Source organism: Cupressus sempervirens, chromosome 4, assembly GCF_028749045.1.
Source record: "Cupressus sempervirens isolate cs-2001-9-10 chromosome 4, ASM2874904v1, whole genome shotgun sequence".
In the NCBI taxonomy this organism is placed as follows: domain Eukaryota; kingdom Viridiplantae; phylum Streptophyta; class Pinopsida; order Cupressales; family Cupressaceae; genus Cupressus; species Cupressus sempervirens.
Genome location: NC_143121.1, coordinates 647,136,775 through 647,208,863, shown reverse-complemented (window position 1 = coordinate 647,208,863; position 72,089 = coordinate 647,136,775).

The following is a 72,089-nucleotide window of genomic DNA, read 5'->3' as shown; positions in this document are numbered from 1 at the left end:
CATCCACTATACAATTCATAGGGTATGAAAAGCTCAAAGAATATACATCATCAATAAAATAAATCATTTCATAAGATCTCTGATAAATCAATTACAATACAATAGAATAATATTATCCAATATAAATACAAGATCATAAAGAAAGGAATAAATGCAGAAGTACATCCAACAACGATATCCAGCTATTGATCTTAATGGTATAAGTAAAAAGCACTATCACCCAACCTCGTGGAACCTAAATGACCCACTCCTACCATGCTGAGGAGATAATCTCAAATCCCAAAAAAATATCAATGCACAAGTCATAACCAACATATAGGTGAAGGAAAATCTGATAGCAATCTATCTCAAAGGTACCAAGACACAACCAACATCTAAACCCAGAGGCAACAAAGACATGTAGGAATTTTACTATGTAAGTGAGAAATTTTCATTGCATGAGCCAACTCTAAGGTTACCCTAGAAGCCCCTTTGGACTTTGGCCCCCTAACATTTCTATGCAGTACTGATATCTTTTCATATAAACAAGGTATACTAATGAAGCAAGGTCACAACCAATCATCCTCTCTACTCCCATCCTAGTCTGTACTAGCACTCAAGTCATGGTCGAGGAAAAAAAAAGACTCTTATTAATTTATTTTACTCTCATTTAATGAAATATTATCACTTATCAAAACAACTTACAATGGGTTACCCAGGCAACCTCTTTAGTGCTCCAACCTCCATTGCAAGCCACTTCCCAACATATACACAAATTAACTACCCTAGGCTCAAAAGTACAACTCATAAAATCAAAATTATCACCTTAGTCCTTTACAAGCAACTGGAAAGCACTTATAGATAAAACATAATATTCACCTCGGTTCTTTTACAAGAAACTGGAAAACACCTAAAGACCAAATCACACTAATCACCTCAATCCTATACAAGAAACTTGAAAGTACCAAAAGATAACCAATTGAAACTCAAAGGTTACAACAATAAAGTCACAATAGTCACCTTAGTTCTATATAAGCAACTATAAAGCATCAAAATATAACTAATCAAAGACTGAAAGGTTACTCTAGGAAAATCACAATAATCACCTTAGTTCTATACAAGCAATTGGAAAGAATCAAAATATAATTGATTGAAGACTCAAAGGTTACTCTAGGAAAATCACAATAATCACCTTAGTTCTATATAAGCAATTGGAAAGCACTAACAAGAAATTGATCAAAACTCATCATAGAAAACACATGACACATCACCATGGTCAGCTATAAAAGATCATATACATAACATCATCCTAGAACAAAAACCCCCAAGCCTTTGGTAAACATCCTAATTGGTCAAAGTACTAAGTCAAAACCTGAACCCCAAATCATACATCTCATCAAGTATTTAAACAAGTGTTTTCATAGTTCACTTGATTTTATAAATTTTTGTTTACAAACAAGGTTCACGTTTTCGTACTTAATCTAAAAAAAATGTATCCCCAAAAGTCCATTTACAAAAGTTTACAAATTTCCCCTTAATAGATAAATGATTGTTTAATTAAATCAATATTAGATTTAAAAATAAATAACACAATTATACCTTGTTGATTTAAATCAAAACTCAATTCCCAAAACTTGTAATTCATTAATTAAAGTATATATATATTTAAATATTTAAAATTAAATAATAACTTAAATTAGTATTATAATAATTATTAAATTATTAATAAAATAATATTGACATTATCTATTAATAATAATATTATCATTTTAATAATAAAAATTATTATTAATAATTAAATATACAAAATTAAACATATTAACTAACAAGCAGGCTGGTTTTGCACAAATTGTTGTTCAGCTGGACATACTTCTTTTATCAAATGAGTGGAAACTTCAAAATTTGGATATATGCTTTCAAATCCTATCCCTTCTTGGATCTGACACTTCCCAATTACACTTAGTATCTCTTGACCTGACCATGGTAGAAATATTCAAATTCATTCATTTTTCAAATTTGAAAGAATGTGGCTCTAACATCCTCACTTTTTGAATCTTCTAAAACAATGGTGGGTAAATGCACCTTATCTAAATGGATCTAAGATGCACCAATTTTCTATGAAATTGAAGCATATTAAAAGCCTTATCAGAGAGTGAAATCAACAAGTTTTCAAGAATGTCTTTTCACAAAAAGAAGAGGTCAAATTGCAATTAGATGAAGCATTTAATAACATATTCAAAATGACATGAATGAATAGACCTACAAAAAATAGAAGACTCTTCAACAAGAATGGGAAGAACTGTGCTACAATGAGGAAGTCTATTGGAGGCAAAATCAAGAGAATTGTGGCTTCAAGAAGGCGATAAAAACACAAAATATTTTTATGCTTCAAGTAAATAGAAGAGAGGTGCTAAGACAATCTTTTAATCATGGAAGCAACTATGGGGAATCTCATTTCAAATGCACATCCGATTTGCAATGAAGGGGTTAAGTTTTTTAAGGACCTCCTCACCCCAGCCACACATCCTTCACCTTCACATTCTTAGGTGAATGAGATCTTAGCATCCCTTCCAAAATTGGTGTCTCCTCATGAGAATGCCATGCTCATGGCCCTATTTAGTATCCAAGAAATTCAAAATGTGGTTTTCTTTTTCCCCCCAAAGAAAACCCTAGGCCTTGATGGATTTACTGCTCTATTTATTCAAAGTTGTTAGGATACTATTGGTTGGGATTTATTAGCTACAACTGAGGAGTCAAGGAAAAATATGAATATGCTCAAGTACTTCAACACCACACATATTACATTAATACCAAAAACTAAAGATCCTAAAACATTTGTTGACTTTAGGCCAATTTCATTATGCAATTTAACTTACAAGATCATTACCAATGCTATTTATTTAAGAATGAAACACCATATTGTTGGTATATGATTGAAAAGATCATTTGAGTTAGAAAATTGTTGTAAGAAGTGTTTTCAATCATTGTTTTTTCACTTATGTCAAACTTTCTATGTGTTGGTAAGACAATTGCTTATATGTTTCAAGCACTATCATTTAGTTGATTAATAAAGAGGATTTGATCAACAAGATGTAACAAAAGTACTTAGAGGAAATGTTGAGTTATGATTATGTATTGAACTGTAAGAATCAGTTAAGACAATGATAACATAATGTATTGATGATCTACTTGGGGTTACAAAATGATTGGCTACTTTGAAATCATGCTATATTGTTGATGAAAATGATGATGAAGTGGTATATGTTGCAATGAAGGATGAATTAGATGAGGATGAAGCTACTACACTTATGACTTGTTTGAACAAGAATGACAAATGGATCATTGATAGTGGATGCTCACATCACATAACTGGAGACAAAAGTAAGTTCATTACCTTAACTTGTTATGATGGAAATACTGTAAGATTTGGTAATGATGCACCATGTTCAATAAAAGGAAAAGGGTCTATTAAGCTTATAGACAAGATCTCATGTGATAATGCTTACTATGTTGAGGGATTGAACTATAACTTGTTAAGTGTGTCACAATTGAACAATCTGGGGTGCAAAGTTGAGTTTGAAAAGAAATCAGCCAAGATATATGATACAAATGGAAATATGATTGGAAAAGGTGATCAAACTAGGAGTAATCTATTCTATTTTGATATAGAAGATACTACTTGTCTTATTGCAAAATTTGATGATGTATAGCTTTGGCACAAGATATTATGTCATGTTAACTTTGATAATTTGATTAGTATAAGTAACATGAAAAGAGTTAGAGGTTTGCTTAAGTTGAAGAAACTAGAAAACATAATGTGTAAACAATGTTAGCTAGGCAAGATGACAAAGTCAAGCTTTAAAAGTAAAGCTTACACCTCTAAGGAAATACTTGAAATAGTTCATACTGACTTGTGTGGTCCTATTGAGGTGCAAAGCTATAAAGGAGATAAGTATATAATGCTTCTTGTTGATGATTACTCTAAGATGATGACTGTCATGTTTCTAAGACAAAAATTAGATGCTTTTCAAATGTTTAAATGGTACTTGAGAAGAGTTGAGAAAAAAATAGGTAAGAGCTTGAAATGCTTGAGATCAGATAGAGGAGGTGAATTTACTTCACATGAATTTGAAGTGTTCTGCAATGATAGAGGAATTAAAAGATAGACATTAGCACCAAGGACTCCCCCACAAAATGGAATTGTTGAAAGAAAATATAGATCTATGATGGACTGTGCCAGAACATTAATGATGGAGAAAAATGTTTCCCTAAAATATTTGAGAGAAGCTATAAGTACTGCAGTATACACTTTGAACTGTGTGCAAGTAAAGAAAGGTACTCACTCAACACTTTTTGAACTATGATATGGTCATCCACCTAATATTTTAAGGTATTTGGAAGAAAATGCTATATTCTCAAAGATTTTAGGAGTGGAAAGTTTGATGCAAAGAGTGAAGAAGGTATATTCCTTGGTTACTCCACAAGAAGTAAAGCTTACAAGTGTTTAATTACTAACACTAACAAAATTGTGAAAAGTGAAAATGTGAATTTTGATGAGTTTACAGAAGCACATGAAGCTAAACCTACAAAAGAACCAGAAGATTACAAGACATTTGCATACTACTATGAAGGAAAGCCTATTGAAGAAGATGCTACAAATCATGCAACAAATTAGCAGCAAGTTTCAACAACTACTGAGTCACATCTTGTGAATGTTGAGTTGCATTCAGATGCTAAGTTGCAAAATGAGGAGAATGCAAAATCTAACTCTGAGATTGGCACACATGAAAAAAATGCTGATATACTTGACAGAGATACTCATAGTGATACTGAAGCTGAGAGACAGAATGCAACCACAAGAACTGAGCCTAAACTATCCAAATATGTCAAAAGACACCATCCTATAGATCAAATCATTGGAGACAAGGATGCAAGGCCAATGAAAATAAATAGGTTGAGAGGTGAATCATGTTTGCTAAGCATGAAGGAACCTAAGATAGTGAGAGATGCATTGGAAGATGATGATTGGTACAAGGCCATGTATGAAGAAATTCAACAAATAGAAAAGAACAAGACTTGGAGCCTAGTTCCTAGACTAGAAGACAAAAATGTGATTGGCACAAAATGGGTATTTAGAAACAAGCTAGATGAGAATGGTGAAGTAACAAGAAATAAAGCAAGACTAGTTTGGAAAGGGTATGCACAAGAAGAAGGAATTAACTATGGTGAAACATTTGCCCCTATTGCAAGAATGGAAGGAGTAAGAATTCTGCTTGCTTATGCTGCATACAAAGGTTTCAAAGTTTACTAGATGGATGTTATGTTTGCATTTCTTAATGGAATATTAGAAGAGGAGGTCTACATAGAACAATCAAATAGATTTTTGGATAAAAACAATAAGAATATGGTATGTAGACTACATAAAGCTCTGTATGGATTGAAACAAGCACCAAGAGCATGGTATGAAAGACTTCATATTTATCTTGTTAAGATTGGATTTGAAAGAATAGACGATAACATCAATTTGTACATGAAGACAAATGAAGAAAAAGGTATACTGTTGTCTAAAATTTTTGTTGATGACATTATATTTGGAGGACAAGATGCTTTGTGTAAAGATTTTGCAAATCAGATGAAGCGAGAGTTTGAAATGTCAACATTTGGTGAGATCAAATTCTTTGTGGGACTACAAGTATATCAAATGAAGTATGGTGTATATATTACTCAATCAAAATATATCAAGGAGATATTGAAGACATTTGGACTAGAGGATTCAAAACCAGTAAGTACACCTTGTATGCGTGAATATGTGGCCTCTGCTAACACACACACTTCAACATGGTCATTGTATGTAGATTCATCCTGGAATGAACATTGGATTGTTCATCCAAAAATCAGCCAGCAAAGCGACTTGCTGCCTTCTATCTAAAGGGAATTGCTTGTCAGATATCTTTAGATTTGAGGTGTTTAAGCAACCAGACCCTGTAAGAACGAAGGATTTAAGAAATAAAATTAATCTATATGATTATGCAGATTAATCTAGAATGAGAAATGCATTCTAATCTAAGAACAAGTAAAGGAAACTAGATTAATCATATGCATATTATGCTAAATGAAATTAAGCTAGAAAATGAATATGAAAGTAGGGAGCTCAAATGAATGCACAATCCAGCAGCAATTCGATGCAAATTCTCATTCAACCTCCTCTCAAAATGAAGAAATGAGGGTCTCTTAAATAGAATTTCCTGGAATCCATCAACAGTTGAGATCGATTTCAATCAACAGTCAGGATTAAAGGTGAAGTTCAGTCATAAAGGGAGATTCCCAAATTAAAGGGAGTTAACAGATTTAATTTGAGTAAAATAAGGAGTTAACTGATTCAATTTGAGTAGAAAAAGGAGTTAACTGATTTAACTCATTTTTGATCAATAGTGAACTGGAAATTTCCCTTTTTGAACTGAAGAGAGATTTTGGTGAAATATTTAATTTAATAAAATGAGATATGCTCTCATAATTACCTTTTCTAATTAATTAAATAATCCTTTAATTAATTAGAGACACTTTTCTTATTTAATTTAATAACTTTATTTAATTAATTAGGAATGGCTTCCCATTTAATTAAATAGCTTTGTTTAATTAATTAGAAGTAAGTACTCCATTTAATTAAATAATTTTATTTAATTAATTAAAAGAGGCATATTTATTAAATTAAATAAATTTAATTCCATAGTACATTAGCCTTAGGATATAATTTAATTTAATTAAAGTATAAATACTTAATAATTAAATAAAATATTAATCAATAGGTTTAATGTGACTAATATGAGTAAATACTATAGGAATTAAATAATAAGCATGATGAATGCAGATTTAGGTTTTCTGCATTTGACAATTAAGTCAAGTAACGAGTAGCAGAATGAGAATTGCCTATTAAAATAGGTCTTAGGATTGATCAGAAATAGACCAGAATTGGTTGAGATGGCAATGAGCCAATTTTGGGGTATTACACACCTATGGTAACAACACTCAAGCTATCAAAGAATGATTAATTCGTTGAGGTCAATCAAACATTGTATAGATCCATGATTGAAAAATTACAATATGTAGTACAAAAAAAACATGATATTGCATTAGCTATGGGAATAGTTGCTAGATTCTCTACTAATCCTAGAGAGAATCACTTGATGGCAGTGGAGAGGATAATGAGATACTTGAAAGGAACAAAAGAGTATGGCTTATACTATTAAGAAGAATGAAAAGTTTGAACTAAAAGTCTTCACAAATGTTCATTGGGCTAGAAATATTGATGATAGAAAGAGCATCAGTGGAGGAGCATTCTTCTTAGGTAGAAGACTTGTTACATGGACAAGCAAGAAGCAGAGTTGTACTTCACAATCTACTGTTGAAGCAGAGTATGTTGCTGCTATTACCAATTGCACAAATATTGTATCGATCAAACAGCTGCTAAAAGGAATGAAGGAAGAAATGATTGAATTAGTGACACTTTATTATGATAATAAAAGTGCTATAAATATATCAAAGAATCCTGTTATGCATACAGAGATGAAGCACATTGCAATAAAGTATCATTATGTAAGGGAGTTGGTTCAAGACAAAGAGGTGAAGATGGAATATATCAACACAAAGGAGCAAATTATTGATATCTTCACTAAAGCATTACCTAAGGATGCTTATGAGTATCTGAGAGGTAAATTAGGGGTGATACCCCTATCAAAGGTTATGTAAAAGACAAAGGGAGTACCTTGCATCGAAAAAGCTAACATTCATTTCATAAAAATTGATGCAGTAGATATTACTTTAGGAAGTTGCCTAAAGTAATCATAGAGATGGAATTTCAAATTAGTCACAAGAAAGGTGATAGAGGGAGAAAATGTTTGCATATATTAAGATGCCAAGTGTTGGGTTAATGTCTTTGGCATTGTTGTAAAAGAGGGAGAACGTTCAATAAAATGAGCAAGTACATATTGATGATCAAATCAAAAAATCAAGTCAGAGGGAGATTGTTGATGTACAATGCATAAGAGGAGCAATGAAGTGGGAATACATCATCAGAAGATCAGAAGACTAAAAGAAAGAAAGAGGGAGAAAGCGGAAAACAAAAGAGGGAGATATTTTGATATTCTGCTGATTAATGACAAAAGAGAATCAGATAAGTGAGATTTTGTAACCTAAGAAGGAGTTTTTGATAGAGGGAGAATTTTTATTCACAAACTTTCTTTTTGGTACTGCCTTACTATTTTAACCTAGTTAGTTTATCATTTGATTGACTAGTTGGTTAGTTTGGTTTGCCATCAATGCCAAAGAGGGATATTGTTGATATATGATTGAAAAGATCATTTGAGTTAGAAAATTGTTGTAAGAAGTGTTTTCAATCATTTTTTTGTCACTGATGTCAAACCTACTATATGTTGGTAAGACAATTGTTCATATGCTTCAAAAACTATCACTTAGTTGATTGATGAAGAGGATTTGATCAACAAGATGTAACAAAAGTACCTAGAAGAAAGGTTGAGTTATGATTATGTATTGAAGTGTAAGAATCAATTAAGACAATGATAACATAATGTAGTGATGATCTACTTGGGGTTACAAAATGATTGGCTACACTTAGAAAGTTTAGATGAAAAAGGTTGAACAAAAGTTCATTTGCTAAGCTTGATAAGAGGTGTCGAGTAAAGTTAGTGCAAGCCAAGCAAAAAGTTAGTTAGAGTTGAGTGAAAGCAATTTCTAGTGGATGTTGAGAAAACTAGAGGGTGCTAAGTAAGTTAGTAGATGTCGAGTGATTTTTAGTATGTCCTGAGCACCAGTAAAATCTAGTTGATGCCGAGTAATTTTTCAGTAGATGTCGAGTAACACAGTATGTGCCGAGCATCAGTAAATTGATAATGACAAGTTGTTGCATTATGAAAAAGATTGAAAATTTTTCAAATGAAAGTCGACAAGTTTGTTTTCTTGGAACTTGTGAATTAGGAGGAAGATAAGATTGATAAGCTAGAGGCACATAATCTTATGTAAACTATTTTGGAGGTGAATTCAAATGGATTCTAGGAGAAGTTTCTAGAGAAGACAAGATATGGGGTAGATACATTGTATCCTACCTAATCCATCAAAAAACCTAATTTTTGAGATGGATATTGAGAGGGAAAAAGAGTTCTAATTCCCTATATCTAGGGATGCCTGGTCATGAAAAAAAGAGTAAGAGAGGTTAGAGAGTTTTTGGATATGAAAATCTAACAAGGTGAAGGAAGAAGGGTTTGCTTCATCAAATGACCCAAGAGGAGAAGTCTGCAATGGCAAGCTAAGCAAGAAGACTAGAAAAAGATGAATGCTTGAAGGGTGAACAAGCTATTAGAACTAAAAAAATTGGAAGCTAAGTAGAGTTGATGACTAAATAGTGGTCTATAATCTACAAGTAAGGTTGTACGTGGTATCAGATCAAACCTATATTGTTACTTTCTAACAATTGTATCAGATTAGGGTAAATCCTTTGGAGAAAGGTTGACTTAACAATTTTTGGAAAATCCTTTAATAGGGTGGCATTCCAAGTGAATCACCTAAAGTCCTCTAACAAGGCTTACTTTTAATAGGGTGATTGAAATCCCTTAATTGGGTCACATCTAACAATGTGTATTGTAACCTTTAATAGGGTTGGACTTTAACAGGGCATCACTTTAGAAGAGTGAGAAAGGAGTAGCACATTACTTGTGGTTTTTCCCAAATTGGGTTTCCACATTAAATCATTGTGTCATGGGTACTGATGGATGCGTTATGTTTTATGTTTATACTTCTGCATGTTAATGTTATAAGTAACATATCAGTTTTAGTTAACACACAATGAATGCATGCATGGTTAAGAATGTTATATGAGTTCATTGAATTGTAAAAAGTTTTATTGGACATCTAGACCTTAAATAACTAATTCACCCCCCTCCCTCCTAGTTATTCTAAAGAATTTCAACACTTATCCCTTCTATTATATCAATTAAACAAGGGGGCTTTGTCTCGGGTCATGAAACCATGGAAGGAGCTTTGGTGGCTCATGAGGTCCTTCACTCCATCAATATCAACTAAGCTTCAAACTTTGTCATCAAATTAGACATGATGAAAGCATATGAAAATGTTTTTTGGAAGTTCTTATTTCAAGTTCTTCTTAAAATGGGTTTCTCGAAAGGATGGTGTAGTCGGGTTAAAGCATGTATTCTAGGAGCTTGGTTTTTTGTTATAGTTAATGGTGAGCCAACAAGATTCTTTTCCTCAATGCAAGGAGTTAGAAAGGGGGATCCTTTATCTCTAAATTTCTTCATCATCATGGCTGAAGCATTCAACATAACTATTAAATTTCAACATGAGTTAAGAAAGTGGCAAGGTGCACACATCATTTGTACAGATATCTATGTCACACATTCTTTGTTTGCTGATGACACCATATTTGGTTTATCATAAATTCAAGAGGCTCGACAAATAAAGAATTCTTGAAAAATTTATTCGGATGTATCAGGGTAGAAAATTAATGTGCAAAAGTCAAAAATATATTTCCTTAATACTAACAAAGTCATATATGATAAGATAGTTCAGATTTTGGGATTCTTAGTGGAATTGTTGCCTTCTACTTATTTGGGTATTCCATTCTTCATTGGCTCAAATAAAAAAGTTTTTGGTCCTCAATCCTTCAACGTATTCAAAGTAGAGTTGTGGCTTGGAAAGATAGATGTTTATCACTATCAAGAAGATTCCTTCTTGTCAAATCGGCGCTCTCAACAATTCCAAATTATTATCTAGTTGTTTTGAAAGCCCCTCCATCAATCCTGTTACAAATCCAAAAGTTAATGAAAGGCTTCCTTTGGAGAGGAAATATGGATGAGGTTAAACAATTTCTCCTCATATCTCTTCAAGATATGGCACACATTCTTGTAGTTGGAGGAGTGAGTGTCCATAATTTAACACAAAGAAATAAGACTTTCAATGGTAAATTAGTATGGTAGATGTATAGTAAACCTCAATCCACTTAGTGTTATATTATGTAGTAGAAGTATTTGGATAATAATGGCCCATCTAGGATCTTGTCAATGTTGGATCCCCCCAAGAGCTTGGCCGTATGGGATTTTATGATTTCTTCCAGAGGTATTGTGCTTAAATATATCACATGGGAAGTTAATAATGTGAGTATGGTCAAATTTTGGAGAGACCCATGGCGCATTCATCCTCCTTTAGCTACCTGTCAGACTTTTGGCGATATCATAGCAATTTCATAAGCTCATTAGGGAACACAAGTTAGTCACTTTGTTTCAATAGTCAATATTCATTCTGGGAAAGTCATTTGGAAGGATCCAAACCAATTATCATTGTCACAATAGGATAGAGATTCTCTTTGCAACATCTCGGTAACTAAACATGTCTTTTTCTCTAATAGTGAAGACAAATTATTATGGGTCCCAACTAAAGATGGTACCTATTCAATAAAAGAGGGTTACAAATTACTACAAAAAATAGGTTTGGATAAAGTACCATCTGGAGCATTTTCTTTTTGTTGGAATGATGTTGTTCTACCAAAGGCAGGTTGCTTTGCATGGCTTGCAATTAAACATAGAATTTTGACAAGTGACAGATTGGTTAGATTGAATATTGCCCCATCATTCAATTGCCTATTTTGTAATGCATGCCATGAATCAGTGGATCATCTTCTTGTGACTTACCCTTATGCTCATCAGTGTTGGAAATTTATCTTGAACAAATTAAATTATAGTACTCCACTTTTGAATAATTTATGGGACCTTTTTGAAGCATGGGTGGTCCTTTATCCAAACTCTCTCTTTGCTAACTTATGGAAGTATATCCCAACTTTAGTCATATGGCCCATCTAGTGGGAAAGAAATAAACATATTTTTAGGAAGCAATCTTCTCCTATTGCCAAGGTCTTAGATGAAATTGAAAAACCAATCTCAAAAGTGACTAATGTAAGCTTTAGCAGATGAAAATTTAACCCTATTGTTACTCCATGCAATGGTAGGATGATGCATGAATGGAAAAAAGTTATATATCCCATATGGTTGGGGCATAATTAAGTCTGCCCCATTGCCAGTAGATTGGTTTGTTGTCCACTGGCATCCACCTATAAAGGGCTTTATGAAGCTCAATTTTGATGGAGCCTCACGAGGCAATCTAGGAATATCAAGTTTGGGGGCATGTATCCATGACTACTAGGGTAATGCATTTTCTCTTACTAACTCCTCTCTACCTCTTGACACTAATAACATCACTGAAGCACAAGCTCTCTTCGTAGGTCTAATTCTAGCTAAATAGGGGAATCATTGTTGTTTGAATATGGAAGGTGATTCCTTGGTCATCATCAACACTTGCATCAAAAGAAGGACACACTCTTGGCATCTTATATACATAATCAAATTTGATGGCTCTTAGATTTTTTCCAAGAAGTGTGTATCTCCCACACATTATGAGAAAAGAATAAAGTTGCAAACTTTCTTTCAAATTTGGGATGTGACGGGATGGACATTTCTTCTCTACACCCGATGTAAATGATCAAACAACATGATGATCTCAAAAGTTTGATTGTGGAAGATATGGAGGCCCACTATCATGAAATTCACTAACTCATAAATGATAAAGTAATGATGCACATTCAACTTGGGGTCCTCTTTGCCCGCATCATTTCCTTGTGTGGTCTATGATAATACTGATGCGTGATAGTTCAAGTATGTATTGCAGAGTCTACAAGATAGTTGTTACACAATTTTCACATGGCTTCTCATGTTCCAAACTACTTGCTTTGTGCCATTTCAATCCCTATAATTAATGGTAGTGATTTCTCATATCACAACATATTATTGTTTAAACACCCAAGTAGGCCTCTCATTTATAAAACAATCTAGTGATTTCAGCTTGGTATGATTCTCTGTTAATGGAAAATTTAATGGATTTTTGAGCCTTGTGCAACACTTGCCACATATTGCATAGGTTGATATTTCCAGAAAATTATCATATTTGGATCCCTCCAAGCCCCAAAAAAAATGTGCTACTGTGGAAAATAGATGATGTAGGCTTGGATTCGATGTTTTTTATCCATTCTCCTTTCATCTGTTAGGTGATTAAATAGGTAATTGGGGAAGAAAGTCTCTACCCAACATTAAAGAATTTCGTTTATCCTTCAAAAATCGTGTCTATCTTCCTCTCCAATGCTTTGGATATTATGCAATCTCCACAACTTCTACAATCACTAGCCACCAAGGTTCTTATCACTATTTCTTGGTTGATAACAAGCTCACAGTCACCATACAACATTATGACTTATGGGCAGGGTAGGCTTTAGTGGCTAGATTATTCTCTCACTCTCAGTTGATGTAAAAACATTAAGCTCTGGTCACTTATGAGGTGCCTCAAAGAGCCATCAATAAATAGAGCCCATCTTATATGAAATCCACACTTCAAGTCATGGCTTGTGTGCTTGGTTTCTAGTTGGAAGATTGTGTGAGAAAAACTAGTTATGCCATCTTGGATTTTCTACAATTTTCTAATTTCCCTTCCTTCCAAATCTCACAACAATCAACTCCAATCAGGCCAAATGATGCAGTTTGGAATGCCTTGTAGGATCCATGTGGGCAGGGGGATTTTGGGCTTTGGTCTCAGTGCAATGATCAATAGATGTCGAGTTAGTCTCCAAATTAGCTTGTGGTTACATTTTGTGGTTGGGAATTAGCTATGCTGCCATGAGATGTTTTAGGTGGAAGCTTGTTATTTTTCTTAGGGCAAGATTCCCACACTCAGACTACCTTCACCATTGATTGCACTCCAACTATGGATAGCGAGGATCACATAATGCAAGTTTCTTGGGACTATGCTGAAGTGGAAGAATGAAAAATTTGAAGCTTTGGTTTTTTGTATTTTGGATCTTAGTCATATGTTTAGAACTACTATTCTCTTCTAGCTATTTTTTGATATCCTTGAACTATACTTATCATGTAATATTTGATGATTCAAATTTTTTTATTGGGTAACATATCTAGGTTTTCTTTATGATTCTTTCCTAGTTGAGATTTTGAATCAATTTTATTAATAAAATATTATAGTGGCTTGACCACTTTTACCTAAAAAAATAAAAAATTTAATATTAAATATATGATAAAATTTTAATAATATAATAATTAAAAAAAACAAACCCTTACATTTTAGGCCTGTTGGTCTTGCTGCCTATGAGCAATGTTGGCTTCTTAGGTAGCCTTGGCTACCACAAGAGTTACGACTGCTGCCGGTAGTCCTGGCTACCTTTGCAGTTGACGGCCATGGTAGCGTGTGGAGGGGAGACAAGGGGTCATGGCCCCAATCTCCTCTTTCAACAATAGTTTTTTTAAAATTATTAAAAAATAAAATAAAACAAAAAACCCTTTTTCCCCTACTAATTCTCAATTTCCAAAAAAATATTATGCGTGATAAAAATTATCACAGTAAAATATTTACTGCGGTAATTTTTATTAACATATTTAATTTTTTTTTTAAAAATAAATTTATAAGAAAGATCTGATAGGGAAAACATGAACAACTAATCGAATTTTGTATATCAAATTCTAATTTCTTTTCCAAACCCCCATCCTGATTTTAATCAATCAAATTATGAATCTCTAAAAATTGCCAAGCAAGGGTTTCCATAACAATGAATAGTAAATTTATTAATGAGGGTTCAATCCAAATATATTTTGAAAATAATTCCATTCAGACAGCTTTCTCCAATTAGGGTTTCGATTTTGCAATCATGCAAAACTTTTTTCTCAATATTTTATTATATTTTAATTTTATGTGCAAGCTTTTTGCATTTTAATTAAAATAAACTTTATTAAATTTATTCTTTCTCTCTTTTATTAAATCACAAGATGTCTTTTATAAAATATTTATTAATTTTTTTTTAGATTGCAGGAATCGGTGCAACATGGCCCCCCTATAAACTGCAGTGTGCCTGGTAAAATTTTTAACATGACCAGTAGCACTGGCGCGACACGCCCACCGGTACCACGAGGACGGAGGAGACTAGAACCTGTGACCAACCCCCTGCAATAGGGAAGATTTAGCCAACCGAGCTAGGGCCCCTGTCCTCCACAATATTTATTAATTTAACTAATAGTAATATTTAGAGTTTATTTATAAAAATGAAACTCCTAAATAAATTATTATTAAATAAAATAAATATAATTATGCCAAAATAAAAAATTTAATTAACTATTTAAATATAATTCTTTTATTTAGTTAATTTCTCAATTAATTAAATATAATTAAATAACGATTTTTCTTTATAAATTTTTCATTAAACTAGAATACTAAATTATCTTTTAATCTAATTTAATTATAACTAAAAATCACAACAGACCCACAAAAAAATATACAAAAACCCATTACAAAGAACATAGTCCTAGATCAAACTCAAGGGTCAAAATCATGAATTCACATCATTTGAAAAATTTGGAAGGGTAAATAACTTAGATACTTGTCCTACTTTCTAGCACAATTAGCTTAAGGTCAAGATTTGGACTCAAGAATTATTTCCCCTCTTTTACCATTGAGAGACTGCAATAAGGCACACTCATCCTAGCAATTTAGGGAAGTTGATACCTGGTAACTGCAATCTGCATAAAATCTAACCATGTACATACACATATAATATAAACTAAACATGAAATGGCTGGAAGTGGTGCATTGTCTAGATCTCAACTAGTAGGTGACTACGACTCGCTCCCTCAACCACATTAAAAATGTGAAACATAAAGTAAAACATGCAAGTACATCATACACATACAAGTATGAGGTAAGTAATCATATAAACTGCATATAAATCATCCATCTAACTATTATTATGAAATAAGTGAAATCACTATATGAACATACATGTATCATCATCAAAATAATCATGAACATATGAAATAATTGAGTAACTCATCACATATATAATCTGAGTTTGAAATAACATCAAATCAAATATGGTAACCAAGTACCACTAATCATAAAACATGCCTTAAAGAATCTAGCAATCCAACATGAAAAGTAAACTATGAGTAGGCATTACAATTATCATTATTCAAGAATTAATCCATTCATTTAAAATGAATAAGGATTCTTGTATGTTAATGAAATTGGACATTCAAAAAGGCTATGATAAATTAGACTAGAGATTCCTTTGCAAAAATCTAGAAGCTTTTGACTTTTCCCATCAATGTATCAAATTAATTTTTAATTGTACATCTTGACTCCAAAAATCTCCCTACTCATAAATGGTTCTCTTGAAGGTTTTTCTACTACGTCCAAAGGCATTAGAAAAGGACATCCTATATTCCCATTTCTCTTCATAATTATGGTAGAAGCTTTTGGAAGAGCTATTAAAAAATCCCACTTAGATAGAAAAATAAAAATCATAAAGTTATTGAGGGTGTTTCTAACATTACTCATCAATAGTTTGCAGATGATATAATTCTATTAGGAGAAAGCTCACTACAGGAAGCTCAAAAATTTAAATAGATAATTAATAATTATATGGAAGCCTCAAGCTAGAAGGTAAATGCTAACAAATTAGAAATCTTCTTTATTAATACTAAGGAGAAAAAAGAATGAGATATTTGTAGTATAATGGATTATAAAAAAGGAACCTTCCTGTGTAAATACCTTTGTATTCAACTTAAGAAATAATTAAGGAGGGTAAAGACAAGGACATAATTTTAGAAAAAGTAGATAAGGCTATAGTGAAATGGTTAACCAAAGCAGGAAGGATGACTATGCTTAATACAATTCTTTCTCTGCCTAGAGGTGTTAAAAATAAATTAGATTCAAAACTTAAAAAAAATTGGCAAGAAAAAACAAGCTTTGATTAAATGGGAGAATATTTGTAAACCTAAAGAATTTGAAGGACTAGGTATAAAAAATTAAAGTTGGTGGAATGAGACTTTGGGAGCTAAAATCATCTGGAGAATGTTCAAAGAATATAATAATAAATGGGATAACATTCTGTATCATAAAAATCTAATTAGCAACAAACCCATATCTTCGTTTAGATCTATTAATCCACCAAAATGATCCAGAGTTTGGAATCTTATGATGACATGTTGACCATTACTAATTAAAAATATGACTTGGGATATAGGTTTATGAAAAAATGCCTTATTTGGGGAAGATTCATGGGATGGCCTTCCTTCTCTGGATAGTGCTAATTTACCTATAAAATATAAAAAATGCACTAACTAACCAATGGGGTAAGTATGTAAGTGGTTATAAAGTTAAAATCAACAATAATCAATATGGGGGATGGCAATTGAAGTCTCTAAATGACACACCTCTAACAATAGAAGAAAGAAATATTTTAAACAATTCTTAAGTGATAGACAAATAAACCATAAAGAGAGAGAAGATAAACTAATATGGGGAGCCTCAAAGGATGGAAACTACAAAGTCAAATTAGGTTATGAGAAGATCATAAATTTACAACAATGGGACAAGATTGATATTCCTTTGAATTTATGTTGGGATCCAGTATGTTTACCAAAATAAAGTATTTTCTTATGGGACTCTTTATAAAAGAGAATTTGTAGTGGCTGCCCCTAGTTCACATTTTTGCTAACATTGTCAAACTCTTTTAGGGCTAGTATTATGTTGATGGTTAGCAACATTGTTTTGAGACTATCAGATATTGTTTCAAATTTAGTTTATTATATGATGAGATTACTTGGTACTTTACATTTCATGTATGCATGATGATTATTACATTATTTTCAGTTATTGATTAGTTAGATGATTTATTATCATATGTGTTTTCTTATTGATACTTACCCCATACTTGCATGTGTATGGTGTGCGTGTTTGTTTTCTTTATGTATGGCGTGTTTGATGTGGTTAAGGAAGGGAGTCATAGTCACCTGCTAGTCAGGATCTACACGATGCACCACTTCTTGCCATTGCTTGTTTATTTTAGTATATATTGTGCTTGTACATGCATGGTTTTTATGCAGGTTGCAGGTACCAAGTATCGACTTCCCTGAATTGCCAAAATGAGCGTACACTATCACATTATCTCAATGGTAAGAGAGGGGAGATAAATTCTCAAGTCCAAATCCCAACCCTTTAAGCCATTTGTCCTAATTGGAAATAAGGACAAGTATTTGAGTTGAGTACCCTCTGAATATGTTGAATGACGTAATTCATGATATTAACCCTTTTGGTTTGATTTTGTATGTGTTTTGCTATAGTGGGTTTTTCGTATTTTACTTTATGAGTCTTTGGTGTATTTTCTATTAATTAAGCCTAATTAAAAGATTTAATTAATGATTTAATTTAATAGAAAATTAATATGATATTTTAATATTTATTTTATTTAATTAATTGGAAAATTAATTAAATAAAATAATTAAATTTGAAGATAAAAATTATAATTTTAAAGTTGGAATGTGATAATATTTATTTAAATAAATAAATATTTATCAATTAAGTTTCGAAAATAAATGTAAAAGTGGAAAAGATATTAAAATTATTAAAAGATTAAAGGTTGCATGATGTGTGCACATGATCAAAATATAAATATATTTAGTTTTAAACAAGTGGAGATATTGAAGTTAGTGCATGCGATTTAAAAATAATAAATAAATTAAATTGAAAAGAGTAAAGTAAATATTATATTAATTATTGTGCATTATTTTAATATTTGCTCACATAGGAGTTTGGAAATTCTCAGGAGTTGTCATGTAGACAACACAGGAGTTTGCACTCTAAGTATGCACAAGTTGTCTATACTTAAGAGTTAGCATATTATTTGAGCACATGGTGTCTACAACCTTATGACTCATCTAGAAGGTTGGAGAAGCCTCATGCTTAGTTGTCATGTTTATCTTCTAGTTCTTTCTAGACACATTCTAGATGCATCTTAGAGGCCTTTAAATAGAGGCTCTCTTAGTGTGTTTGAACAAGCTTCAAAGCTTACAAGCATTTGAGAAGCTCATATGCTTCTAAATGCTCATATGTTTCTACACACTCCTATGCTTCTTCAAGCACTTCTTGTCACTTGGAGGTTTCGGTTGGCTTGGATCTTGGAGGAATTGCGAATGTTGGAGAAGGAAGGGATTTTTCTATGGACTTTTGAGGCATGGCAAATTAGCATCAGTGTCCAGGTGCACTCATGATTTTCACATATTCTATTTGCACTCTTTCTCTTCCTATCTTCATCGTGTCTGTTATGTGTGTTTGAATATACTCCATGAATAAATTTTCAATTTTGAAATTGGAATTTAGATATGTATGTTAATTTTATTTGGTTGAGAAGAAAACAATAGAAAACCCTAGCTTAAATTTAAGAAAGAAATTAGATCTAAATCGGGTTTGGGTTCAAATTAGAATCGAATTTGGAAATAGATTTGAAAATGGTTTCAAATTTATAGTCAATACTATTAGAAGAATTATTGGATAAATTTAGAGAACAAATATTTTATAGGAAAATTCTTAAAGTTTGGAAGCCTTTTAAAAATTGTGCATATGTTCTTTATGGAAACATACATGTTTATATTTTCAGATCTCCATATATATATATATATATATATATATATATATATATATATATATATATATATATGTTTATACTGTAGTACAAAAATTTGCGTATATATATATATATACACACATATATATACATATATACATTTATATATATACATATATGTATATATATATATGTATATATATACATATATGTATATATATATACATATATGTATATATATATATATACATATATGTATATATATATATACATATATGTATATATATATATACATATATATATATTTAATTGAAAAGTCGTATGTTATAACGCAGTGAAGAGATTGTTTATTAAAAATCCAAATCGCACATGAGAAAGCGTTTTATGAAAAATGTTAAAAAAATAATAATTTAAAATGTTTTGAGAGGGGCGGGCAGTCACATCCCACCCCCACCCCCGGCGGTCACTGTCCATGACAGTGGATGCGCCGGCTGTCCTTTGTGACTACCCGGCAGCCACTGCCATGGTAGTGCAGCGACAGACCTCCCATACAGGATGGCACTGCAGTCGCGGCAGTCTGCAATTTATTTTTATCGCAGAGTATAATGTGTTATGTTTTGTGAATTAATTTTTATAAAATGAAATTATTATTATTTATTATATATATATATATATATAATATTATATTGTAATTCAATTTTTAAGTGATGAAGTTAAAGAATATTAATTATTATATATATATGTATATATACATATAAATGTAATTATATATATACATATATATATATATATATATATGTAATTATATATATATATATAAAATTTTATTTAAGTAATTAATCAAGTCAATTAAATTTCAAATAAGTGATATTGTAATACCCATAATTAACTCAACCAAAAGATCACCATACAACAGAATTCAAACATACATAAAAGATAGAACCCGAGCAATTTTTTTTTAATAATAAAACTCCATTACGAAATAACCTTAATACAACAAGTACAGAAAAATATTCTTAATCAGCAATGAAACAATACTATTTATTACATCAGAGTATATAATATATTTATACTCTCTTATGAGAATACAACATCTTTTGAAATACATTCAAGTTAATCACTAAATCTAGAAGCTAAATAGCCAATTCTTCTAGGTCCATAATCAAACATATCTTGAACCTGAAATCAGATCAGCACAAACACAACACACCAAATAGGGCTTAGTACATAAATAAAGACGATAAAACCTCCAGTAAACCTGCATGTTAGAATTTATAACAAACTTATCATTATTAAATCCAAATAACAGGTATACTGAAAATACAATTTTCTTTTCACATTAAAATTGTTATGCAAATACATAATTTCTTACATGCAGATATGCAGGAATAAACTCGCATAGAATATGACAAGGTAATGATCCAATAGTCCATGGGTGTCAACATAAGGATCTACGGTCAGCCACTCGTAGAACTCACTATGTCAGATGAAACCATAATATTCTTATCTTATTATATGATTCCCAACCCATGAAATTTTAAATGTTACCACTTGATTAGCTAACTATCATAAACTTTCCCATAAGGATCTAGACTAGTGTCGGAGGGCATCTGGCAACATATTTCCATCACCACAAGTTACTCGCTTTATGACAGCCACCCAATCTAAAGGATCACACTTGCATAATCTAACGCACACATTATAATTAGCTATTCTAATTGGAAGAAAAAATAAATTAATTTTCCAATTCCAACTAATATGCTTATTCCATTTGCTTCAATTTTAACAATTGAATCAACAAAACAGAAATGATAAATGAAACCAACTTCCAATCTTTCAAAATAACCTTTCAAAAGTTCCAACTGAAACCATATTTAGAATCTTTCATACGAACCATATTTCACATTTCCAAAACATCCTTGTTCCTTTCACTCTTCCCAAATAATCAACCATAATCTAAATTAAATAATAAAGAATTGATTTCTCCAAATTCTCTAAATTTACTTTTCATTTTAAAATACCAATAATAAAACTATCCACATAGACTAACACTTTTAAACATCAGAATATAAAAATTAATCAGCTTCTATTTCCAAACTAATCATTACAGAATTTCAAGATTACATATCTATGGAAATTCTAATATTGCAATTCACAAGGATCAATGTACATGTTGATACATATAAATAAATACCTGTACATAAATATATTCATAGCATATACATATACATACACGTACTTACTTACATACACCAATATATACATTAAACCTCATAAATTAAAAAAAAAATCAGAATTAAAATAGATGAATAATCTTTCTACGGTAAAATTTAATGAATTGCTGTTACAAATATCATATAAATCTTTATGCATTTATAAACACGAAATTCAAAATAACATGCTCAGTCAATAAAGTATCGACTGGTACCAAATGTAACTTCTAGCTTACAAAACTACTTCAATACTAACCATTTAATTCATAAGGAAATGTATATATGCTTACACATATAACTTCATACATACATATGTATACATGGCAACATATATATATATATATATATATATATATATATATATATATATATAATTTTATATAAACATATATATAATACCTTATAGATTAAAATCAGATGTAAAATAGATGTAAAGTTCTTCCACAGTTTTAATCTAACAATCCATCATAGAATAACGAGTTGAATGATACTATAAAAGTAAATTAACCATCTTAATTACCCAATGGTCCCATCATTTACCGAAACCTATTAACTTCTCCATAATAATTTTCTTGACAAAGAATACAACAACAAAACAAGTTTTATTAAAAACACCAAACTTGTTACCAGATGTTTATACTACCCTAAATCTACATGTCGACTTTCATGTTCCTAATTTTTATAATCCTAATAGCCGAATGTGCCCAAAAAATCCAAATCCCATACATTCGGTAGGAATCGATTGAATTGAAGCACACCTAAATGTAACAATGAAACAAAATTTAATTGCCAATTTACACACAAAACCCAGTGGATATAATCACCATAAAACTTTGGTTCTAAGCTCTTAAATCTTCATCAACAAGAATCTACAATATTAAACCTAAATGCATCCCTGTTCCATAATACGAAATGCCAATTCCAGGTTTAGATTCACATGAAAACTTCATATCAGCAATCCTAGAATGCACGTTAACGCATAAGGAAATATAACAGATTTTACACAACTAAACATCATAACATCAAATTTATAGACACCCATAATCAAATTTAAGTTTATAAACCTCAATTTGTTTCACAATGTAACTCACTCGCATTCCACTGTTAAAACAAACTACAAAACATTACGACCTCCGAACCCTATTTGCAAGATAAACAGAATAAACATATGTTCATGCAATGACCATGTTCCCTCACTCCATTTCGGTTCATACATAGTTCCTTACCAATTCTAGCATACGCCCAGAATTGGGTTTTCAACTTTGCGAGTTAAACCATCACATAATTCAAGTTCACATAATGAAAATCACATAAATTGAATAAATAGTAATTTGGGTTGTTTGATAAAACCCCTAAAAACATAATTCAAATTTCATTCATGCAAGATACATCCCATGTAACCAACATATGCATATGATTTAAACCAACAAAATAAACCAAAGAAAAAAAAGAAATAAGGTTAGAAATTGCCCCTGCTTGTGAAAAATGCAGGGTAACACACAATGAAAATGCCTGGAGTGCCTTCGCAGACCAAAACCCAATTGTGCTCACAGCGAAGCCAAACAAACCTCACAACATCCGAAACCGGAAATGCAACCAAAGAATGACAGAAGAATGCAAAATACAAAACCATGGAGGTTTATAGCGTCGATGAGAATCAAAACTATTCTCCATGATCACCAGTTTCCCCAAAACAACGCAGAGAAACCCGTTCGTCCAAGATTTCATGCATTTCAACTGAAGTTTCATAATGGATAACAGAGTACATTTTGAACAACATCCAGACCATTTCAAATGAAATAAAAGCTCTTAACAACGAGCTTATCTCTTTCCCCAACTTCCTAAGCATCTATCAACACATGGCAAACAAAGTACTAGATACAACCTGCAAGAATTAATTGCCACTGCATTGCCACCTTTCACCAAAACCCAAAACCCCTTGCCAAGTCCAGCATTAAGCTGAGTGTAGTTAGGCATAATTACTTAGGCTTACCATAAGTTTAGTTTAAGACTTAGCTTAATAACAATCGATAGGATAGCTTAGGCATTAACATTGATAATATTAATATTAATCCTACTAACATAATAACGTTACTAATTGATAAGTATATATATATATATATATATATATATATATATACAAATAAAAGCATACTAATATACAAACAACTACATATAAATACACGTATATAAATATAACCAATACATATAAATATATATACGTATATATATATAATTATTTTATACTAATATACTTATATGTATATATATATATATACATATATATATACATATATATATACATATATATATATATACATATACATATATATATATACATATACATATATATATATACACACACACACATATATATATATATACATATACATATATACATACATACATATATATATATATATACATACATATATATATATACATATATGTATATATATATATATATATGTGTGTTTATATAACAGCATTGTATAAATACATACATACATACATACATACATACATACATACATACATACATACATACATACATACATACATATATATATATATATATATACATATATACATATAATTAAATCCTGCAAACAAAAGATTCGAGGTACTATTAAGATTTACTGTCACCTCAAATGCAAGTCTAAAAATACGAACCAAACAAATAACAAAATAGAAACCATACCAACATAGCTTATATATAATCTGATTCCTGAATCAAGATAAATACACGTAAAAAGATTCTTAATAAAACTCAATACTGTAAGTATTCAAACATTTGATCTGCAAACCAGATTTAATATCCTCTGAATCTCGTAGAGTTAACATATTGATGTCTTGAAATAACACAACTACATCAAGACCAGACTAACCAGAAAAGTAAACTATCCTCAGATTCCAAGGTAACAAATGTAAAACTGTCAGGGCCATGAAAGATATAGTTAGAATTTTATTAGAATGAGTTTAAATATTTAAGTCATCAATTATTTTTGAGGCTTTTGAAATTATAAATTGAAATTTTGAATTATGCAATCATTGTTTTGATAATATTGGGTTCATTAGAATTGCTAATTGATAATTGGAAATTGATAGGGGTCTTTTTCAAACAATGTTTATGCAAATAAAATATTATTAGAACAATTAGAAAATTGAGTCTAATGGTTGACTTTTAATATTAATTATTTAATGTATATTAAATATTATTTAATATATAATTAAGAGATGGTAATTTATATTATGTAAAGATGTTTAATGATGATTATTTAAATTAATAGAATTTAATGATATGGGATTAAGTATTATTAAATTGACAAGGAGTCATTGTTACATTATAACATTGTTATAACATAGCTACAATTTGAATTTTTATTATATTGATTAATACGTTATGTAATAACTTATTGATATACCTTAATGGTGTTAAGAGCTAGTTAAATATTAACTAATGAGGTTTATGGAAGGTTCTCTAGATCGATTATTTATAGTTTTGATGAGTTTATTATTTATTTATATTTGTTGGGTCTAACAAATTATTAATAAATAATAGTATGATGGTCTAAATGCTTATCATTAATGCGAATTTTGATTCATCGAAAAGAATGACGAATGTGGTCGTTATAAAATTATTAATAAGATTTCCAATATAGCTTGTTATTAAATATTAACAAGTTATTATTATTGAATTATTAATATGAATATTTGTGTATTGGATTGTAGTTGACTTTTTATGTACAAACTATTGTTTTTGATTAGAAAAATAGGTTTTACAGGGATCTCGAAACCCCAAGTTTTATAGCAGAAAACAACTTAAAGTAGAAAAGATAGAAAAAAATCTACCTCAAAAGGCCATAAACAAAAAGGCCCGAAGCTTGAGAAACAAAGGCCAGGAACAAAGCCTGGTGGGCAGACTAGTGTCCCTTCTTTTCCATTGCCTGCAGGGTTTCTGCAACATCACTTTCCTTCTGGTTGGCCTCTTCCTCCTGGATCGTGGGGAGGAAATGCATCTGGTCCCCTTGACTTTCTTGGATTCCAGTCTCTTTCTGAGGATCTTCCCGGTTGGTTTCGTGCTCTGTACTCTGCTCCATGTTCCCCACAAGACGTACAAACTATTGTTAGTTATTAGTCAATTGATTTTTATTGGGTTGTTGGTATGGTTATGTAATTATTGATTAAATTAATTAATTAGAGTTAATTAAATTTAGTTAATAATTAAGTTATATATAGAGTTTTAATTGATATATCGAGTCCTTTAGTAAAGTTGTGAAGTATTTACATTGCAGTTGATAAGTCTTATTCTAATGACTTGAATAATGGCCTTAGATATTTTAATGGATGTTAGTGATGATTTAATCAAGAGACTTAAGTTTTAGTATTATTTAATTGAGTTTTTAATTAAGAACTATTAGAATGTTAAAGAGTCATGGATTGTGTACCTATGTTAATTGATTGATTTAATTGATCATTTTAATAAAAATTATAATTTTCTTATTCGAAGATTGATAATTGGCTCTCTTATAATATAACGAATAATGATCCTATGATTATGTTGAAAAGTTGAAGTAACATTAAAGAAGAGTTAATCAATTAGAATATGGATCATAGTTAAATAAAGAGAACAATTTAATTAAAGGTCAATGATGATCAGTTTAATGAGTAAAGTATTTACCCTTAAGTTATTCTTAGAATATTATTTTAATAATGGAAGGATAATGCTATCGGGGGAACAAACGGGTTGACTTGTAGGTCAAATGATAAATCTTATATACTCGAAGTCTACTTGTAAACAGAAATAGAAAACCTCAACACTCAATTCAACTATGTGATTTTAGTAAACCAAAACATGTGTTTGCATTGTGTTTTCTCTATGCTTCTTGTTTTGAGTTTTTGGGTTGACTAGTGTTGACCAGTCTTAGGTTGTTACCAAAGGCTTGGGAGTTATGCGATTGTGATGGAATGTTGATCTTATTTGGTCGCGATCTTTCTAAACCCAACCATGGTTATGTGATGGAATGCTCTATGAGACGTTTTTATTTACTAATTGTTATTGCTTCTTGAGTGAAGCTGAGTTTATATGTATCTAAGACACTTGACTTAACCATTTTTGAGTCATTGATCAATTATCCTTGGATTACTTTTCAGTCGCCTTGATGGGACTGAAGTGTTTGTTTTGATCTTGATGATGTCATGTTGTGACATGTTTTGACTCAACAATTTTGGAGTCTTCGATCAGTATGATTTTGAGATATATTTTGGTTATTGAGAACCAATGGATACTTTTGATTACCAGTGATACCTTCAGTTGCCAATAGAATACTGTTGTGGTCATGATTATCTATGGATGCTTTTCAGATGGTCATGGAGATTTGATGCTTTTATTGTGGATATTTGATGTTCTTATTGTGGATTATCTTTTGGTATTTCTTTCCAGTCGCTTGTATAGGACTGGGATGATTTTATGATTTCATGAGCTTAGGGTAGGTTATCTACTTATAGTGTTAGGAAGTGGCTTGCAATGGGGGCCGAGGCCCTAAGTGGCTGCCAAGGTAACTCATTGTAAGTTTTGTTAATAAGTGATAACATTTACACTAAATGGGGATTAAACGAACCTAAAAAAATAATTGTTTTGTTCTCACCCATGCCTCGAGTGCTTTTACAGACTAGGATGGGAGTAGGAAGAATGCTTAGTTGCGACCTTGCATTCCATAGTATGCCTTGTCAGTATAAGAGGATACTAGTGGCCACATGAGGATCAGTAGGGACCTATGGTGTTGTAAGCTAACTGCCAGGGTAACTTCTACATGATATATGCGGTGACACTTGCCGCTTGCATAGTAGGTTTCCTACATGTCATTATGTACCTCTGGGAATTAGATGTCGATTTTGTGATTGGAACCTTTGAGTGAGTATACTTTTACGATTCTTGGACTTATAGAGATTTATGCTATGTGATTTGGATAGCCTGTTTGGGACTTGAGATTATCTCCTTAGCACGGTGGGAGTGGACCACTTAGGTTCCACGCGGTCGGGTGGTAGTGTTTTTCCACTCTTATCATTTGAGATCCGTCTGAGACACCGTGGCTGATGCATTCTTTTTTGGCATCTATCTTCATAGATTATGATGGTGGACATGTATCCTTACATTGATTATTTTCATATGTTAGATGATGTTATCTTATGCTTTACTTGCATGTTATATTTCTTTATGTTTATGTAGTAGTATGTTTTTAGGAGTGACATTCCTACTATGTTAATATCGATGATCTTTTCGATGATTTGGAATGTTATGCACAGAGGGATGGCTAGGATCCACGATGGTCTAATGATGCTATTAATGGTTGGGAGGAACCGTGCACTTAGTTATTTCTGTTTGTGATATATGGTTATTTTTTATGATGGATGTTTATATCTTTTGTGATGATGTATCATGTATGACATGGATTAATATTGGATGATGATGTACTTTATTTACATGGATGTATATTCTTTTAAGCCTTTCATAATTTGTGACATGTGCAGTGGATGATTGAGCAATTGAAAATGTAATTTATGAATGTTGGTTGTATCATTGTTATTTCATAAGGATGTGATGTTAGATGAATAGTTATGATTAGATGTGATTCAACATTAAGGGATCCTTAAGAATGTAAGCTGTTATGTATGTTATGTTTACTTTCACTTGTACTATCGTTATTGCTTTTGTTACTATGCATAAGTTGTAAATGGTTTATCTTTCATGATTAAAAAAAAAATGCTACCAAACTTTGTGAAATTTTAGATTAATTCTTTGGATCTCTTGGCGGAGCATTACATTTGGTATCAGAGCCCGAGTTTCAATATTGGGAGCATTGGGTATATTTAAATGCCAGTAGTTGTTAACTAGTTGAACAAAACAAAAACTTTGGACTATCATGTGTATCTCTTCCAAATTGAAAACTTGAAATTAGGTGAACTGAAACGGAACTTAAAACTATTACTTGCATATTTTTCATACTTCAACACTTAGGTTTCAAACCTAAAAATTCTACTTAAACTTAAACGAAGGCAAAACTAAAAATTGAAACTTATTCTGTTTTCAAAACATGTATCTTTCATCGATGATTTAAGGTAGTATGCCTTTGTGAGCATTATGTTGCTCTTGTTTAGAGTGTTTGGGAGATCTATTTCAGTAGTTCTTAAAAGGACGAATGTTGGAACAATGTGGTTTTCGATTTACTATTAAACCAGAATCATATTGCTCTATGTGTGTTGTAGTGTCCTCAGTGGAATCATATTTCCCTACAAGGGAAAGGGTTCAATGGGACCGCATAATGAGTATCTTAGCTTTTCATTCTTGCAGGCTTCCAGGAGTAAGCCTAATTCTAGGGGGTGGATGTAGTGCCTGCCTCTAGTTCGCATTTTTGCTAACATTTTCAAACTCTTTTAGGGTTAGTATTATGTTGATGGTTAGCAACATTGTTTTGAGATTATCAGATATTGTTTCAAATTCAGTTTGTTATATGATGAGATTACTTGGTACTTTACATTTCATGTATGCATGATGATTATTACATTATTTTTAGTTATTGATTAGTTAGATGATTTATTATCATGTGTTTTCTTATGGATACTTACCCCATACTTGCATGTGTATGGTGTGCATGTTTGTTTTCTTTATGTATGGCGTATCTGATGTGGTTAAGGAAGGGAGTCATAGTCACCTGCTAGTCGAGATCTACACAATGCACCACTTCTTGCCATTGCCTATTTAGTTTAGTATATATTGTGCTTGTAGATGCATAGTTTTTATGCAGGTTGTAGGTATCGGGTATCGACTTCCCTGAATTGCCAGGATGAGTGTACCCTATCACATTATCTCAATGGTAAGAGAGGGGAGATAAATTCTCAAGTCCAAATCTCAATCTTTTAAGCCATTTGTCCTAATTAGAAATAAGGACAAGTATCTGCATTTAGTACCCTCCGAATATGTCGGATGATGTAATTCGTGATATTAACCCTTTTGGTTTGATTTTGTATGTGTTTTGCTATAGTGGGTTTTTCGTATTTTACTTTATGAGTCTTTGGTGTATTTTCTATTAATTAAGCCTAATTAAAAGATTTAATTAATGGTTTAATTTAATGAAAAATTAATCTGATATTTTAATATTTATTTTATTTAATTAATTGAAAAATTAATTAAATGAAATAATTAAATTTAAAGATAAAAGTTATAATTTTAAAGTTGGAATGTGATAATATTTATTTAAATAAATAAATATTTATTAATTAAGTTTCGAAAATAAATGTAAAAGTGGAAAAGATATTAAAATTATTAAAAGATTAAAGGTTGCATGATGTGTGCACATGATTAAAATATAAATATATTTAGTTTTAAACAAGCGGAGATATTAAAGTTAGTGCATGAGATTTAAAAATAATAAATAAATTAAATTGAAAAAAGTAAAGTAAATATTATATTAATTATTGTGCATTATTTTAATATTTGCTCACATAGGAGTTTGCGAATTCTCGGGAGTTGTCATGTAGACAACACAGGAGTTTGCACTCTAAGTATGCACAAGTTGTCTACACTTAGGAGTTAGCATATTATTTGAGCACATGGTGTCTACAATCTTATGACTCATCTAAAAGGTTGGAGAAGACTCATGCTTAATTGTCATGTTTATCTTCTAGTTCTTTCTAGACACATTCTAGATGCATCTTAGAGGCCTTTAAATAGAGGCTCTCCTAGTGTGTTTGGACAAGCTTCAAAGCTTACAAGCATTTGAGAAGCTCATATGCTTCTACATGCTCATATGTTTCTACATGCTCCTATACTTCTTCAAGCACTTCTTGTCACTTGGAGGTTTCGGTTGGCTTGGATCTTGGAGGAATTGTGAATGTTGGAGAATGAAGAGATTTTTCTATGGACTTCTGAGGCATGACAAATTAGTATTAGTGTCCAGGTGCACTCATGATTTTCACATATTCTATTTGCACTCTTTCTCTTCCTATCTTCATCAAGTCTGTTATGTGTGTTTAAATATACTCCATGAATGAATCTTCAATTTTGAAATTGGAATCTAGATATGTATGTTAATTTTATTTGGTTGAGAAAAAAATAATAGAAAACCCTAACTTCAATTTAAGAAAGAAATTAGATCTAAATCGGGTTTGAGTTCGAATTAGAATCGAATTTGGAAATAGATTTGAAAATGGTTTCAAATTTATAGTCAAACCTATTAGAAGAATTATTGGATAAATTTAGAGAACAAATATTTCATGAAAAAATTCTTAAAGTTTGGAAGCCTTTTAAAAATTATGTTTATGTTCTTTATAGAAGCATACATGTTTATATTTTCAGATCTCCACACACACACACACACATATATGTTTATACTGTAGTACAAAACTCTGCGTATATACACACACACACACACACACATATACATATATACATTTATATATATATACATACAAATGTATGTATATATACATACATATGTATATATATACATACATATGTATGTATGTATATATATATATATAAAATTGAAAAGTCGTATGTTATAATGCAGTGAAGAGATTGTTTATTAAAAATTCAAATCACGCATGAGAAAGTGTTTTATGAAAAATGTTTAAAAAAAAAAAAATTTAAAATGTTTTGGGAGGGGCAGGTAGTCACATCCCACCCCCACCCCCGGCGGTCATTGCCCACGATAGTGGACGCACCGGTAGTCCTTTGTGACTGCCCAACGGCCACTACAGTGGTAGTGTCGTGGCAAGCCTCCTGTACAGGACGGCGCTGCAGTCGTGGTAGTTTGCGATTCATTTTTATCGGAAAGTATAATGTGTTATGTTTTGTGAATTGATTTTTATAATAATAATTATATATATATATATAAAATATTGTAATTCAATTTTTAAGTGATGAAGTTAAATAATATTAATTATTATATATATCTATATATATAAATATGTATATATATACATATGTATATATATAGATATATATATATATATCTATATAGATACATATGTATATATATACATATATATATATATATATATATATATACATATGTATATATATATGTATATATATATACATATGTATCTATATAGATATATATATATATTAATAAAATTTTATTTAAGTAATTAATCAAGTCAATTAAATTTCAAATAAGTGATATAGTTAGAATTTTATTAGAACGAGTTTAAATATTTAAGTCATCAATTATTTTTGGGGCTTTCAAAATTATAAATTGAAGTTTTGTATTATGCAATTATTGTTTTGATAATATTGGGTTCATTAGAATTGGTAATTGATAATTGGAAATTGATAGGGGTCTTTTTCAAACAATGTTTATACAAACAAAATATTATTAGAACAATTAGAAAATTGAGTCTAATGGTTGACTTTTAATATTAATTATTTAATGTATATTAAATATTATTTAATATATAATTAAGAGATGGTAATTTATATTATGTAAAGATGTTTAATGATGATTATTTAAATTAATAGAATTTAATGATATGGGATTAAGTATTATTAAATTGACAAGGAGTCATTGTTACATTATAACATTGTTATAACATAGCTACGATTTGAATTAGTATTATATTGATTAATACATTATGTAATAACATATTGATATACCTTAATGGTGTTAAGAGCTAGTTAAATATTAACTAATGAGGTTTATGGAAGGTTCTCTAGATCGATTATTTATAGTTTTGATGAGTTTATTATTTATTAATGTTTGTTGGGTCTAACAAATTATTAATAAATAATAGTATAATGGTCTAAATGCTTATCATTAATACAAATTTTGGAAAAGAATGACGAATGTGGTCATTATAGAATTATTAGTAAGATTTTCAATATAGCTTGTTATTAAATATTAACAAGTTATTATTATTGAACTATTAATATGAATATTTGTGTATTGGATTGTAGTTGGCTTTTTACGTACAAACTATTGTTAGTTATTAGTCAATTGATTTTTATTGGGTTGTTGGTATGGTTATGTAATTATTGATTAAATTAATTAATTAGAGTTAATTAAATTTAGTGAATAATTAAGTTATGTATAGAGTTTTAATTGATATATCGATTCCTTTAGTAAAGTTGTGAAGTATTTACATCGAAGTTGATAAGTCTTATTCTAATGACTTGAATAATGGCCTTAGATATTTTAATGGATGTTAGTGATGATTTAATCAAGAGACTTTAGTTTTAGTAATATTTAATTTAGTTTTTAATTGAGAACTATTAGAATGTTAAAGAGTCATGGATTGTGTACCTATGTTAATTGATTGATTTAATTGATCATTTTAATAAAAGTTATAATCTTCTTATTCAAAGATTGATAATTGGCTCTCTTATAATATAACGAATAATGATCTTCTGATTATGTTGAAAAGTTGAAGTAACATTAAAGAAGAGTTAATCAATTAGAATATGGATCATAGTTAAATAAAGAGAACAATTTAATTAAAGGTCAATGATGATCAGTTTATGAGTAAAGTATTTACCCTTAAGTTATTCTTAGAATATTATTTTAATAATGGAAGGATAATGCTATCGGGGGAACAAACAGGTTGACTTGTAGGTCAAATGATAAATCTTATATACTCGAAGTATACTTGCAAACAGAAACAGAAAATCTCGACACTCAATTCAACTATGTGATTTTAGTAAACCAAAACATGTGTTTGCATTGTGTTTTCTCTATGCTTCTTGTTTTGGGTTTTTGGGTTGACTAGTGTTGACCAGTCTTAGGTTGTTACCAGAGGCTTGGGAGTTATGTTATTGTGATGGCATGTTGATCTTATTTGGTCTCAATCTTTCTAAACCCAACCATGGTTATGTGATGGAATGTTCTATGAGATGTTTGTATTTACTAATTGTTATTGCTTCTTGAGTGAAGCTGAGTTTATAGTATCTGAGACACTTGACTTAACCATTTTTTAGTCATTGATTAGTTATCCTTGGATTACTTTTCAGTCGCATTGATGGGACTGAAGTGTTTGTTTTGATCTTGATGATGTCATGTTGTGACATTTTTTGACTCAACCATTTTGGAGTCTTCAATCAGTATGATTTTGAGATATATTTTGGTTATTGAGAACCAATGGATACTTTTGATTACCAGTGATACCTTCAGTTGCCAATAGAGAACTGTTGTGGTCATGATTATCTATGGATGCTTTTCAGATGCTCATGGAGATTTGATGCTTTTATTGTGGATATTTGATGTTCTTATTGTGGATTATCTTTTGGTATTTCTTTCCAGTCACTTGTATAGGACTAGGGTGATTTTATGATTCCATGAGCTTAGGGTAGGTTATCTACTTGTAGTGTCAGAAAGTGGCTTGCAATGGGGACCGGGGCCCTAAATGACTGCCAGGGTAACTCATTGTAAGTTTTGTTAATAAGTGATAATATTTACACTAAATGGGGATTAAATGAATCTAAAAAGATAATTTTTTTGTTCTCGCCCATGCCTCGAGTGCTTGTACAGACTAGGATGGTAGTAGAGAGAATGCTTGGTTGCGACCTTGCATTCCATAGTATGCCTTGTCAGAATGAGAGGATACTAGTGGCCACATGAGGATCAGTACGGACCTGTGGAGTTGTAAGCTAACTGCTAGGGTAACTTCTACATGATATATGCGATGAAACTTTCTTGATTGCATAGTAGGTTTCCTACATGTCATTGTGTGCCTCTGAGAATTAGATGTCAGTTTTGTGATTGGAACCTTTGAGTTAGTATACTTTTAGGATTCCTAGACTTATAGAGATTTATGCTATGTGATTTGGATAGCCTATTTGGGACTTGAGATTATCTCCTTAGCATGGTGGGAGTGGACCACTTAGGTTGTACACGGTCGGGTGGTAGTGTTTTTCCACTCTTATCATTTGAGATCCGTTTGAGACGCCGTGGCTGATGCATTCTTTGTTGGCATCTATCTTCATGGATTATTATGTTCAACATGTATCCTTACATTGATGATTTGCATATGTTAGACGATGTTATCTTATGCTTTACTTGCATGTTAGATTTCTTTATGCTTATGTAGTAGTATGTTTTTAGGAGTGACATTCCTACTATGTTAATACCGATGATCTCTTCGGCGATTTGGAATGTTATGCATGAAGGGATGGCTAGAATCCACGATGGTCTAATGATGCTATTAACAGTTGGGAGGAACCGTGCACTTAGTTATTTATGTTTGTGATATATGGTTATCTTTTATGATGGATGTTTATATATTTTGTGATGATGTATCATGTATGACATGGATTAATATTGGATGATGATGTACTTTATTTGTACGGATGTATATTCTTTTAAGCCTTTCATACCTTGTGACATGTGCAGTGGATGATTGAGCAATTGAAAATGTAATTTATGAATGTTGGTTGTATCATTGTTATTTCATAAGGATGTGATGTTAGATGAATAGTTATGATTAGATGTGTTTCAATGTTAAGGGATCCTTAAGAATGTAACCTGTGTATGTTATGTTTACTTTCACTTGTACTATTGTTATTGCTTCCGTTACTATGCATAAGTTGTAAATGGTTTATCTTTCATGATTAAAAAAAAATGCTACCAAACGTAGTGAAATTTTAGATTAATTCTTTGGATCCCTTGGGGGGCATTACAAAATTCTAATAATTAACAAATTCATCAAAATGGGATATGAAGGTCCATCTAGATGCCCACTTTGCGAAAATGAATAAGAAACCTCTTATTGGCTTCTAATTTGATAGGATTTCAAATACCTTATGAGAATGCAATAAATGCCTAGGAATTAGCTAAAAACTATGAAAAGTATTCCCATACAAGCCAATAGGACCAACTAATAAGACTTTACAGTCTTCTTCCCTTTGAATTATGCAGGATTTAGGTGGGTATACCTTGGAATTTACTATTACTTTCCTAAATGATAATATTCACCATAAATTCCAATATAGAAGACATTTTCCTTTCATTCTTCTAATTTAGCTAACATGTGAGGCATGCAAAATAGCTAACTCTCCATATCCTGCACCTCTCTAAATCAAGCACAAGCTAACTTTCTAGATCTACAAATAAGAAACAATATAATGTTTGAATTCTTTAGAATAACTAATAGGAGGAATGAATCAGTTATCCAAGGTCCAAATGTACTAATTAAAATTTTTAGTTACTAAAAAATTCATATCCATAAAACCATGTCATACATGCATCCATTAAAACATCCAATATCTTAACTTAGTAGGTCACTATCCTAGGTCAAAATAACTTTATAGAAATGTAAGAATGAAATAAAATCATTCACACAATTTTATAGAAGGATTTTATGTGGAAACTCAATTTGGGAAAAACCACTAGTAACATGTTACCCAATTTTCACTCTTCTGATGTGATGCCCTGTTAAAGGCCAACCTTGTTAAACGTTATAATACATATTGTTAAATGTGACCTAGTTAAAGGATTTCAATCACCCTATTAGGAGTGAGCCTTGTTAGAGGAATTTAGAACATTCCATTAGAATGTGACTCAATTAAAAGATTTCAAAATGACAGTTAATTCAACTTTAATCCAAAGGATTTATCCAGATTGATACAATTGTTAGAAAGTAACAACAAGATTTGATATGATAATAATAATAACTCACTTGTAGATTACAAATCACTAGTTTAGTCCTCCATTTTTCTTAGAATTCATACTCTTCACCTCTGATAGCTTGTTCACCCTTCAAGCATTCAACCTCTTAATCCTTTTTCTTTTTATGCCAATTGCAAACTCTTCTATTCAGCCACCATATGTAGTAACACCCTAGACTTCTTGTCTTCCTTAGGTTCTCCAACAAGACAACCTTTTCTTTTGGCCTAGTATCTCTATAAATAGAGAATTTAGATATTTTTTCATTTAACCACCATCTTCCATTTTAGGGTTAGGTAAGATTCAATGAATCTACCCACTTTTCTATTTTAGTCCCTCTAGAAACTTCTCTTACAATCTTCCTTGAACTTGCCTCAAAATGGTTTATCTTGAATTTTGTGCCACCAACTCATCATAATTATCTTCCACATGCTTCACAAAATTCAAGAAATCAAATTAGTCATCTCAGTTTCATCAAATATTTGATTTAATACTTTCTACCATCACTCAACATCTACACTATTCACTTAGAAACAACAATCTTCTGATGTTTGCCCAACACTGGGTTATTTGACATCAACTACATCTTCTTATATTGATCACCACTACCATTTCCATGATGCTCAGCACTTACTAAATTTTATTGAACCTCGACACATACTAACTTTCTACTTGACCTGAACTAGGTTTGCCTGACTTACATTGTTTGCTCGACCAGGCTTGGCAAACACTTTTTATGAAAACACTTCTTCTTGGCTTAGTTTAAGTAACCATTTACTTTAGCCTTAAGTACATAAACTATACACGATATCATCAATGTCTTACTTGGTTTGAGTGCTCCATTTATACACCAAATAACTCACCTTTCTCTAGGTACTCTTGTTATCTTCTCTTTTCAAATCCTCTTCATCAATTAAACAAATGATAGCATTTATATATTTTTTTAAAATCTCATGAGCAAGTAGTAGTTTTGACACATTCGACAAAATAATTATTATTTTATGATAGGTTTCATACTTCAAACAATCTCTTTTCAACAATCTCCCTCTTCGGTATTGATGGCAAATCAATACCAATAACAATACCAAAAAGAAAATTAATATCTTTGAAATCTCTCCCTCTATCAATATATGTACCTCTTTCCATTTCATTCTCTAAATCTCTCTGATATCTCTCTTAACCTTATATCTCCTTCTTTGAAGTTTCTCTACTATCTCCCTCTTTCTTATATCTCCCTCTTTAACAACAATGCCAAAGACTTGTCATCTATTCATTGCAGATACAGTCAATTTAAGTTCTCTCTATTTCACCTTGCATTTGATTGTAAATATTTTGATTCAACTCTGTCATTAATTTAGGAAGCTCCTAAAGTATGATCCACTACACCAAATTTTAAAATATGACATTCAACTTAGTTGATGCAGTGCACTACTCTTTCTTCTTAAGTTGCTTTGGATAGGGGTATCACCCCTAGTTTACCTATAAGATATTCATGTGCATTCTTAGGTAAAGCCTTTATGAATATATCAGCTATTTTTTTTTTGTATTCACATATTTCATTCTCACTTCTTTGTCTTGAACCAACTCTCAAGTAATGATACTTGATTTCAATGTACTTTGTCTTTGTATGCATCACAGGGTTCTTAGAAATATTTATAGCACTTGTATTATCATAGTATAGTATCATAGGCTTAGTAATTTCTTCTTTTAGTCCTTTGAGTAGCTATTTGATCCATACCACAATTGTACAATTCATTGCAGTACCTACATATTTAGCTTCAACAATAGATTGAGATATACAATTTTGTTTATTGCTAGTCCAAGTAACCAATCTCTTTCCTAAGAAAAATGCTCCATCACTTTTACTTTTTTTGTCATCAATGTTTCTAGTCCAATCAACATCTATATAAGTTCTTAATTCAAACTTATTATTCTTCTTGTAGTATAGACCATAGTCTTATGTTCCTTTCAAGTATCTCATGATCCTTTAAACAACCATCAAATGATTCTCCTTAGGATTTTTAGAAAACCTTTCAACAATCCCAATAACTAATGAAATGTCAGGTCTTCTATGAACTACATATTATAATTTTCTAATCATAGACCTGTACAATGTTTGATTTACTTCAGCAAAATCATCAATTTTGGATAGTTTGTGTCATGTCATCATAGGAGTACTAGCAAGTTTTGAATCCTCCATACCAAAAGTTTTCAATATTTCTTTCACATACTTTGACTAAGTGATGTAAAAACCACATTTTACTCTAATATACTTGCAAACCAAAAAAGAAATTAATCTCTCCAAACATAGACATCTCAAACTCTTTCTTCATTTCATTTGCATATGTCTTACACAATGCATCTTGTCCACCAAATATGATATCATCAACAAAAATTTCAGCTAGTAAAATCCCTTTACCTCCTTTTATCTTCAAGTACATATTACTATTATCATTAGTCTTCTCAAAACCAATCGTCACAAAATAGTTGTAAAGCCTCTCATACCATGCTCTTGGAACTTTCTTTAAACCATATAAATCTATGTGCAATCTACATACCATGTTGTTTTTGTTTGGATCAAGAAATCCTTCTAGTTGTTCGATATAAACCTTCTCTTCTAGTATACCATTCAGAAATGCTGACTTTAACGAAACCTTTGTATGCAAAGTAAGCAAGAAAAGTTCTTCCTCCTTCCAATCTTGCAACTGGAAAAAAGGTCTCTCCACAGTCAATTCCCTCTTCTTGTGCATATCCCTTGCAAACTAATATTGCCTTATTCCTTGTGACTTCACCATTCTCATCCAATTTGTTTTTGTACACCTTCTAATCACATTCTTGTTCTTTGGTCTAAGTACTAGAGTCCATGTTTTGTTCTTCTTAGTCTAATCAATCTCTTCTTTCATGGCTTTACTCTAGTCTTCATTTTCTAATGCATCCTTCATTGACTTAGGCTCATGCATTCTTAACAAACATGTAACACTTCTCAACCTATTCCTTGCCATTGGTCTAGCTTCTTTATCTCCAATATTTTTTTCAACTGGATGATGTCTTATGAAATACTTTGAAAATCTTGGTTTTTCTCTTCTTTCTTCAATGGGTTTGTCAACTTCAAAGTCACTATGAACTTCTCTATTAGGTTTTTGATATTTCTTTCATGTACACTAATCTTAGTATTAGAATGTATCTCAGCTTCTATCTACAACTCAACTCCTGAATGCAATCCAGTTCCTGAATCCAACTCAACATTCATTATATGTAACTCGACAGTCACTGATACTTTTTACTATTTATTTACAAATTGGTTCAAAATTTCATCAACATTCATGTCTTTGTAGTAGTATATAAAGGTTTTGTACTCTACAAGTTCCTTCTTAGGTTTAGCTTCATGTACCTTTGTATATTCATCAAACATTGCATTTGCACTTTCCACAACTTTGTTAGTGTTAGTGTTTAAACACTTATAAGATTTAATTCTTGTGGAATAGCCTAGGAATATACCTTCTTCACATTTAGCATCAAGTTTACCATTTTCATTATCCTTAAGAATGTAACACTTGCTTCTAAATACCTTAAAATATCTCACATTAGGTGAGTATCCATTTCTTGACTTGTACTTAGTTCAAGGTATATACAACTATGCTTACAACTTATCTCTAGTATTTTAAAGCAACATTCTTCAACATCATCAGTGTTCTAGCACAGTCCATTATAGAGTTTTTCATCCTTTCAACAATCTCATTTTGTGGAGGGGTCCTAGGTGTAGAAGTTTGTCTTTTAATTCCTCTGTCATTATAGAATATCTCAAACTCATTTGATGTAAATTCTCCACCTCTGTCATATCTTAAACATTTCAATCTTTTGCTAGGTTCATTTTCAACTCTTGCTAAATAGCACTTAAACATTTAAAAAGCATCATATTTTTGTTAAAACTAGATTGATATAAGTATGAGAATGTGTTTCAATCATTGTTTTGTCACTGATGTCAAACCTACTACCTCATGGTAAGATAACTGCCTAGTTGATTTGAGTACTATCATTTGTTTGATTGATGAGGAGATTTTGATAAAATGAGGTAACAAAATCACTTAGAGAAAAGGTTGAGTTATGGTAAGAAAAAGGAGTACAAAGATCAGTTAAGACAATGATGTTATAGTGTATTGATTATCGACTTATGACTACAAAGGTTTGATACACTAACTAAGGCTAGAAGAACAAGTACAAAGAATTGAGTTGACCAAGTTTGATTGAGTGGACAGTAGGTGCTAAGAAAAGTTAGTGCAAGTTGAGTAGAAAATTAGTTGGAGTTGAGAAAAGTGGAAGTTCAGTGTATTCTAAGTGATATAGTGAAAGCTGAATGAAGTTTACTTGATGATGAGTACCAGTAAACTTTAGTGTTTGCTAAGTTATATGAGTGGAAGAATAGTATGGAAGTCAAGTGACAATATATTGATGCCATGTACTAGTATTCATTTTAAATCATAGATTTGATGAATCTGAGTCGACTATTTTGCTTTCTTGAATTTTGTGAAGCATGTGGAAGATAACTATGATGAGCCGGTGACAAAAAATTCATGGGAAACCATTTTGAGGTGAATTCAAAAAGGATTAAAGGATAATTTTCTAGAAGGGAATCAAATGAAAAGATGGGTAGATTCATTGAATCCTACCCAATATTACCTGACCCTAAAATGGATGATAGGTTGAATGGAGAAAGATCTTAATTTTCTATTAATAGAGATGGCTTATTGGAAGCAAGGCTAGTCATGTTTGAGAACCTAAGTTAGATAAGAGGTCTAAGGTATTCCTTCATTTAGTGATTGAATAAAAGAGACTGTTATTGGAAAGAAAAGCAAGAAGGTTTAAAAGTATGAATTCTTGAAGGGTGAATAAGCTATCAGAGCTAAAGTGTGTGAAAGCCAAGTAGAATGGAGGATTAAAACATAGATCTATAATTTGCAAGTGAGTTTTAATTTTTTATGAGATCAAGCCTTATTGGTTACTTACTAATGATTTTATCGGTCTAGGGTAAATACTTTGGATTAAGGTTGACCTAATAGTAATTTGTAAATCCTTTAATTGGGTGACATTCCAAGTGAATAATCTAAAGTCCTCTAACAAGACTCACTCCTAACAGGGTGATTGAAATCCTCTAACCAGGTTAGATTTAATAATGTGTTTTGTAACCTTTAACAAGGTTGGCCTTTCATAGGGCATCACTTTAAAAGAGTGAGAATTAGTAGCATGTTACTGGTGGTTTTTCTCAAATTGGGTTTTCACATAAAATCATTGTGCCAAATGTGTTATTGAATTTTTTATGTTTCATGCTTACATTTCTACAACGTTGATTTGGTAGTAATCTACAAGTTTAAGTATTATTTGATCTAATGGATGCATGCATGAATATATTTTATGTATATGGGTTCACTAAGCTATAAAAAGTTTTATTTGTACATCTAGACCTTGGATAATTGATTCACCCCTTCTCAGTTATTCTAAAGAATTCCAACAATTAGTATCAGAGCCATCTTCTTAAGAGGACTAGTTTGAAGGTACTAGAAGCAAAAGATCAAGATGTCAAAGAGAGAGGTATCCAAGCTTAATATGGATAACTTCCCTACATGGAAAAGTCTAATGAAGATACACCTAGGAGGTCATGGAGATTATGCATAATCTACCATCATCACTAAGCATGTTGATCCTATTAGAGCCCTAACTACTGAAGATCTAAAAAAGAAGAAATAACACAACCAAACAATGTTGGAGATTTCCTCTGCCCTAAGTTATTCTAAGTTCGATGATATCAAGGTTTGTGATTGTGCAAAGATGATGTGGGATGCTCTTCACACCATTTATGGAGGATATACAAATGTTTTTAGAACCAAATCTAAAATTCTCAGAGGCAAGTTTAATGATATGAGAATTCAAGAAGGTGAGAATGTTGCTCAATATTGCTCTAGAATAAAAGATGTTGTTAATGCAATAAGAGGAGCTACTGGTAAGATAGATGATGATACTATATTAAGTAAAGTACTAAGATCACGACTTCCCATCTATGCTATTAGAGTTTCTACCATACAACAATTGAGATGTATATTAGGTTCTAATCTAACTCTAGAAGGTTTGGTAGGTAAGCTTACTACCTTTGAGCTATCTAATTTTGATAACTTTAAATCTGAAAATGTTGAATCTTCTTTCAAAGCTAAGATCTCATTAAAGGAACCTAAGGAGAAGAAGAAAAAGGTTAAATATGTTTCTAGTGACAGTGACACAGATGAGGAGCATGTAGAACAACTTGAAGCACTGCTACCAAGGAGATTTCATAGAGGCAAAGGAAAATTTAAAGGTAAGTTACCTATCATGTGTTTTAATCACAATGAGGTTGGTCATATTACTACTAGATGTCAATAAAAGAAGAACTATAGAAGTGGAGACAAATACAAAAGTAGGAGAAATGAGGACAACAAAGATTACAAAGATAAAGGAAAGAAGTCTTGCTACATTGCAGAAGAGGAAACCAAAGATGGATCTGATGATAATGATGATGAAGTGTTGTATGTTGCAATGAATGATAATTCTGATGAGGATGAGGCAACTGCACTAGTGTCTTATGTAACCAAGAATGATAGATGGATCATTGATAGTGGGTATTCATGTCACATGACTAGAGATAAAAGTAAGTTCATTACCTTGAATTATTATGATGGAAATAGTGTAAGGTTTGGTAATGGTGCACCCTATCTGATAAAAGGAAAAGGATCTATCAGACTTATAGAAAATATTTTATGTGACAGCACTTATTATTTTAAAGGCCTTACCTATAATTTGTTGAGTGTGTCACAACTGAATAGTTCAATTGCAAGGTTGAGTTTGAGAACAAGATTGCTAAGATATATGATACTAATGGGCAATTAATTGGAAAAGGTGATCAAACTAGGGGTAATCTATTCTACATTGATATGAATGATGCTACTTGTCTAGTTGTAGAATTTGATGATGTGTGGTTATGACACAAGAGGTCGTGTCATGTTAATTTTGATAACTCGGTTAGTATTAGTAACATGAGAAGAGTAAGAGGTTTTCTTAAGTTGAAGAAACCTAACAATATAATTTGCAAACAATGTTAGTTAGGAAAAATGACAAAGTCTATTTTTAAGAGTAAGACTCATACCTCTAAAAGAATTTTGGAGATTATCCATACTGACTTGTGTGGACCAATTGATGTGAAAAGCTACAAAGGTGAAAAGTACATAATGTTATTTGTTGATGATTATTCTAGGATGATGACAATTATGTTTCTAAAACATAAATCTAATGCTTTCCAAAAGTTTAAGTGGTAATTAGCAAGAGTTGAGAAGGAAATAGGTAAAAACCTAAAATGTTCGAGATTTGACAGAGGAGAGAATTTACATTAAATGTGTTTGAGATGTTTTGTAATGACAGAGGAATCAAAAGATAGACATCTGCATCTATGACCCCTCCACAAAATTAAATTGCTAAAAGGAGGAACAAATCTGTAATGGATTGTGCTAGGATACTCACGATGGAGAAGAATGTTACATTGAAATACGAGAGAGAGGCTATAAGTACAACTATCTATACCTTGAACCGTGTGAAAATCAAGAAAGGTACTCATTCAAAACCTTTTGAACTATGGTATGGATACTCACCCAATGCAAAATACTTGAAGGTATTTGGAAGCAAGTGTTATATTCTCAAAGATTTCAAGAATGGTAAATTAGATGCAAAAAGTGAAGAAGATATTCCTTGGCTATTCACAATAATTAAAGCTTATAAAATGTTTAAATACTAACACTAACAAAGTTGTGGAGAGTGTAAATGTGAAATTTGATGAATATACAGAGGTACATGAGGCTGAACCTATGAAGGAAATAGAGGAATACTAATATTTTGTATACTTTATGAAGGTATGCCTGTCGATGAAGATGTTGTAAATCAAGTTGTAAATCAACAAAAAGTTTCAGTGACAACAAAGTTACATACAATGAATGTCAAGTTGCATTTAGGAACCAAGCTATAGTTAGGTACTCAGTTGCAGACTAGAGCTAAGGCACATTCTAATTCTGAGATTAGTGTACATGAAAGACATGTTCAAATACTTGGTAGAGAAGTACATAGTGATTCAGAAGTTGATAGACCTAATGAGAAAAATAGAGTAGAACTAAAATTGTCAAAGTATGTCAAGAGACATCACCCTTTTGAAAAAATTATTGGAGATAAAGATGCTAGACTAATGAAAAGAAATAGGCTGATAAGTGATACATGTTTTCTTAGCATTCATGAACCTAAAATAGTGAAAGATGCTTTAGAAGGTAAGGGCTGGAGTAAAGCCATGAAAGAAGAGATTGAAGATATTAAGAAGAACAAGACATTGACTCTAGTTCCTAGACCAGAAGATAAGAGTGTGATTGGCATCAAGTGGGTGTACAAAAACAAGTTACATGAAAATGGTGAAGTGACAAGGAATAAAGAAAGATTAGTTTGCAAAGGGTATGGACAAGAAGAAGGAATAGACTATGGAGAAACATTTGCCCTTGTTGCAAGATTGGAAGGAGTAAGAACTCTACTTGCTTACTTTACATACAAAGGTTTTAGATTTTATTAAATAGATGTGAAATCCACATATCTAAATGACATATTAGAAGAAGAGGTCTATATAGAATAGCTATAAGGATTTTTTGATGCTAACAACTATTTAACAAAAGTACCAAAAGCATGGTATGAAAGGCTTCACAATTATCTTGTGAAGATGGGATTTGAAAAGACTAATGATAACAACAATCTACACTTAAAGGAAAAAAGGAAAAGGTATTTTAATAGCTGAAATTTTTGTTGATGATATCATATTTGGAGGACAAGATGGATTATGTAAGGCATTTGCAGATCAAATGAAGAAACAATTTGAGATGTCCATGTTTGGGGAGATCAAGTTCTTTGTGGGTTTGCAAGTATATCAGATGCAATATGGTGTATGCATCACTCAGTCTAAGTATATGAAGGAAATATTGAAAACTTTTGGATTGAAAAATTCCAAGCCAGTAAGAAAACCTATGGTGATATGACACAAATTGTCAAAGAACAATGATTCATCTGAGGTGAATCAAAAATTGTATAGGTCAATGATTGGAAAATAGCAATATGTAGTGCATAGCAGACCTAATATTGCATTATCTGTTGGGATAGTTGCAAGATTATTTGCTAATAGTAGGGAGAATCATATGATATTTGTTAAGAGAATAATGAGATATTTGAAAGGAACATAAGACTATGGTCTATACTACTAGAAAAATGAGAAATTTGAGTTGAGAGCCTACATTGATGTTGATTGGGCTAGAAATATTGATGACAGAAAGAGCACTAGTGGAGGATCATTTTTCTTAGGAAAGAGATTGGTTACTTGGACCAACAAGAAACAAAACTACATATCTCAATCTACTGTTGAAGCTAAATATGTTGCTATTGTAGTAAATTCTACAAACCTTGTATGGATCAAACATCTACTCAAAGGTATAAAGGAGGAAATCACCAAACCTATGATACTTTATTATGATAATACAAATGCTATAAATATATTATAGAATCCTGTGATGCATACAAAGACTAAATACATTGCAATCAAGTATCATTACTTGAGAGAGTTAGTTCAAGACAAAGAGGTGAAAGTGGAATATGTGAATACAAAAGAGTAGATGGCTGATATCTTCACAAAAGAATTACCTAAGGATTCTCATGAGTATCTAAGAGGTAAAATAGGGGTGATACCCCTATCCAAGGATATTTAAGAAGCATGAGTAGTGCCTTGCATCAACTAAGATGATTGACATATGTTACACAATAATGAAGTGGATCTTACTTTATGAGCTGCCTAAAGTAATCAAAGAGCTGGAATAGTTGATAAGTCACATCAAAGGCAACAGAGGGAGAAATTGAAAATGTTCACATCTACATATTATGATGACAAGTCTTTGGAATTGTTGTCAAAGAGGGAGAAATAAAGAAAGGGAGAAATACAAAATACCAAACACAATGAGAACAAGGGAGAAAACATGGAATATTTATTCAGAAGGAGATAATGTACTTGATGATTACTACAGTGGGAGAAATGACTAAAAGAGATACATCTACCTAGTAAGAGGGAGATAGTGCTGAGGGAGATATAAGAAAGAGGGAGTAATCAAGAGGGAGTCATAAGGAAGAGTTGATTGTCTGTTGATCAGAACATAATTTTGTAGCCTATATAGAAGATGAAAGCTATTGATAGAGGGAGAGATTTCAATAGAAGGAATTATTTTCTTTTTGGTATTATTGTTAGTACTAGTTTTCCATCAATGCCAAAGAGGGATATTGTTGAAAATAGATTGATATAAGTATGAGAATGTGTTTCAATCATTGTTTTGTCACTGATGTCAAACCTGCTACCTGCTAGTAAGACAAATGCCTAGTTGATTTGAGTAGTATCATTTGTTTTATTGATGAGGAGGTTTTGATCAAATGAGGTAAAAAAAGAACCTATAGAAAATGTTGAGTTATGGTAAGAAAAAGAAGTAGAAATACCAGTTAAGATAATGTTGTTATAGTGTATTGATTATCAACTTAAGGTTGCAAAGGTTGGATACACTAATTAAGTCTAGAAGAACAAGTAAGAAGAATTGAGTTTGCTAAGCTTGACCGAGTGGATAATAGGTGCCGAGAAAAGTTAGTGCAAGCCGAGAAAAAAATCAGTTGGAACTAAGCAAAGTGAAAGTTTAGTGTATTTCGAGGGATATAGTGAAAACCAAGTAAAGTTTAGTTGATGCCGAGCACTAGTAAACTTTAGTGTTTGCTAAGTTATCTAGTGGATGATGAGTGGAAGAATAGTATGGAAGTTGAGTGAAAACATATTGATTTTGAGTGCCAGTATTCATTTTAAATCGTAGATTTGATGAATTTGAGCCAAGTATTTTGTTCTCTTGAATTTTGTGCAGCATGTGGAAGATAACTATGATGAGCTAGTGGCACAAAGTTCATGGTAAACCTATGTGCTAGAAAATGTGACCTACAAGAAGCATGGGTTAACAAACAAACACTAGTTTAAAACCTTCAAAATGCATCAAACATTCATCAAAATGCAAGGAATAAATATCGACTAATGCTTGCTTGGGTTTTGCAACCCTAAGCAACCAACAAATCCAACCTTCCAGCCACGTCTACAGCTCAACAAAGGCACCCATAAGAGGCCTTGTTGGTGTGTTAAGATGGGGGGTATGTTTGGTGTGCTCTCCCAAACACAACAAAAGTATGAATCTCTTGAATGATTATGCAAATGTGAGTGCAAATGCAATATGAACCTAGGCTAAATGAGATGAGGAATACCTCAAAAAATGGCTATGGAAAAAGCCATACTTGAGGGTATTCAATGATGAAATGTGAAATGCAACCAAGAAACTAATGAAATGTGCAAGCTAAACTAAGATGGAGATGCTAATGCATGAAGAAACTAGATTAACAATGCATGAAGCAAACTAAATCAGCTACCAAATTGTTAGTATGATCCTAGAAATCTTTATGAAAATCAAACTACAATGCAAACTCTTAGCAATGAGAACTCAAAACTCAAAATGGTATGATAACAATGCAAAAATGGGAGATGCCAATGCTTGAGACAAGCCCTCTATTTATAGGCTTGAAGGAGGGCTTGGTGAGGTGGAATCCATGTAGATGCCACATAAGGTGACATGCAAGCCATGCAAATGGTCAAGAATTCAAAGTTTGCTCACACATGTGTGAGAAAACTTGAGAAGAAGAGTGGGAGACAAGAGTGTGTAGGCATGCCATCTCACACATGTGTGAGCACACTCTTAAGCTAATGAGGGGGATTAGGGAGATGATTAGGAATGATTAAGTGGGATTAGAGAAGAAGTAGGCTTAAGAGGATGAAAATGATGGTTATAGGCTAGGCTCTAGGTTAGGCTTAAGATTAAATTAAATGAGATTTAATTTAATCATGAGTTTAGAGGAATTAATAGGATGTGAGGAAAATAAATAAAATTTATTTAAAAAGAGGAGTATGGAGGATCATGTGTTAAATTAATTTAACACATTAAGACTAGGAGTATTTAAACTAAATTTAAATACTTAGGAGAATGAACATATTTAATTAAAATAATTTAATTAAATAAGTAGAAGAATGTGAGCAAATTAATTAAATAATTAATTATTAATTACAATGTCATGGGCAATATTAAAATTAATTAATATAGTGTTTAGGGACAATTTTAAGCGTCTACATTTTGCCCTTCTTTGATGTGATGTCGGGACGACATCATATCAAAGAAAAGAAGATATAGGTTGCCCTAGAGAAGGATAGGAGTCCTAGGAGTTGTGCTGAAGTGACGGCAAGGGAGGAGGGTGCCCCCTTGAGGAAATGGGGTGAAAATGAATATATTTTGCTCCATTTTCTTGAAAATAGACACAGGAAGGAAAAGGGAAAGAGAAAAGGCTTAAAAGATGACCTTGCATGACTTGGTTGTAAGATTGACATGAAGCAGGGTGAAGTGGATAATGATTAATCTAAATGCAACTTAACTACATGAATGCATGAGATTCAGTTGTGTTCATATGGAGAGCACACCTTATTTTGATATTGCAAGAGGAGTTATGCATCAAATGCTATAGTAGCATAGATGACAAGATTCCTTTGCATGGACTAGACTCTCAACACAATAGATATAGGTTTTAGAGTCATGATGGAACAAATGACATATACATACTAGAGAGGTCTGGGCACACCCAAAGTCTTGTTAGGGATCTTGGTGGAAAATGTGCTAACCCGTTGCCCCTAGTGAGCAATGCATAAGCATAACTCAAAAATTGACAGGGATGTGCTAAAGAATCATGAAAATAGATCATATTGCAAAATGACATGTGTAATCAGGTTAAGCCATTCAAATGATGCCAAGATATTGAAGATCGAGGCACACATGTAGAGGCTATCGCTGACATAGAAAGATAAAATCAACAAAAAGACCTTATGACCAAGTAGTCAGTCAATCCACTGTGTTTGCCATGAACTTGATTTTGATAGTGAAATTCGTTAAGCTTGTGTAGGAAGGATTCATCCTGTAAGGCAAAAATTGATTGTTTGATTGAATTGTATTGAAATGTTTGTGATTGTTCATTGGCAATAGTGTGAAAGGAACAATGCTCTTAAATCATGTAGTCTTAATGTGAATTTGTGTAAGTTTGTTTGCAATCACTATTTGATAAGCTCAGTTTGATGGGTTGAAGCTCAGTGTCATGAGATAAATAGAAGAATTTGGATAAGATAAGATAATGGATGAATTGAATTATAATGGAAGGGGAATGTGAGAGAGCAAGTGATAAATGTTAAATAGAGGAAAGCATGTGTTGAATGGAAGACTAGAAATTTGATCAAGGTAAATGCAAATAGATGAAGGAATTGATTATGGAAATGATATGAATGAAATGATTAGAAGAAGAGAATATGATTAGATTAGAGGAGAAATGAACTGATTGAAGGATTGGAAGAAGTAAAAATTGATGGAAGGTGGAATGGATTATAACCAATGACAAGGGATAACCAAGAGACGACAAATGGAGGAAAAGCAATGTGAGTTGGTGGATGAAAGGAATGGTGAAAGGATATGAATGGCCCAAATGATATGGTAGTGGAAAATGCAGAGCCAAGAGCCAAGGACCATGTTTCAAAGGAGTTCAAATGCCCCATACCAAGGATAGAAAAATGGAAGAGGATATATGGTAAAGGATGCATGAAAATGGAATGGTGGAATGAAGGCTAGTGTATGGAGGAAGAGAAGGCATGTGTTCTTCCAAAGCATGTATGGACATTTTGTTATTGTGCCTCTAATAGTGATCATGAGCATGGGAATGAAAGGGGAATGGATAAGGGATATGGGAGGGAGTTTATGAAAAAGGGATAATGATATGATGAGTATGAATGAAATGTGGGATATGAAGGGGAGGAAAGCTATGGGATAACCAAGATCAAGGACATATGAAAGAAGGATGGAAATATGTAGGAGTATGGATGGAAAATGGATGAATGAACATGACAAGGACTATGCGATGCAAGATATGGATAACATGTGAAGATCAAATATATGGAAGAATGATGGGAGTATGGTAGGAAAATGTATGGATAATGCGCAAGGGATATGGAAAGTGCATAGATGGATGGAAGGAAAGTGAAAGTCAAGATCAAAGATGGAAATGGATGAACGGTAGATGGAATTATGGAAGAATGGTATGGATGGAGCTTGCCCCTAGTGTAGAGTGCAAGTGGAAGAAGGAAAAGTGAATGGATGGATAAGTGGAATGGGAAGGCAATAAATACATGATAGGAAAATGAAAAGAGGACTCAAGCATCTATATACATGGATGGTATCCCTTGATATATTTTTCCTTTTTTCTTTTTTATTTTCAAGGAATTTTTACTATTTGCTCATAGATGTTGGTAGGATAGTGAATGGAGGACAATGACTTATGAAAAGGTTTGGATTAACGGGGTGGAGTGGGTGGGAGAAAGACATGGTTGATGGATGCTAGGTTGGGAGACTTGTGGATGGATGGATGAAGGAGGCAAAAAGATCGTCATGGGCACACACCTTGAAGGGTGATGGAAAGGAGGAAATTGTGGAGGATAGGTAGGAGAAAGTTTGGATTTTGGGATATAGGCACCCAAAATGGATGAAGGAGGTGATGGATTTAGGATGGTGGATTTTGGGGCATAAGGACCCAAAATGGATTTAGAAAATGGAACTTGGGATGATTTATGAATGAGGGAAGCCTTTGGATTAGCAAGATTGGATGCCGTTTGGAATCTTTCTTTGAGATTCATTGCTACATTAAGTAGCTTTGGTATCCACAAAATTTTTGCATTTTTGATTTTTAGCCTTTTGATTTTGTTTTGGATCCGATTTTTCTTTTCTTGAACATGTCGTTTAGAGGGGACATGTTGATCCTTGGATTTTTGTGGATTTTTTGCTTCATTTGTTTTTTTTGTAGCATCCAATTTGCTTCCATTGGCTATGGTATGGGTGCATGAAGGTAATTGAGATGGAGAGCTTATGGATTGTGAATGTTGGAAGGAAGTCAAGGATGTGTGCCTTTTTTGATCTTTAGTAGGAGCATGAGCGGATGAGGGGGAAAACATGGGTATGGTGGATGGGTGTATGTAAGGACCCAAAATAGAAGGAAGGGATGAAGGATTCATATGTGGAATATAGGGACCTAGAATGGATGGAAGTGAGGAAGGAATAGGGATATGGATATAAGGTCCTAAAATGGACTTGGAAGATGAATGATGGAAGGCTTTAGGTTTGGAAGGAGGAATTGTGGGAGGTGTACCAACATCTTGAGATAATATTTCTTTAATGGGATGCTTATCCATTTCAACACAAGATACGAGTCCATTTGAATGGGGTTCATGAGTAGATTTCATAGATGGGATAGGATTATGTGGAAGATTATGAGGGCTAATGGTATCTTGAGATGGGGTGGGATCATGAAAGGGAAATAAAGGGGTGCTTTGATCTTGACTTAGAAGAGGATCATGAAGTGGAATGTGTGGATCATGAGATAGAATAGGATCATGAGATGGTGGGATTTGAGCTTGACATGGAGGATTATAAGTGGATGGAGTGGAAGGAACTTTTGTATGAAGTGGAGGATCTACGGAGGCTAACTCGTGAGATGGAGTGGAAGCAGTAAGGTGTATGGTACATGGAATGTCTTGATCTTGATTAGGAAGGGAATCATGAGATGGACTAGGAGGGATAAATAGATCTTGAGGGATAAGGGAAGGATGGGATGGAGAAATGCTCGGATCTAGAGGAGAAGAGGAATCTATAATGTCATGCTTTGGAGGAAGGTCATGAGATGGAATTGGGTGTATGACTTTGGGTGATTGGCTCTCTTCATTTTGTATTTTACACTTAGCCAAGAATGATGAGAAATACCCCTTACGAGGTGGGGATGATGTGGATTTTGGAGGATGAGGATCATGTGAAGGTTGAACTATTGGGAGGGGATTACATGGAGGGTTGGGGATGGATGAGACATGAGGACTAGGATTTTGAAACATGGGGGAAGAGGACACATGGCATGGAAGGTCGCCTCTTTTTGTTGACTTGCTAAAAGATAATTCTTTATTTGCTCCATTTCCTTGGAAAGGTCATTTGAATTTGAGGAATGGTGTGGGTTATGAATGGAATTGTACATAGTTGAAGGATAATGAGGTGGGTTTCCCTTGTCAAAGGTAGAGGAATAATGAACATGAGATGGATTAGATTTGGATATGAAGTGTGAAGGATGGATTTGATATGTAGGTTGAATGGGAGGTAGAACTCCATATTGTCTTTGAAGATTGTCAACCATTTTATTAAGAAAATTTAGATCCATAGATGTTAGAAAAAGAGTGAGGAAGGATTTGATGAAGGATGGATTATGAACTTGGGACTACGAGCAAGCTTGGACTTTGCATTTATTCGAATTGGATTTGATATTGATTTGATTGGATTTGATTTGATATTGAATTTGATTTGATATGATTGGATGAGGGTTTGATTTGATTTGATAAAAACCCTATGATATGGAAAACAAGTGAATGTGGTATTAGAATTAAAGTCCAATGTTCATGACAACGCTCCTATGTCCAAAGTAGAAGGATGTAATGCAAAGTTGAATTAGAAGAAGATTTGAAGGAATGAGATTAGAAAGATTGATGATGGATCAAATTAAGAATTGATTAGAAATGAATGAATTTGACAAGTGATTGGATTAGAAGAATGATGATGTGGAGGACTGAATTAAGAATGCATTATGAGATTGGAGGAGGAAATTGGATTTGGATGATGATGAATCATGACTAGGATGAAGATTAGGAAGTAGATTGAATGACAATGAAAATGATTTGGATGAATGGAGATGTTTAAGATGTGGAGGAATGGTTTGAGTGATGAAAACAAGAGATGTATGAGGGTGATGAATTTGATGGAGAGAAGATGTGATATGGAATGATGTGGACAACTTGAGTAAGAGGACCTAAACCAAGACTTGTTTTTGTTGTTTTTGAAATTTTGAAATTTTTTTTTTGGATTTTTGAACTTTTATGATTTTTATGATTTTTTGGATTTTTATGTTTAAGATGCAAAATCAAACAAGGAAATATGTACAAGGAAAGTGTGTTTCAAACACTCAAGAACGTCAAACACACCAACAAATCTATAAGGTTGCAACTAGGATGTACAAGGATCAACTAGAGGGTGTCCTCGATATATGCAAGGTACGTGAGGCTCAAATCTGTAAATGAAAGTAAATACTGCCACATAGCCGAGGGGAGACGGTAACCCAAATCTCCTCCTTCACTTCCCAAAGGTATAAAGTTCTTTGGGGCTTAGCCAAGAGTGACAATATTTTACTTCTAAGAGAGGTGTCTTTCGATTCACCTCCCAATATTTATACTCTGCCAAAACACTGGAGTTGAGGTCATCCCAAGGGGTGATGAAATCCCCAAGCAAGCCTCCTAAAAATGAAAAACAAGATCACTTATTTCTTGTGCACCCAAGATCACCCGAAGGTGCAAGGGAAGAGAATACATAAGTGGCCTCGAGGTTTAACAAACACTTGTTCTTTCCTGATGAAACTTTAGGTTTTCTAATCTATGTTGAAGACACATGTGATTAAACCATACAATGTTCTTTCCAACTTGAAATAGCACCAACGTAAATGAAAACATGGATTTGTCAACAAGAAAGTAAAGTGAGCGTGTGCATAAGCAAAATTTTTGAAAATGAAAGATGCTAAAATAAAATCAATTTACTTTAGGGCATTCCAGAGTGTGTGACTTCATTTTAAGCACCAAACTCAAATGTGATCTAGCCTAGGCATACATGTCCATTATCCCTTAATGCATTCAAGATAGTGTGAGTTCTTTTTATGCACCAAATCTAAATGTTTGCTACCCTAAACATGCATTCCAACAAAGGTGTGATCATTCACAAAAGCTTTCCTTTAGGCATTCAAGAGCATGTTTAGGGTTTACTTATTAACTTGCACCATACATTCAAATGAAAGTGATTAAACATGCAAGTTTATTAACCCTTAAGTTTAAGTGATAAGAATCACTACAACTTCCTTAGTGATAAAAATCACTATTGTTTGTTTTAAGTCTTTCAAGCTTAATTCCTAAGAGCAATAAAACATTAAAAAATTTTTGCAAGAAAATATGGTTAAGTGTTTAAAATGCTCCTATCTGCAATGCTACAATAAATAAGTTAATTAGCTTTAATAAAATCTCAAAAATGAAGGCTAACTATGGAAAATTTTTATTTTAAGTTTTTTTGTTATTTTTTCTATACATAAATGTGCTTGAAATGACCTAATTCATACGGAACCACCAAAAGTCAAAATTTGATTTGTACTTTAAACAAATAAAAAATAAAAATAAAAATAAAAATCGTAGATGACAGAATGCAGGCGGAGACGATAGAATGCGTAGACAACAAACTACGCAGACGACAAAATAGTGTAGATGACAGAATAGTGCAGATGACAGAATAGTAGGTCATCGAAAAATCACAGATGACAAAATAGAAGGTCACCAAAAAATTATAGACGATAGAATGCAGGTGCAGACGCTAAAACACGCAGATGCCAAAATACGGAGACGATAGAATGCACAGATGTCAGAATTCAAAGACTACAATACAGACTTCAGAGATGCATCACCACAATGTAGATGACAATATAGATCGTCAAAGATGTGCCGCCAAAATGTAGACAACAATATGGACTGTTGGAGACACACTACCAAAACGCAGACGACAAATTAGGATTGCGGAGACAACAAATTTTTTTTGCAGATGATAGACTAATAACCTAGATGACAGATGAAGACACTAAAATAGAAATGAAAGCTTTAGGTTTTTGACAACAGCAGAGATGCTAATGAGTAGAGACACTAGTCTACATAGACGCGGGTCTACGGAGATGCTAGTCTACGCAGATGACAGACTCAAACGATGCTACGACCCTAGAGATGACAATGCGATGTTTTACGACTGAACCAGAGTTATTTGTGGATTTTTGAAATAAAAATAAGGACGTGGGTCCCATCGGGCGTGCCAAAAATGTGTGCTAAAAAATGTGACCTGCAAGAAACATGAGTTAACAAACAAATACTAGTTTAAAACTTTCAAAATGCATCAAACATTCATCAAAATGCAAAGAATAAATATTAACTAATACTTGCTTAGGTTTTGCAACTTTAAGCAACCAACAAATCCAACCTTGTAGCCACTTCTACAGCTCAACAAAGACACCTATAAGAGGCCTTGTTGGTGTGTTAAGATGGGGGGGGTATGTTTGGTGTGCTCTCCCAAACACAATAAAAGTATGAACCTCTTGAATGATTATGCAAATGTGAGTGCAAATGCAATATGAACCTAGGCTAAATGAGATGAGGAATACCTCAAGAAATGGCTATGGAAAAAGCCATACTTGAGGGTATTCAATGATGAAATGTGAAATGAAACCAAGAAACTAATAAAATGTGCAAGCTAAACTAAGATGAAGATGATAATGCATGAGGAAACTAGATTAACAATGCATGAAGCAAACTAAATCAGCTACCAAATTGTTAGTATGATCCTAAAAATCTCTATGAAAATCAAACTACAATGCAAACTCTTAGCAACGAGAACTCAAAACTCAAAATGACATGATAACAATGCAAAAATGAGAGATGCTAATGCTTGAGACAAGCCCTCTATTTATAGGCTTGAAGGAGGGCTTGGTAAGGTGACATCCATGTAGATGCCACATAAGGTGACATGTAAGCCATGCAAATGGTCAAGAATTCAAAGTTTGCTCACACACATGTGAGCAAACTTGAGAAGAAGAGTGGGAGACAAGAGTGTGTAGGCATGCCATCTCACACATGAGTGAGCACACTCTTAAGCTAATGAGGGGGATTAGGGAGATGATTAGGAATGATTAAGTGGGATTAGAGAAGAAGTAGGCTTAAGAGGATGAAAATGATAGTTATAGGCTAGGCTCTAGGTTAGGCTTAAGATTAAATTAAATGAGATTTAATTTAATCATGAGTTTAGAAGAATTAATAGGATGTGAGAAAAATAAATAAAATTTATTTAAAAAGAGGAGTATGGAGGATCATGTGTTAAATTAATTTAACACATTAAGGCTAGGAGTATTTAAACTAAATTTAAATACTTATGAGAATGAACTCATTTAATTAAAATAATTTAATTAAATAAGTAGAAGAATGTGAGCAATATAATTAATTAATTAATAATTAATTACAATGTCATGGGCAATATTAAAATTAATTAATATAGTGTTTAGGGATGATTTTAAGTGTCTACAAAACTATTTTGGGGAGAATTCAAAAAGGATTGAAAAAATTTCTAGAAGGGAATCAAATGAAAAGATGGGTAGATTCATTGAATCCTACCTAATCTTACCTAACCCTAAAATGGATGATAGAGGTTGAATGACAAGAGATCTTAATTTTCTATTTATAGAGATGGCTGGTTAGAAGCAAGGCTGGTCATGTTCAAGAATGTAAGTTAGATAAGAGTTCTAAGTTATTGCTTCATTCAGTGACCAAACATAAGATATTGCTATTGGAAAGAAAAGAAAAAAGGCTTAAGAGTATTAATGCTTGAAGAGTGAACAAGAAATCAGAGTTGAAGTGTGTGAAAGCCAAGTAGAATGGAGGACTGAAACAAAGATCTGTAATATGCAAGTGAGTTGTAATTTGTTATTAGATCAAGCATTACTATTACTTTCTAATTATTGTATCAGTCTAGGGTAAATATTTTGGATTAAGATTGACTTAATAGTCATTTGTAAATACTTTAACCAGGTGACATTCCAAGTGAATGATCTAAAGTCCTCTAACAAGGCTCACTCCTAACAGGGTGATTGAAATCCTCTAACCAGGTCACATTTAACAATGTGTTTTGTAACCTTTAACAAGGTTGGCCTTTCACAAGGCATCACTTCACGAGAGTGAGAATTAGTAGCATGTTACTGATGGGTTTTCCCAAATTGGGTTTCCATGTAAAATCATTGTGTTAAATATGTTATTAAATCTATTATGTTTCATGCTTACATTTATGCAAAGTTGATTTGATAGTAATCTACAAGTTTAAGTATTGTATGATCTAATGGATGCATGCATGAATATATTTAATATGGGTTCACTAAGATGTGAAAAGTTTTATTTGCACATCTAGACCTTGGATGACTGATTCAACCCCCTCTCAGTTATTCTAAAGAATTCCAATAGTTTTTGTTTCAAAAACATAACTATCATCATCCTAGAATAATCATCAACAAATAGGATAATGTACTTGTAAACTTTGTAGCTTTGCATATCAATTGGTCCACATAAATTAGTGTGGACTAATTCTAGAATTTCTTTTGATGAGTGAGTCTTACTTTTAAAACTAGATTTTGTCATCTTTCCTAATTGACATTGTTTGCAAATCATATTATCAGGTTTCTTCAATTTTGAAAAACCTATGACTTTTTTCATATTACTAATACTGACTAATTTATCATAGTTAACATTACATAACCTCTTGTGCCATAGCCACACATCATCAAATTTTACAACAAGACAAGCAACATTTTTCATGTTAAGATAAAATATATTACCTCTATTTTTATCTCCATTTCCAATTAGTTTTCCATCAATGTCATATATTTTAGCATTCTTGTTATCAAATTCAACTTTGCAACCTAAACTATTCAATTGTGACACACTCAACAATTTACAATTAAGTCCTTCTACATAGTAAGCATTGTCACACATGATCTTTTCTATTAGTTTTATTGATCCTTTACCTTTTATGAGATAGGGTGCATTATTACCAAATCTAACACTATTTCCATTGTAATACTCAAGGGTAAGGAACTTAGTTTTGTCTCTAGTCATGTGATGTGGACATCCACTATCGATGATCCATCTATCACTTTGTTCACATAAGATATCAATATAGCTGCCTCATATTCATTAGAATCATCTTTAATAGCAACATACACAACTTCATTATCATGTTCATCAGATCCATCTTTTGATTCCTCTTCAACAATGTAGCAAGACTTCTTTCCTTTGTCTTTATAGTCTTTTTTGTTCTCATATCTTTTACCTTTGTATTTATCTCCACTCTTATTGTTCTTATTCTTTGGACACCTTACAACAATATGATCAACCTCATTACAATTGAACCATAGGTAACTTACCTATGTATTTCCCTTTTCCTCCTAGCTAGAACATCATCTTCATCTATATCACTATCACTAGAAACATTCTTGACCTTTTTCTTCTTTGTTGGTATTAAGTTGCTATTGCCATTAGTGACAACACTTATCTATATCAGTATAGCTACCGAGCTCAACACTCAGTTTCCTACACTCACCAACCTTAGAAGTGTTCAACAGTTTACACCCAGCATCTCAATATTCATTGAGCTTAGAAGTGTTTATCAGTTTACACTGAGCATCTCAGTATTCACCAAGCTTAGAAGTGTTTAGCAGTTTACACCGAGCATCTTAGTATTCACCAAGCTTAGAAGTGTTTAGCAATTTACACCGAGCATCTCAGTATCCACTAATCATCTTAGTGTCTACCAAGCAGTCAGACTGTGTCATGAGAATTTAGTGTAAATTGAGCATGGAAGTTATAATGTTTACCGAGTAAAGTAAGGTAAACTCAGCGTGGAGTATCTACTGAGTAACACTACATCTATCGAGTCACCAGTGGTTACCGAGTTTAGAACTATGTCAAGTGATTAGTATGGACTGAGCCTTCACTTCTACTAAGTGCATGACAATGCTGAGCAATGTAGTGGACACCGAGTATCAGAAGGTCACCAAGTCAGTTCAGTAAACTCGAGTTATTTACTATTGGGCCAACTCAGTAATGTTTTGTTCACTTGTGTTTTAGCCGAACCTTAAATTATAATTATTGGAATGATATATATGTAATGTATTATATCATTTACAATGTATGCATGAGAATATCAAGAAATAGACATATAATGTTTTGAGAAGTATAAATGTGAATTAGGAGCAGAGCAGAATACTCAGCAAAGCTCAACAAGGAATAGTAAAGATTCATCAATCACAAAAGGTGATCTGTACTTCAAGGATCTAAACAACAATCAAGTTGTAAGTCAAATCTACTGTTTCATCCTAATAGGTGAACCGGTTTCTAAATCCTTTAACAAGGTAGACTTAACCGTCTTTTGTAAATCTCTTACCTGAGTACATGCTTCATTGTATGTTTATAAATCCTCTAACAAGGTGGACCTAGCAGTCCTTTGTGCTCCTAACAAGGCAGATCACTAGAAGTGGTCAATGTAATCCTTAACAAACCAACTTTATACTGTAGTATTGAAGTTTTGTGGGTATCATCCCCACCCCAGTTTTACTTTCTATTTGGAAGGTTTCTGGGTCACCAAATCACTATGTACATGTGTTATGAATTTTTGATCTCTCATACATACAATAGATTAGATGAATGAATGGTGAATAGTATATATGATTAAAGTGCTGAATTGTATTAAAGTTTTGAGGTTATTGATTCACCCCTCCCCTCTCAGTAACCTGTCATATCCTAAATATTTTCAACAATTGGTATTAGAGCTTTTTGGTTCTTAGGATAAAGTTTGATAGCTTGAGCAAAGATCAAGGACAATGGAGATATTCAGACTTGACAAAGCTATTGAAAATGAAAAGCTAGACCTGGAAATGGCCATGGCTCAACTCAAAGAAGCAAAAGAGCATCTTTCCCAATCCCTGAAAAGAAAAAAGGAACTTGCAAGACAAATGAATGACCATCAGTATGTTGAAGAAAACATTGAAGACCTTTTACCATCAAGCAGTTCAGGTGAAGCTAATGAGGCAATCAAGGAACTCCTAGCAAAGAATGGCTCTATGCAGGAAGAAGTAAGAAAGCTTAAAAGAGAATAAGAAATCCAATCAATCAGGCTAAGTGAAGTTTTGGAACAGAGAAACAAGGCAAATGAAGACTTGGAGGCAAGAAATAATCAATCCAATCAGCATGAAGATCTTATAGATCAACTATCTAATGCAAATGAAGAAATTATGAATATGAGATCTAAAAATGAAAGCCCGAGGAATGATTTAATCATTGAAAGAAAAATCAATGAAAGCTTACAAAGTGACTTAAGATTTGAAAGACAAATCAATGAAAGTTTGGAAAATGACTTAATCACTGAAAAAAAAGTTAATGAAAGGATAATGGAATCTCAAGTAGACATGACTTGATTAAATCAACAAAGTGAATAGAATCTTCATAGACAAAAAGGTAAAGCTGGTCTTGGTTATAAGGAAGAAGGTGAAACCTCCAAACAAGGTGCTCAAAGGAATCAAAGACCTACTTGCAATCACTATGGTAAGTTAGGTCACACATCAAACAAATGTTGGAGAAATGGAAAAGGTAAATTCAATGGTGAATGCTACAATTGTAGTTAGCATGGTCATAAAGCTAATGAATGCAAGGAGAAACCAAAATTTAAAGGTAATTGTCACAAATGCAAGAAGCATGGTCACAAAGCATTCTGATGTAGATCCAAATCATTCAATCTAGCTGAACAACTTGTTAAAGCAATATTTGGATGGGACTACAATACCTGGTGTAGATGTCATTATTGTGAAGAATATGGATATATTGGTATAAATTGTGCAAGGCATAACCTAAGGAAGAAGGAAACTACTATAAGGTGCTATACATGCACAAAACTCGGTCACATAGCTAAAAATTGCATGAATATAGGAAGAATATAAGATGAAAAGTAAGCTAAAGCTGATAACATTCAGAAGCAGATGAGGCAATAGTGGATTCCTAAATCTACCGAGCATAATAGTTCAAATGATGGCAATGTCACTCAAGAAGTGGGTGATTCCACCATTTCCAGTTAGATCCATAAACAAGGATATGGAACTGTATCTTCAAGTGATATCTCAAGTAGTTCCAAATGAAAGAAAGAAAAATGATCAAATCAGTATTCTAGATACACAAGGATCAAAAAAAGTGTATCCTTCGCCGAGTTGCATCTACTGAGGAAAGTCAATTGAAGACCTTGTCGAGCTAGGTCGAGAGTAATAAAAAGTTTTGTTTGATCACTGAGCTGCAAGCTTCTATCAAGCAATGAATGACAACCTATCAAGCACTATGTCATCTCAGCTACCTTCATACTAAGCATTTATGGCAAAATTTTCTTTTTTTTTTAAGAAAAAGGGGTAAAAATTTATTCAATCAAATCTAGATAACAACCAAGGCCAGAGGCCCACAATAGCACTATATATTCCTATCTTCCAATATCAACTGATCAAAAATCTCACGGTATTTCCAAGGTAACTCATCCCTCCCATTAATATCTCAACTGTCCATGTTCTCTTAGGCCTAGTTCGCCAAACAATTTGCAACTCTGTTCCATTCGCGAGGGATATAACAAAAGGAGACAGAGTCTAAGGAGCTACATAAGCTCAAAATTTATCTAGCCAAAGAGGCTAATCTCTAATTAACATTCTCCAATCTTTGATTATTTAACATATCAATAACAATTTGAGAGTCAGACTCACATATGATCTTCTTCCAGCCTAAAGAGCACCCTCTCTCCATAGCCATCTTAATAGCAAGGGCCTCCATAAAATTATTGGAATGTTGACCCTTATAAATGGACAACATAAAGACCTCACCCCCATCATTACCTCTACCTATAGCTCCAATACTAGCATGCCTAGGATTTCCCCGAGAAGACCCATCAGTATTAATCTTCAAGATCCCAGCTGGGGGAGGGGACCATCGCCCATCCCTACAAACACGTTGCTTGCCATGACACAACCATTTCCCAAGAGTGTATCTCTAATTATTGCCATCTAGGTTCAAATTCCTCACAATAGTTTGTTCCCCAGGATCTATACTTTTAGACATGTCACACTTAGCAAAAATAGTCTCCTATACTTACTAAGAATCTTCCTCCATAGCTCCAGGCTATCTAACTTAGATTTATGGCAAAATTTTCATCAAAAGGGAAGAATTTGATTTCATTCTTCACCGCAATTTCAGAGCTAAGAGATTTCTAGGTGCACTCAAGAAAATTCCAAGTGATTCCAAGAGATTTTCTAGCGAAGAATTTGTTCAAAATTTTTTCTTACACCTATCGAGCAGTGATGGCATCTGGGAGTAGTAGTAGCAGCAAGGCAAAGAAGGGTTCCAAGATGTTGGTAAAGGGTGTAGAATGGAAAGTGCCTAACTTCAAAATTGTTTCGGCCATTGTAGAGTCACTTGACCCTAATGGAGCTCTATCCCAAATTCCACCAAAGGTACTCCTCATAAATGATATTCGTACACATTATAAATTTTCTGTTCAAGAGATTGGAAACCTAGAAATGGACAATTCCCTAGGAGAAATGAGTGTTGATGGCTCTTTGAAACCTGAGCATAAGCATCTAGAGACAAAAGGATTAACCCATATCTTGCATATGCCAAGAAGTTTCTAGATTAAGTGGATCAGGTACATACTCAGTCATGTTCACAATGGTCAACTATGGTTAGAGAAACTAGTATTAATCACCAAGAAGATGATTCATAAGATTATTGGTCTCCCCATACTTAGCAAAGCCAAAACTACCAAAACCCTAGGTCAGGATGAACTTCAGAAGAAAACCCTAGCTGAATGGGACGGTAGAGGTTTGAAGGTTAGCACTGTCTCTGATGTTGAATTAAGGTTTGGCATTCACATCATTGCTCACAAGATTTATAGCTCTAGTCATTTGAACAATGTGCCCTGTGAGGCCATGGATTTGACATTCAAGATTGTGAAGAAAAATCTAGAATTTGATTTGTCAGAATTATTGTTGAAACAATTGAACAAGAATATGGACAGCATAAGGACCTCAAAGAATAATCCCTGTAAATTTGGCTCCTTGTTAACTTTTTTATTTTTCTATGTTCAAAAATTCTTTCCATCAAAGGGCTTAGTTGTATGGAGAAAGGACAACCCAATTCTATATCAGATTAATGAGTTTATTGCTAAGATGGGTGAAAACTTTGAGAAAATTATGGATAATTACTTTGGAGACTTCAAGGAAAGAATGAACAACAGGTTCTGAATTCCACCAAAATTGGTTGTAGACTGTAAAGATGATGTATTCTTCATGGTTGATTGTGATAGAGTATACATTCAGGCAGTCAGACCCCGAGTTGCATGGGTAAAATCTCTTCCTTATGAGGTCAATATTGATGAAACTAGAGATATTATTGAAGCACTGGTCAATGAGCCTGTAGATCCTAAGCTTCCTACCTTTGGCACTTATGATGAAGCAAAGTCTAGAATTGAGCTTGAAATCAAGCTACCCCAGGCTATAAGCAAAGGCAAGAGGAAGATAGAAAAATTGACAACTGCAACTGGCCCTCTAACGCTTATTGAAGGTAAAGGAGAGGATGAAGAAGAAGAAGAAGAAGAAGGCAAAAAACATGAATCTAAAAAAGAAGAGGAACTTCCAAAGAAGAAAGGAAAGGTGTCTATCACCAAACCTCAAAAGAAGCCAACTACAGTATTCACTAGGAGAACCAGGGAAGGGAAGCAAGAAACTGTACTTGTCAAGCCTCCACTCATATTTGAGGAAAGACTAAAACAGTTAAGGATTGGAGTAGGTATCAACAATTTTAAAGCTCTCAAATATGAAACTTAGACTCCTGTAGAACAAAAGGAGATTGAAGACTTGGTAATGGAAAAGTTAGGAACTTGGAAATTATCTCCTAATCAATTTGCATCTCAAATTCCAGCAGTAATTCTTGACAAAAGAAAAGTCAGATGGGAGAACACGGTACAAACTGTCAAAGATATATTTGAACAAAAATTGAAGGAATTAGTACCCAGTCTGATAGATGCAGAAGTCAAAAAGGCATTGAAAGATCATGAAGGAAGAATGAATAAGAGATTCAATACTTGTCTTATATTATTAAAAGACAGTGAATCAGTTGTCAAAAATGCTACAGATATTTGGAATGATGCATATCATCTCAGAAAGCCATCAGATGATCCTATTGAAATTAAGGATGATGGTAGTAGTGACAATGATGATTTTGATAACACTCCATCTATCACAGTTACACCAGGAGAGTTACATGCACTTATGAAAGAAAAAGAGGAAGAAGAAAAGGAGGAAGAAGCACTTGAGGAAGAAAAAGATGAAGATGACCCGAAAAGAATTTTAGCAATAGTTATTGCATCCCTTCCTCACTCTCCACCAAAGACTGATAAATCTACTATGGAGATAGCTTCTGCAAGTGAAATTGTGAGGACAACAACAGTCACTTCAATTGCTCAATCTTCACTAGCCACATCCTAGCTCCAGGTATTTGAAATAGAAGTGCTAAGCACTTTATCTACCGAGTTGCCTATCACTTCTTCAACTATCGAGTTAGCTACCTTAGCTCCTTCACCATCAGTTAGTGTAACAGTAAGTTCTATAATTTTGTCTCCATCTATTCTAGTAAGTTCTACAGTTTTGTTTTCATCAGCATTATCTATATCCACTTCAACTCAAGTAAGTTCAAATACTACTATGGGTACTCTACCGTGTGTGACACCATTTTTGGGAAGTGTTTCAATTTTTGATCAGGTTAGCACTTCTATTGGCATTCAATCCTCGAGTCCTATCCCATTTTTCACTGCTAGCCCTTCTATCTCCACTATTGTGTCTGTTCCAAAGGTCAAACTAGTAATCACAAAAGTCAAACAAAAGAATCCATTAAAACTTTTGATTACTGGACAGGAAATTGAAGAAGACATTGACTTAGACATAGAGATAGTGATACCAAAGATTGACTTTGACATTGCTACCATTGAAGAGATGAGGTTAGCTAGTCAACTCATAGAGATGAAAGCTATGCAGAAGTAGTTAAGGTCTGAAAGGGATAAGGAGTGCAGAATAATTGAGAATGCCAAAGATATAATTATAGAAGCTATAAGTGTTGAAGTAGATTCCACTCAACACATTTTGATTTAGTTAGAAGAGGCAGTACAAAAATTTAATGAAGATCCTTCCGAACAAGAGAAAATAATTGAAAAGGCTGAAAGGAAATTTGATGACAAGGTGCTAGAGCATATTGCTCCACAGATAGCAATCAAGCAAGTTGAATTGTCCACACTTTTGGATAATTTTGAAAATTCTTTTAATTATGCAACATCACTTTCTGCCAAACTTTGTGATGTTTCTGGTTTTACTAAAGAAATAAAGGATAAGCTAGATAAGATTGACATTAATATGCAATCAAGTGCATCCAAGCTAAAGGTGGACTCCTCCTCCACAACCCCCCTTCACACCAAAATCAGATATATGGTAGATGTGCAGGCATAACTATTGAGAGAGGAAGCAAGGATTTGGTCTACACTAATAGACATCCAGAACATGATCCTTCCTATCATGGATACAATGTAGAAACATATTGCTCATTACAAAACATTGGTCCAAGATCAAAACTTCTCAATGGCTGATCGCATGATCCAATTATCAGTAGAAGTTCAAATTGCTCTCTCCACGAGTCAAATTTTGCAGCAGACTTTGGATAATACTTTTGCCACCATCCTTAAGGTACATCAACATTTTCTATCTCACTTTGGTGTAGTCATATAAACTATATATGTAGTCCTTTGGCATTATTGTCAAAAAGGGGGAGAGATTCAACATAATAAATGAGGAGAGTTATCAGTATAAGTGAAAGGGGGAGTTAGCACTCAATAGAATTAGCATGTGTACATAAGTATCTTTGTATATACATCATAAAGAAGATATATGTAGAAATGTATATGCAACAGTCCTACAAAGAGTTCTACAAAGATCAATTTTGAAAAACCAAAATTCAGTGAGTCAGGTTCTGTACATATGTTTTGGCTTATAATTGTTTTGTCACTAATGCCAATGGGGGAGATTGTTGGCATTAAGGTACTATTGTCATTAGTGACAACACTTATCTATATCAGTATAGCTACTGAGCTCAACACTTAGTTTTCTACACTCACCGAGCTTAGAAGTGTTCAAGAATTTACACCGAGCATCTCAGTATTCACTGAGCTTAGAAATGTTTAGCAGTTTACACCAAGCATCTCAGTATTCACCGAGATTAGAAGTGTTCAACGGTTTACACCGAGCATCTCAGTATCCACCAAGCACCTCAGTATCCACCGAGCATCTCAGTATCCACCAAGCATCTCAGTGTCTACCAAGTAGTAAGATTGTCTCATGAGAATTTAGTTTAAACCAAGCATGGAAGTTATAATGTTTACCGAGTAAAGCAAGGTAAACTCAATGTGGAGTATCTACCGAGTAACATTACATCTATCGAGTCACCGAGTTTAGAACTACATCAAGTGATTAGTATGGACCGAGCCTTCATTTCTACCAAGTGTATGACGATGCCAAGTAATGTAGTGGACACCAAGTATTAGAAGGTCACTGAGTCAGTTCAGTGAACCCAAGTTATTTACTATTGGGCTAACTCAGTAATGTCTTGTTCACTTGTTTTTTAGCCGACCTTGCAATTATAATTATTTGAATGATATATATGTAATGTATTATATCATTTACAATGTATGCATGAGAATATCAAGAAATAGACATATAATGTTTTGAGAAGTGTAAATGCGAATTAGTAGTAGAGTAGAATACTCAACAAGGTCAACAAGGAACATTAAAGATTCATCAATCACAAAAGGTGATATGTACTTCAAGGATCTAATCAAAAATCAAGTTGTAAGTCAAATTTACTATTTCATCCTAACAGGTGAACTAGTTTCTAAATCTTTTAACAAGGTAGACTTAATAGTCTTTTGTAAATCTCTTAATTGAGTACATGCTTCATTATATGTTTATAAATCCTCTAACAAGATGGACCTAGCAGTCCTTTGTGCTCCTAATAGGGAAGATCACTAGAAGTGGTCAATGTAAGCCTTAACAAGCCAACTTTATACTGTAGTATTGAAGTTTTGTAGGTATCATCCCCACCCCAAATTTACTTTCTATTTGGAAGGTTTTTGGGTCACCAAATCATTGTGTACATGTGTTATGAATGTTTGATCTCTCATACATACAGTAAAATAGATGAATGAATGGTGAATAGTATATATAATTAAAGTGCTGAGTTGTATTAAAGTTTGAGGTTACTGATTCAACCCCCCCTCTCAGTAACCTGTCATATCCTAAATATTTTCAACATTCTTATCTTTAGATTCTTTCAGTGTCAATTTAGCTTTGAAAGCAGATTCAACATTTTCAAATTAGAAATTATCAAAATTAGAAATTTCAAAAGTGGTGAGTCTACCAATCAATCCTTCAGGTTTAGATTACTCCTAGGAACACACCTTAGTTCTTGTATGGAAGAGACTCTAATAGCATAGATAGGCAATAGGGTTCTCAATACTTTTTTGATCATAGTCTCATCCTCAATAATAGCATTTTATCCTCTAATAACATTAACAACATATTTTATTCTTGTACACTACTAGACTACATTCTCACCTTCTTGCACTCTCATGTCATTGAAATTTTCTCTTAGACTTTAAAATTTGGCTCTCAGAACATTCTTGTCTCCTCTATAGACCGTCTCTATAGCATCCCACATCTTCTCAACAAAATTACATCCTTTGATGTCATCAAACTCTAAGTAGCTTAGAGAAGATGAAAGCTCTAACATTGCCTAATTCTTTTCTTTCTTCTTTCTTAGGCCATCAATAGTAAGGGCTCCAATAGGATCAACATGCTCAATGTTAATGGTAAATTATGCATAATCTCCAAGTCCTCCTAGATGTAGCTTCATCAAATTTTAACATGCAGGAAAGTTTTCCTTGTTTAGTTTGGGCACCTTCTTTCTGTACATCGTGATCTTTATCTTTTAGTACATTCAAAATATTTCCTTACAAGCACCAACTCTCTGAAGCCAATTATTGGAATTGTTTAGAATAACCAAGAGTGGGGGTGAATCAATTATCCAAGGTCCAAATGTACTAATAAAACTTTTCAGTTCTTAACACATTCATATCCATAAAACCATATCATGCATGCATCCATTAGAACATCCAATACCTTAACTTAGTAGGTCACTGTCCTAGGTCAAAATAAATTTTCAAAAATCTAAGCATGAAATACCACAAACTCATTCACACAATTTGGAACAAGAATTTTATGTAGAAACCCAATTTTGGAAAAACCACCAATAACATGGTACCCAATTTTCACTCTTTTGAAGTGATGTCCTATTAAAGGTTACAATACACATTTTTAAATGTGACCTAGTTAAAGGATTTCAATCACCCTATTAGGAGTGAGCCTTTTTAGAGGGCTTTAGAAAATTCTATTAGAATGTCACTCGGTTAAGGATTTACAATTGAATGTTAGGTCAACCTTAAACCAAAGGATTGATCCAAACTAATATAATTGTTAGAAAGTAACAATAGGACTTGATCTAAAAATAAACACAACTCACTTGTAGATTACATATCATTGGTTTAGTCCTCTATCCTACTTGGTATTCATAACCTTCATCTTTGATAGCTTGTTTACCCTTCAAGCATTCAACCTCTTAAGCCTTCTTGCTTTGTATGCCAATTGTAGACTCTTCTATTTAACCACCGTATGAAGCAACACCCTAGACTTCTTGTCTTTCTTAGGTTCTCACACATGACAACCTTTACTTCTGACTTGCTATCTCTATAAATAGAGAATTTAGATATTTTTTCATTTAACCACCATTGGCCATTTTAGGGTTAGGTAAGAGTCAATTAACCTACCTACTTTTTCATTTTAGTCCCTCTAGAAACTTCCTTACAATCTCCCTTGATTTCACCTAAAAATGACTTATCTTGAATTTTGTGCCACCAATTCATCATACTTATCTTCCACATGCTTCACACAATTCAAGAAATCAAGTTAGTCATCTCAAAATTGTCAAATATTTGATTTAAAACTTTTTATTGTTGCTCAACATCTACATCATTCACTCGACAATAATAGTCTTCTGATGCTTGACCAACATTGGGTTGCTTGACATCAACTATGTCTTCTTAGCTCCATCACCACTATTATTTTCCTGATGCTCAACACTTACTAAATTTTACTGATGCTCAACACTTACTAAATTTTACTAATGCTCGGCACATACTAATTTTTTTGGTCGGCTAGAACTAGGTTTGCTCGATTTACACTATTTTCTTAGCCAGGCTTGATAGACACTTTTTATGAAAACACTTCTTCTTGGCTTAGCTTAAGTAACCATTTACTTTAGCCTTAAGTAGATCAACAATAAATTATATCATCAATGTCTTACTTGGTCTTAGTGCTCCTTTTATACACCAAATAACTCAACCTTTCTCTATGTACTCTTGTTATCTTCTCTTTTCAAATCCTCTTCATCAATCAAAAAAATGATAGCATTTAGACTAAAAAGTAATTGACTAACCAGAAAGTAGTAGGTTTGATATCATTGAAAAAATAATGATTATTCCATGATAAGTTCCATACTTCAAACGATCTCTTTTCAACATATAATAAAGATTTGATTTATGAATTTTGACACTATGTAGCCTTAAAAAAACCTATCCAACATCAATTTATGATAATTTATTTATCCATTTGTGCCATTTTCTCACAAAATATGACACACTACATTAGATCTATATCCTCACTTTATGAAAAAGAAATCAATATTCAATTTTAAATCTCATACTTATGAAAATCTCCCTATGATACCTTAAATTTTCTCAAGTCATATCAAGAACTTACATAATCATTTTGATTAAAAATAAAATATGAAATAAGATATAATTCAAAATGAATTACTATTGAATATCTAGATGCTTGTCATTGAATTTCAAAAAACTGAAAGATAGAACAAGAAGAGACAAGATCTAAATTGGACAACCAAGTATTTCTTTATTTGTATTAATTTTCTTGAAATAATACAACCCAAGTATAAAATCTAGTGAAAAATTCAAGATAAAATTGACACATTGCAACTCTAAACTTCCATTAAATGAACTAGACAAGATAGTTTTGCTACACATTATTGAACCAACTTAAAAAATGAAAATAACATTCATTCTCTTCAAAATTCAGACCCCTCTCTAGCCTTGAAAACTCATTTATATAGATGAGTTGCAAAAAAGTTTCAAACTTAGAGGAAAAAGACACATGCCAATATTTCATTTAATAAAACATTCTAGTTGTAAAAATACATGTGACTAATTAGAGGAAAAAGTGTGTAGTTATTTCCCTACCAACATGATGTGACTACATCTTTTGGCATCACATGATTCTCCATCTCCTTTCTCAAACTGCCCATCACTTTCAAAAGGGAATATCTTATATTATTATTGTTTCTCTAGTGGGTTTTCACCATTATAATCATCAGATGAAATGTATCTTCTAACCCACTCCTCATATTCCTCATAAGTTGGACACTCATGTTTGAGGATCCGATTTGCCACCTGTCTATATGGGTTATATTTCACTGTAGCTTTTGTGACTTCCTTTTAAAAAAATCATAAAATGTTCCAGAATTCACCAATTTTGAAATACATTCTTGGAAAATTGTCATATTTATGTTATAGGCTATGGTTTTTACCATGTCATTCACCTTGGTAATAGTCTCATTTCTCCATTTAGAAAATTCTTTTACATTTTTGTCTTCTTTCAAAATTGGTGGTACCAATGTATCCTAAAAGTTCTCCAAACTGTCTTTAACTCCATTTTACTCTCAATATGATTTGGTAGAATTGATTTTTTAAAAATGACTTCACAATAGTAAATGTAGAATCAACTTTGGAGGGAGCATTAGGGTCCACCTTAACACATAAGTCAATTTGCTTCATCTTTTCTATTCTATTGAGCCATTTTTGATATGTTGTCTTTACGAAGGTTCTATCATCCTCTAGCTTGCTGATGGCCAAATACAACAACTTAGATACTTGATGAAGTTTGAAGATCCTTAAATTTATCGTCTCATGTCTTAGCATGTGGAAGAAGGTCATAATTGGGCTCTACTTTCTTAATTTCATCCAAGAGTTCTTTGATAGCATGCCAAGGTCTCTTCTTTCTCTTTTGTGATTCTATCTCCTCTTCATTTCTGATGATATCCTCAAGGAAATCAACTCATGTTTACACCTTGATGCTACTCTTACCTTGTTTATAATCATCTCATAAAATCCTATTGGTATGTTTGTCATTGTGCCAATAGCTTGAGCTATGAACAAATTTCACAAACAACAGACTTACCTAGATCCATGAGAGAAGGTTAAGCCATGTTGCAAACCCCAAAGGAGGTGCTGATCACCATGTCAACAATCTCCCCCTCAGCACCAAATGAGGATTCTACAAATATAGAATGAAGGAGACCTCCCAAGATTCAAACCTGTGACCCAAGGCTCTGGTACCAATTGTTGATATGTTTTCCATTGTGCCAAAAGCTTGAGCTATCAATGAATTCACAAACAAAAGACTTACCTAGATCCATGAGAGATTGTTAAGCCATGTCATGAACGCTAAAGGAGGTGTTAACCACCAAGTCAAAAAATCCTTCTATGTCATTTAGCCTTTTGAATTGACACTCATGGAGTA